This window comes from Oncorhynchus kisutch, linkage group LG3 (assembly GCF_002021735.2).
Source record: "Oncorhynchus kisutch isolate 150728-3 linkage group LG3, Okis_V2, whole genome shotgun sequence".
NCBI lineage: Eukaryota > Metazoa > Chordata > Actinopteri > Salmoniformes > Salmonidae > Oncorhynchus > Oncorhynchus kisutch.
Window position 1 is genome coordinate 32,116,158 of NC_034176.2, and position 54,692 is coordinate 32,170,849.

The 54,692-nt window shown below is 44.3% G+C and overlaps 2 protein-coding genes across 3 annotated transcripts in view; both read right to left on the reverse strand.

The window, feature by feature from the left end:
- Positions 1-990: 990 nt before the first annotated feature.
- Positions 991-27,387, reverse strand: LOC109880785 (pleckstrin homology domain-containing family A member 2). 2 transcript variants are annotated; one of them, XM_020472975.2, is made up of 12 exons: positions 27,146-27,372; positions 25,065-25,229; positions 21,446-21,502; positions 21,292-21,340; positions 8,942-9,039; positions 4,245-4,373; positions 4,033-4,134; positions 3,894-3,962; positions 3,539-3,609; positions 3,376-3,439; positions 2,980-3,057; positions 991-2,800 (listed from the first exon to the last, which is right to left on the reverse strand). In XM_020472975.2, the coding sequence occupies exons 2-12, from the start codon at positions 25,203-25,205 to the stop codon at positions 2,330-2,332; spliced, it is 1,329 nt and encodes a 442-aa protein (XP_020328564.1). In that variant the 5' UTR covers positions 25,206-25,229; positions 27,146-27,372; the 3' UTR covers positions 991-2,329. The 2 variants fall into 2 exon arrangements, with proteins under 2 accessions (XP_020328564.1, XP_031660296.1); XM_031804436.1 differs by lacking the exon at positions 2,980-3,057 and having other exon boundaries at positions 27,146-27,387.
- An 8,669-nt stretch (positions 27,388-36,056) lies between these two features.
- LOC109880796 (transforming acidic coiled-coil-containing protein 1) overlaps positions 36,057-54,692 on the reverse strand; it is a 32,281-nt gene continuing 13,645 nt past the window's right edge. The window contains exons 2-13 of the mRNA XM_020472985.2: positions 52,022-52,113; positions 45,004-45,403; positions 43,794-43,842; positions 43,301-43,385; positions 40,002-40,048; positions 38,994-39,131; positions 38,850-38,926; positions 38,584-38,627; positions 38,293-38,453; positions 38,073-38,179; positions 37,871-37,991; positions 36,057-37,696 (exon numbers count right to left, since the gene is read on the reverse strand). Coding sequence (XP_020328574.1) covers positions 37,628-37,696; positions 37,871-37,991; positions 38,073-38,179; positions 38,293-38,453; positions 38,584-38,627; positions 38,850-38,926; positions 38,994-39,131; positions 40,002-40,048; positions 43,301-43,385; positions 43,794-43,842; positions 45,004-45,403; positions 52,022-52,113 — 1,390 coding nt within the window. The 3' untranslated portion in view covers positions 36,057-37,627. The remainder of the gene's footprint in view (positions 37,697-37,870; positions 37,992-38,072; positions 38,180-38,292; positions 38,454-38,583; positions 38,628-38,849; positions 38,927-38,993; positions 39,132-40,001; positions 40,049-43,300; positions 43,386-43,793; positions 43,843-45,003; positions 45,404-52,021; positions 52,114-54,692) is intronic.

Here is a 54,692-nt window from a genome sequence, read left to right on the forward strand (position 1 = left end):
TATCTCCTCCTCATCTCCTAGATATCATTATCCTCCTCCTCTCCTAGATATCATTATCCTCCTCCTCTCCTAGATATCATTATCCTCCTCCCCCCCAGATTTTATTCTCCTCCTCACCTAGACATCATTATCTCCTCCTCCTCTCCTAGATATCATTATCATCCTCCTCCTCTCCTAGACATCATTATCTCCTCCTCTCCTAGACATTATTATCCCCCTCCTCTCCTAGACATCATTATCTCCTCCTCCTCTCCTAGATATCATTATCCTCCTCCCCTAGACATCATTATCTCCTCCTCTCCTAGACATTATTATACCCCTCCTCACCTAGACATCATTATCTCCTCCTCAACCTTCCTTGTCCTCCCATCAGTCAGTCCTGTTTAATTGCTACCTTTAAAAAGCCTCTTCCTTCCAGTTGGATACTTTATCACTTCTGGGATGTCAGTCTTTAAAGGCTGAAAACTCATGTCAACACAGCTGACATTTGTGATGCTCTAAGGCCCTTTACTGTGTTAATGTGGCCTTTACTGTGGCTCACACCTTTCCCCACCATGGTACAGAGCTCAGGAGGCATGTCCCCAGGCGGGGTGGTCTGGGTTAGCATTGGGTCACAGGATTCAGCACTGGACGTGTGAAAGACTTCACTTAACACAGCCTCTGGCGGGGCCGGCCAGGGTGGACGGTCCGGGGTCACTTCATCTCACCTCTAGGAGAGAGGTAGGAATAAGAGAAGATGAGAGAGACGAGAAGGAGAGAAGAGGAGATACAATAGGAGAGAGAAAAATTGTATTTCTGTCTGTCTTTTTCTCACACCATCTGTTAAGTTCTTTGTGTTGCTTGTATCCAGCACACCAGTGACACTGTCAGATCACAGGATGACAAACAGTTACTATTATAGCAGGACTGAGTGGGTCATACACTCACTTCACATTAAAAGTACTGGCCAAAACTAGATTGGTTTCAAATCAGACAACTTTACAACAGAACTAAAAAGCTTTTGTCTTATTATTTAATGCACTTGCTTATAAGTAAAAAAAACAACAACACCATTATGATCAGGTAGGTGAGTGGACACCAGGTACGAGGTAGAAGGCAGTCCATTACATCTGAAATACTGTACCACAGGAATTAATCAGAGAAAACAGTAACCAGAAGAGCAAAATACATGAAATTGCATTAGAAATAGCAGACATTAGCATTTAACCTTTCTCTTTCCGGAATTACAGTACTGCAAAATGCTAAAAGAGCATATACAGAAATCAAAGATGCCTTAACTTAAAAACAAACATTATCCTGTCTCTAACATGTTTGACCAGCCAGTCAACCATGATAAACTTAAATAGTATTTGAACCGATGTCTGACACACACACACGTTTGTGATTTATAACAGGAGTCTATGTAAAGAATCAGAAACATGACAGGTTAAGTTTAAAGAGAAGGGAAAAGCACACCTGGACCTGGGTCAGTGAGGTGCAGGCAGGCAAAACACAACATGTGACATGACACAATACCATAGTAGATCATTTGCATTTGAACAAGAGAATCCAGGCTTGTGGAACAACGTGCAGAAATACGCTAAAAGTGTATATACAAAATGTGCTGCTGATGTAGCGATTTGACAATTGGATGCAGTCTAACAAGGGAACAGGACTGTCTACAGGCAGAGCCACAGACACTAACATGTTGGGTTTGGTCCCAATTGGCAGTGGCACCATATTCATTATATAGTGTACTACTTTTGACCAGGACCCATAGTGGGTGCCAATTGGGACGTAGCCTTGGTTAATACAAGCAAAAGACCAGCTGATTTAGACTAGTGGAGGGTGTTCGGTAGACAGACCAGGCTCCACCACAGCATCCACCTTCCTTCATCTCAGTACCTGGGTGGACTACATTCAAGTTTAAAGAGGAAATCGTACAATAAAATAACATATCCTTCACATTCCACCAGACACTCTAATACTGATAACCCCTCCCAGTCTGCCCAAGACTGCTCTCTCCGAGTCAACCTCTATACCAAAAGCCCACAGCCACTACTGACACACCCCTCAGTGAGAGAACGCATCCAGGAACCCCAGTTTACATCACTACCCTCCCCCACCAGGGCTACCTCAGCAAACAGACCCACAGCAGACGTAGCTTCAGCAGCAGGCCTGTGAAACTCTTAGAGCAGAGGAGAAGGGGGTGGTGGAGGGAGGTTCAGTCTTTCAACGGTAGAAAGCACTCAAACAAGTGTCATTGTTTGTCTGTCTACACATTGGTTCTAGATGGTGGTTCTATATATTGTTGGATCCAGAGATTTGTTGATTCTAGAAGTGGTTGGTTCTAGACGTCGGTGGTGCGGATGCCATCATCGTCCAGGCTGAAAGGGAAGTTGCGGTCTTTGGGGGGCTGAGGCTGAGAGCGGTGTCTCCTCCGGCTGCTGGAGGGGTCTGGAGCTATGGGGCCAGGGCAGGCTGGGACCCCCACACCACTGGCTAGGGCTGGAGCTGGGACCCCCTGTGGGATGAGAGTGGGAGTGGAGGGGGAGGATGAAGATGAGGAGGTGGAGGAAGAGGTGGAGCGAGAGGAAAGACTGGAGGGCAGATTGCTAAAGTGACTGTCCTTGTCCAGTGTGCCCAGAGCGGGAGCCTCTCTTTGGGGTACGGGGGTCCAGGGCTGCCACCCCGGGGCCACGGAACACGACTTCACTAGTGGGGGTCTCCTGTCATCTCCCTGGCGACCACGGAACACAGAGGGTGGGTGGGAGGAGTTACCATGGCGATACAGTGAGGAGGCAAACGTAAATGCAGAACCCTGAGAGAGAGAGAGAGAGATTCCATTTTTCCAATTCCCCCACTGAATCACGCTTGCATTTGGGCATGCCATAAGGACCACTAATAGTACTGGTCTGAATTGCTAGTCGGCCCGTCGGATCATGTGGGGCAAATTCTGAGGAGTTGTGATTTGAGGCTTTTGTATGTATCTAAATCTACCTTGGCAGGGCCTCTGAAATCCTGTATCTTCAACTCAATGTCTCTGATCCAGCCCTGCATGTCCTCTGGAGTGTCTGTCTGCAACAAAACCAGCACATGCTTACACATCATGCTTAAACAACTCAGTAAGCACACACACCTCTCTGTGATCTGAGGCCCCTGCCCCTAGTCAGCTGTTCTCCCATGGGGGGACAAGGGATGTTATTGTTCTTACGGTTAAGTGTTGGGAAAGTACTCCTCCAATTCACAAAAAACATCCTGTCCATTTCTCCAAAAACAGAAGTAAGGCCACACATGAGCAACAGAGCATCAAGCCAGAGAGGAGTCAACACAGCTGGAAGCCCAACTGACGACAACACACACACACACACACACACACACACACACCCCTCCTACCTGGACGTAGAAGACCCTGGAGCTGGTGATGATTTCAAACAGGTTATCTCTCATCAGCAGGTCCCTGACAGAGATGAGTGGGTAAGACATTGAGCTTCTGTGTTTGTGTGTGTTTGTGTCTGGTGTCGAGAGAACGAGAGAAAAAGAGGTGTGTGACTCTCACCCAGATTTCACCAGACACTCATGGACCTTCTGAATGTCTCTCAGAGAAACAGTTCTCAGGGGCTCCTTATCCTGAAATACATATCAAATGCAGGTTACACACACACATCAGAAAAACACCACTTTACTCTATTCCACTGACATATCTGTCACACAGAACACTAAACACACAAAACCAGAATCAAAGACTTAAACATGGAGGACACATGATGTTTCCTAGAATGTATTGGCTTGGTTTGTATTTCCTATCCCAAATCCATGAGGACATCTGTAATTACACCCCAGTGAGGTCTAAACAGCAACAGCGTTACCACCCAGAGCCACACACAGAGGAGAGGGACAGGATATGACCTCACCATCTCACACTTGTAGTAACTGACAGCGTTGTGGTCCAGTGTGAAGAAACGTCTCTTCCAGCTTTTCCTCTGAAACATACAACAGATTAGTTCAAAAGTGTGTGTGTGTGTACGAGTGTGTGTGTGTGTGTGTACTCACCACGTTACCCTGTTTGACACAATAGCCACACCTCAGTACACCTGGTCTACTGCCTATAGAGGAGACCCTCCTGTCCCCGACCTCCATTTCTCCCCCCTCATTCTGCAACACACACAATCATCATCCTCACAACTATCATCATCATCACGTCATCATTACCGCCATCTTCACTGTCATCATGGCAATAGTATATTTGGTCTAGACCATAGTACCTGGTAGATGGGTGTGTGTACCACCACTCCCCCGATGATCTCAGTCTTGTAGGCCAGCCTCTTACCCCCTGCCTCACCGGTTACTGTAGAAACCTCTGATCTGGGCTGGAGAGGCCCTGCTTTAGGGACCTACAGAAAACAACAGTTTGAGCAATAAGTCAAACACACAGCTAGCAGTTGGCCTTTAGCCAACAACACATTACCATTCAGGTTTACTTATTGATATCCTATGAAACTATAAATGCATTATAACACATTTATGGAGTGATAAACAAGAAATGTGAGATAAACAAGGCCCATAAGGCACAGGGTTTCTTCAATGGGAATACTGGGCAGTTAAAGAGGAAGTGGAAGAGCGAGAGTTGTGTGGGGACAGGTGACAATAGAGAAGAAAGCAGCACCACACTTCAGCCTCACAGAGCCACAGATAGTGGTGACCTTTCTGACACAGGTTCCAATAATCTCTCCTTCCTCCCGAAGTGTGACACTTCCCTTCATGGATTGGAAAGAAAATGACTGCTACAGTGCCGTACGAAAGTATTCGCACCCATTGACTTTTTCCACATTTTGTTGTGTTACAGCCTGAATATAAATTTGATTAAATATAGATTTTGTGTCACTGGCCTACACATAATATCCCATAATGTCAAAGTGGAATGATGTTTTTAGACATTTTTACAAATTAGTTCAAAGTTGAGTCAATAAAAATTCCGCCCCTTTGTTATGGCAAGCCTAAATAAGATCAGGAGTAAAAATTTGCTTAACAAGTCACATAATAAGTTGCATGGACTCACTGTGTGAAATAATGTTTAACATTATTTTTTGATGACTACCTCACCCACCACATACAATTATCATATGTAAGGTCCCTCAGTCGAGCAGTGAATTTCAAACACAGATTCAACCACAAAGACCAGGGAGGTTTTCCAATGCCTCACAAAGAAGGGCACCTATTGGTAGGTGGATTAAAAAAGCAAGCATTGCATATCCTTTTGAGCATGGTTAAGTTATTAATTCGACTTTGGATGGTGTATCAATACACCCAGTCACTACAAAGATGCAGGCGTCCTTCCTAACTCAGTTGCCGGAGAGGAAAGAAGCCTCTCAGGGATTTCACCATGAGGCCAACGGTGATTTTACAGAGCAAAATGGCTGTGATAGAAGAAAACTGAGGATGGATCAACAAGTGTAGTTACTACACAATACTAACCTAAATGACAGAGTGAAAAGAAGCAAGCCTGTACAGAACAGAAATATTCTAAAACATGCATTCTGTTTGCAATAAGGCAAAAAAAACTAAAACAATTGACTTTATGTCCTGAATACAAAGCGTTACGATTGAGGCAAATTCAACACAACACATCACTGAGTACAACACTATAGATTTAAAAGCATGGTGGTGGCTGCACCATGTTATGACTATGCTTATCATCGGCAAGGACTCTGGAGTTTTTTAGGATAAAAAGAAACGGAATAGAGCTAAGCACAGGCAAAATCCTAGAGGAAAACCGGGGTCAGTCTGCTTTCCAAAAACACCGGGAGACAAATTTAATCTGTCAGCAGGACAAGAACCTAAAACAAAGGCCAAATATACTGTTTACATATCTGGCATTTCTCATCTCATAGGAATATACTGTTTTCTACACTATTCTACGGTATCTCATTGACTTAATAATGCTTAAATACTGTATCTTGCATTACTCATCTCATATGTATATACTGTTGTTTCTATACTATTCTACTGTATCTTAGTCCGTTCCGCTCGACGTTGCTCGTCCATATGTATATAGTCTTAATTCATTTCTACTTAGATTTATTGGGAACTGGGTATATGTTGTGTAATTTGTTAGATATTACTTGTTAGATATTACTGCACTGTCGGAGATAGAAGCACAAGCATTTCACTACCCCTGCAATAACATCTGTTAATGTGATTTGATATACACTGGAGTAGCTTACCAAGATGACATGAATGTTCCTGAGTGGCCTAGTTATAGTTTTGAATTAAAATCAGCTCAAAAATCTATGGCAAGATTTGAAAATGGCTGTCTAGCAATGATAAACAACCAACTTGACAGAGCTTGAAGATTCTAACATGTATTGACTCAGGGGTGTGAATATTTAAGTAAATTAGATATTTCTGAATTTAATTTTCAATACATTTGCAAACATTTCTAAAAACATGTTTTCACTTTGTCATTATGGGGTACTGTGTGGAGATACGTGAAGAAGAAAAAAATCAGGCTGTAACACAACAAAATGTGGAACAAGTCAAGGGGTATGAATACTTTCTCCTCAAGGCACTGTATATGGAAACTCCCTCTAGGCCTACACCAATCCAATGTTTTCAAATGTATGTGGAGTGGTGAACGAGTGCACACTTCAGGAGAAAAAAAGACAGAGAAAATAAAGATTATTGGGACATAACCACTGACTGCAGCTCTCAGCCTTCTGTAGAAGTGTGGAGGGGAGGAGTTACAGGCCTTCAGCATTAAACTCTCTGGTCAAGAAGTTTGTGTGTGTGTGTGTGTGTGTGTGTCATATTTTTACAGCAGCTCCACAGACAAACAGCAGATGTGTGTGGTCCTGGTAGAGCATGGCACTTGCAACTAGAGGCCTTCACGGGTCCAAAAAGTTGGAACAGATATGCATGAATTCACTTTTTTAATACCCGTTCCAAATGGACCCGTGAAAATCAAATCAGATCCGGCCCAGACACGTGACATTATTTTGAATCCTGGATCCGGACTTGCTCAGGTCCCGGATCGGGTCTCGGGTATTCAGGTACAAGTGGCTCCGTGAAGACCTCTACTTCCAACGCCAAGATAGGGTTTGATTCCCGGGACCACATGTACATAAAATGTATGCACACATGAATGGAAGTCGCTTTGGATAAAAGCATCTGCTAAATGGTACAGTATATACAGTATTATATTATAAACAGTGTATGTGGGGAAAGCCCCCCCCCCCCCCACAGGCTGAATATAGGATTCAACACACAGTGTGAGGGAATGTGCTCTGTGAAACCTCAAAACACAAATCATGCTGTCCTGTTTCACCATTTCCTCATATTCTAGATGAGAGATTGTGAGAGTATGTGCGCGTGCCAAACCAAAAGCATAATTAGCGGTGGGGGGAGGGGGGGGGGGGGGGGGTCCAATCGTAAAATGAGGAAAGGAGTAGCACTGTGTTGTGTCAAGACAGAAATCAAGTAGCTGCCTGGTGCTTTATGGTGGGAATTTATTTCTCCTATCAATCAAATTTATATTTTGCATTTCACCTCAGTTGAGAACAAGTTCTCATTTACAACTGCGACCTGGCCAAGATAAAGCAAAGCAGTGTGACAAAAACAACACAGAGTTACACATGGGATAAACAAATGTACAGTCAATAACACAATAGAAAATCTATATACAGTGTGTGCAAATGTAGTAAGATTAGGGAGGGAAGGCAATAAATAGGCCATAGTGGCAAAATAATAAAACATTGGAGTGATCGATGTGTAAGTAGAGATACTGGGGTGCAAAAGAGCAAAAATATATAACAATATGGGGAGGTAGTTGGGTGGGCTATTTACAGATGGGCTATGTACAGGTGCAGTGATCTGTAAGCTGCTCTGACAGCTGATGCTTAAAGTTAGAGGGAGATATAAGTCTCCAGCTTCAGTGATTTTTGCAATTTGTTCCAGTCATTGGCAGCAGAGAACTGGAAGGAAAATCAGCCAAAGCAGGAGTTGGCTTTGGGGACGACCAGCGAAATACACCTGCTGGAGCGCGTGCTATGGGTGGGTGTCACTATGGTGACCAGTGATCGGAGATAAGGCGGGGTTTTACCTAGCAAAGACTTATAGATGACCTGGAGCCAGTGGGTTTGTCGACGAATATGCCAATGAGAGCATACAGGTCGCAGTGGTGGGTAGTATATGGGGCTTTGGTGACAAAACGGATGGCTCTGTGATAGACTGCACCCAATTTACTGAGTAGTGTTGGAGGCTATTTTGTAAATGACATTGCCAAAGTCAAGGATCGGTAGGACAGTCAGTTTTACGAGGGTATGTTTAGCAGCATGAGTGAAGGATGCTTTGTTGCGAAATAGGCGATTCTAGATTTAATTTGGATTGGAGATGCTTAATGGGAGTCTGGAAGGAGAGTTTACAGTCTAACCAGACCCCTAGCTATTTGTAGTTGTCCACATATTCTAAATCAGAACCGTCCAGAGTAGTGATGCTAGTTGGGCGGGTGGGTGCAGATAGCGATCGGTTGAAGAGCATGCATTTAGTTTAACTAGCATTTAAGAGCAGTTGGAGGCCATGGAAGGAGTGTTGTATAGCATTGAAGCTGTCTGGAGGCAAGTTAACACAGTGCCCAAAGAAGGGCCAGAAGTATACAGAATGGTGTAGTCTGCGTAGAGGTGGACCAGAGAATCACCAGCAGCAAGAGCGACATCATTGATATATACAGAGAAAAGAGTCGGCCCGAGAATTGAACCCTGTGGCACCCCCATAGAGGCTGCCAGAGTTGCGGACAACAGGCCCTCCGATTTGACACACTGAACTCTATCTGAGAAGTAGTTGGTGAACCAGGCGAGGCAGTTATTTGAGACACCAAGGCTGTTAAATTAATTATTATAAGGGCAAATTGACCTGTCTCTCACTATATGTTAATGGTAACGTTAGCTACAGGAGTTGGGGTACTCACAGTGATCTTGGTAGCTTTGTTCAGAGCGAGGACCCAGTCTTTCAGGTCAGCAGCATCGTTGGCATGGAGGAAATAACGGCGAGACACTGCATTGATCACTGCAGACATAGTTATATACAGAAATACAGAACATAAATACAGAGGTTATAATAGCACTGATCACTGCAAGGAGGACAGAACAGGTATGGGTTGTTCCACCTCAGAAACCACCAGAAAGAGGGTTGACACCCACCATCTTAGATTGTTCTTAGCAACAGATACGATGAGCATTTCTGAAACATTATTTTGTTGAAATATCATTTAATCTATGAGAAATTAAGCTAACCGATTGCACCCAAATGGGCTATTTTAATGTATAGGATTCAGATAATATTAAATTAATATAGTACCCAACATCCGATTCGGACCAAACGTCTTTCTACCAATTAGTAAGACATGAGGAATTGTGTGTGTGTGTGTGTGTGTGTGTGTATACACACACACACACACACACACACACAGCTCAAAAAAAATAAAAGAGAACACTAAAATAACACATCCTAGATCTGAATGAATTAAATATTTTTATTAAATACTTTTTTCTTTACATAGTTGAATGTGCTGACAACAAAATCACACAAAAATTAAATGGAAATCAAATTTATCAACCCATGGAGGTCTGGATTTGGAGTCCACACTAAAACCACACTACAGGCTGATCCAACTTTGATGTAATGTCCTTAAAACAAGTCCCACTGTCGGGCCAGTCCATAGCATCAATGCCTTCCTCTTGCAGGAACTGCTGACACACTCCAGCCACATGAGGTCTAGCATTGTCTTGCATTAGGAGGAACCCAGGGCCAACTGCAACAGCATATGGTTTCACAAGGGGTCTGAGGATCTCATCTCGGTACCTAATGGCAGTCAGGCTACCTCTGGCGAGCACATGGAGGGCTTTGCGGTCCCCCAAAGAAATGCCACCCCACACCATGACTGACCCACCGCCAAACCGGTCATGCTGAGGGATGTTGCAGGCAGCGGAACGTTCTCCACGGCGTCTCCAGACTCTGTCACGTCTGTCACGTGCTCAGTGTGAACATGCTTTCATCTGTGAAGAGCACAGGGCGCCAGTGGCAAATTTGCCAATCTTGGTGTTCTCTGGCAAATGCCAAACGTCCTGCACGGTGTTGGGCTGTAAGCACAACCCCCACCTGTGGACATCGGGCCCTCATACCACCCTCATGGAGTCTGTTTCTGACCGTTTGAGCAGACACGTGCACATTTGTGGCCTGCTGGAGGTCATTTTGCAGGGCTCTGGCAGTGCTCCTCCTTGCACAAAGGCGGAGGTAGCGGTCCTGCTGCTGGGTTGTTGCCCTCCTACGGCCTCCTCCACGTCTCCTGATGTGCTGGCCTGTCTCCTGGTAGCGCCTCCATGCTCTGGACACTACGCTGACAGACACAGCAAACCTTCTTGCCACAGCTCGCATTGATGTGCCATCCTGGATGAGCTGCACTACCTGAGCCACTTGTGTGGGTTGTAAGACTCAGTCTCATGCTACCACTAGAGTGAAAGCACCGCCAGCATTCAAAAGTGACCAAAACATCAGCCAGGAAGCATAGGAACTGAGAAGTGGTCTGTGGTCCCCACCTGAAGAACCACTCCTTTATTGGGGGTGTCTTGCTAATTGCATATAATTTCCACCTGTTGTCTATTCCATTTGCACAACAGCATGTGAAATTTATTGTCAATCAGTGTTGCTTCCTAAGTAGACAGTTTGATTTCACAGAAGTGTGATTGACTTGGAGTTACATTGTGTTGTTTAAGTGTTCCCTTTATTTTTTTTGAGCAGTGTATAATATATATATATATTTTTTTTAAACATCTTTTTTTCTTTTTTTAAAGCCACCCACGGAAGCCTCACACTTCATGTCAATCCCACCCCAACAACCAGTATACAGTATCAGTTCTCTATTTTTGACAAGTAGTATGAAGCTGTGGCTTGCTTCCCCATACCATGTAATGTATTCCCTGTGAATCTGGTCATGTTTCTTTTCCCCTGTTCAAAGAAATTAGTCATTGAAGAAGCTCGCATTATTTACCATAAAGTAGTGTCATTGGTTTATAGAGAGGGTCTTCTAAGTGGAGAGCGGACCAATGGGTGGGTTTCCATGTGGGTCCTGCTTTTTATTTTACATCCATTGGCTAATCAACATTAAAGATAACAATTACATTTTAGTAAAACAATGGCAACACTAGCTATTCTCTTGTGGAATTTGAAAGGCCTTAATTGTTCTATCAAACATTCCAACTATCTTGAGTCTAAAACCACATTGATAGAGCAATGCTCTGAGAAACACATGAAATTGAATTGAATGAATTCATAATTATTAACAAAAATTCAGTTGATTCTCCTCTGATTATATAGGACAAAGGTTTTATTAAAAACAATGCAACTACATTTGCATCTGGGCTGAATAAATCACATTTAAAAGAAGATATCAGAATTGGAAAAGTTGTTAACGAAGTTAGAGCGTTCAACAACTCTCAAAGTCAAGACAGAACTAAATCTATTGATAAGACAGAGATCAGAATATTCCATCCATTGAGATAAACTTAAGCATTAGTTTCATGGTAATCGACACAGTTGTCTTTTGGCTAACAAGCTTCGCAGTAATTAGCGGATATTGTAACCATTGAAACTGAATCAGGTGAATTACTAATCAGAACCCAAATGATATCAACTAAAGTGTAACGATGTGCGCTGAGAGTTCGGAAGCAAGTTCAGGGAGTAAGTGTTTTAATAAATAAACACAACATAATACAAAACATAAGAAACACGAACAACACAGACATAAACAATAACGCCTAGGGAAGGAACCAAAGGGAGTGACATATACAGTGGGGAGAACAAGTATTTGATATCCTGCAAAATCGGCAGTGTTTCCTACTTACAAAGCATGTAGAGGTCTGTAATCATAGGTACACTTCAACTGTGAGACCGAATCTAAAACAAAAATCCAGAAAATCACATTGTATGATTTTTAAGTAAGTGATTTGCATTTTATTGCATGACATAAATATTTGATCACCTACCAACCAGTAAGAATTCCGACTCACAGATCTGTTAGTTTTTCTTTAAGAAGCCCTCCTGTTCTCCACTCATTACCTGTATTAACTGTACCTATTTGAACACTGTACCTGTTTGAACTCGTTACCTGTATAAAAAGGCACCTGTCCACACACACAATCAAACAGACTCCAACCTCTCCACAATGGCCAAGACCAGAGAGCTGTGTAAGGACATCAGGGATAAATTGTAGACCGGCACAAGGCTGGGGTGGGCTACAGGACAATAGGCAAGCAGCTTGGTGAGAAGGCAACAACTGTTGGCGCAATTATTTGAAAATGGAAGTTCAAGGTGACGGTCAATCACCCTTGGTCTGGGGCTCCATGCAAGAACTCACCTCGCGGGGCATCAATGATCATGAGGAAGGTGAGGGATCAGCCCAGAACTACACGGCAGGACCTGGTCAATGACCTGAAGAGAGCTGGGACCACAGTCTCAAAGAAAACCATTAGTAACACACTACGCCGTCATGCATTAAAATCCTGCAGCGCACACAAGGTCCCCCTGCTCAAGCCAGCGCATGTCCAAGCCCGTCTGAAGTTTGCCAATGACCATCTGGATGATCCAGAGGAGGAATGGGAGAAGGTCATGTGGTCTGATGAGACAAAAATAGAGATTTTTGGTCTAAACTCCACTCGCCGTGTTTGGAGGAAGAAGGATGAGTACAACCCCAAGAACACCATCCCAACGTGAAGCATGGAGGTGGAAACATCATTCTTTGGGGATGCTTTTCTGCAAAGGGGACAGGACGACTGCACCGTATTGAAGGGAGGATGGATGGGGCCATGTATCGCGAGATCTTGGCCAACAACCTCCTTCCCTCAGTAAGAGCATTGAAGATGGGTCGTGGCTGGGTCTTCCAGTATGACAACGACCCAAAACACACAGCCAGGGCAACTAAGGAGTTGTTCCGTAAGAAGCATCTCAAGGTCCTGGAGTGGCCTAGCCAGTCTCCAGACCTGAACCCAAAAGAAAATCTTTGGAGGGAGCGGAAAGTCCATATTGCCCAGCGACAGCCCCGAAACCTGAAGGATCTGGAGAAGGTCTGTATGGAGGAGTGGGCCAAAATCCCTGCTGCAGTGTGTGCAAACCTGGTCAAGAACTACAGGAAACGTATGATCTCTGTAATTGCAAACAAAGGTTTCTGTACCAAATATTAAGTTCTGCTTTTCTGATGTATCAAATACTTATGTCATGCAATAAAATGCAAATTAATTACTTAAAAATCATACAATGTGATTTTCTGGATTTTTGTTTTAGATTCCATCTCTCAGTTGAAGTGTACCTATGATAAAAATTACAGACCTCTACATGCTTTGTAAGTAGGAAAACCTGCAAAATCGGCAGTGTATCAAATACTTGTTCTCCCCACTGTATAGGGAAGATAATCAGGGAAGTGATGGAGTCAGGGAAGTGCGCGTAACGATGGTGACAGTTGTGCCCCATAACGAGCAGCCTGGTGACCTAGAGGCCAGAGAGGGAGCACACGTGACAAAGTTTCACCGTTTCTATAAAGAATTGTACCCCTCTGATTGTAAATCCACTCCAAACCAGACGGAGTCCTTTTTAAAAATGTAAGAACTCTTCTTCTCTCAACTGAAGCAGGTTTGATTTGAGCCCAAATCTCTCTCCATGAACTTAAAAAGGGCATTAAATAGCATGAATAAAGACAAATCACCTGGTTGGGACAGTATTCCTTCTGAGGTCTATTTAATATTTTGGAACCAACCGATCAACTATTACTCGAAATGATTAACACAGCCAATCAAAGGGTCATTTGGAAGGGAAGTAAATAAAAGATTTGGCATGGGTCCTTAGATCCTCAAAAAGGTTTTACAGCTGCACAATCGAGAGCACTGGTTGCATCACTGCCTGGTATGGCAACTGCTCAGCCTCCGACCGCAAGGCACTACAGAGGGTAGTGTGTACGGCCCAGTACACCACCGGGGCCAAGCTTCCTGCCATCCAGGACCTCCATACCAGGCGGTGTCAAAGGAAGGCCCTAAAAATTGTTAGACTCCAGCCACCCTAGTCATAGACCGTTCTCTCTCCTACCGCACGGCAAGCTGTACCGGAGCGCCAAGTCTAGGTCCAAGAGGCTTCCAAACAGCTTCTACCCCCAAGCCATAAGACTCCCGAACAGCTAATCAAATGACTACCCAGAGTATTTGCAATCCCCCCTTATGCTGCTGCTACTCTCTGTTATTACCACTTTAAATAACCCTACCTACATGTACATAATTACCTCAACACCGGTGCCCCTGCACATTGACTCTGTACCGGTATACCCTGTATATAGCCCCGCTACTGTTATTTACTGCTGCTCCTTAATTATTTGTTTTTCTTAAAACTGCATTGTTGGTTAAGGGCTTATAAGTAAGCATTCCACTGTAAGGTCTACCTACACGTGTTGTATTCAGAGCATGTACAATTTGATTTGAAATACAGCACTAATTTTGGTTTTATTCAATAAAAAGGTAAAGATGCCACACAGTGCGCTCACCATCTTTGATAAACACAGATAGTTATTTTCAAACATTCTGTCATTCCATCTCAAAACTTACTTTACCAAAATGGTACATCCAGACCAAAGCGAGTTTGTTAAATTATTATCCTCAGATAACCTTTGTCGTCTATTACTTATCTTACATCAGGGACTCTTTTTTTAAATTGCTTAATTTTATTTTATTGTTGGACATAAAAGACTGTAAAAAAAAAAAAGAAAATCAGCTCCAACTGATATCAATTTTGGAAATCTGTCCCAAAGTTTTTTCCACATAGAGAGATATACACTGTGTATACAAAACATTAGGAACATCTGCTCCTTCCATGATATAGACTGACCAGGAGAAAGCTATGATCCCTTATTGATGTCACTTGTTAAATCCACTTCAAATCAGTGTAGATGAAGGGGAGGAGACAGGTTAAAGAAGGATTTTTAAGCCTTGAGACAATTGAGACATGGATTGTGTATGTGTGCCATTCAGAGGGGGAATGGGCAAGACAAAATATTTAAGTGCCTTTGAACAGGGTATAGTAGTTTGTGTCAAGAACTGCAACAATGCTGTTTTTTTCACATTCAAAAGTTTCCCGTGTGTATCAAGAAAGACCCACCACCCAAAGGACATCCAGCCAACTTGACAACTGTGGGAAGCATTGGAGTCAACATGGGCCAGCATCCCTGTGGAACACTTGACACCTTGTACAGTCCATGCCCTGACCAATTGAGGCTGTTATGAGGGCAAAAGGGAAGAAGGGGCAGGGGGGGTGTAACTTAATATCAGGAAGGTGTTCTTAATGTTTTGTATACTCAGTGTACGTGATTGTTTTTTTCTGCATAGAAAAGTATTGGCTGGGCCACCTGATTGTTTTTCGGGACGTCTATGTCCCCATTTGTTGGGTTGGAAAAAAAAATTCTGCGTAAACGACTAAAACCAGATATAAAGTATGTAGAGAAGGTACCTAGATATTTTTTTATCATATGAGAACTAACAGTCAACTAAATAAAAGCTAGATAGTCAAGCTAGATAGTCAAAAAATGTTAAATGATGCATTCAGGAGTATTTGTGCCATGGCATGGGCCCTCCATTGGTTTTGCGATAATGTCTGAGTCACTTATATAGCATAAATGTGTAGAAGTGCAGAAAATGTGCTTTAAAACTGCTAATTTCTCTCTCAGCCTCATAGCAAAATGTGTAGAATTGCAGGAAATTAGCTTTAAAACAGCAAAATGTTGTCACTGAGGACAACACGAGGGATTTTTACATGTTCAGTTGGCGACAGCACCATTGGCCATGCCGATGGCCACACCACTACCACCACCTAAGCCCTATTTTGATCCAGAAATAAACCTGTAAATGTAAACTAGGTTTGAAATTCTGCTTCTTGCAGTCATTTTGCAGTCTACAAAAGATTTGTAATTATGTTCCAGCCCCCTGACCATCCACTTAAGAAAAAAATTGGTCTGCGGCTCAATCTAGTTGATGATCCCAGTCTTACATGCTTCATCAGAAACCAAAGCTGCTTGTGCAGTTCTCTCTCTATCGACACAAAAAAACTTTTGATAGACAAAAATGGTCATATTTTATACCATATATGGTCGGTTTTGGAACATATGGGACTTGGCACCAATTTCATTAATATGACTAAAATACTGAAAATGGCTTACCAAGAAAAAACTTCCAAAACGACTAATTTGAGATAAAAAGAAGTTGGAGCACTCAACAAAAAAAGACAGAGATGGATTAAATTGAGCAATAAGAAATCAATTGTACAGGATGCGAACAGGTGACTTGACGTTTTGTCGTCAAGCTGACATCTTCCTCAGAGTGACCTGACCATTGCACATAGCTTCGATGTATAGCCTAGTGGCCAATTGAGACACAACAATGTAACAAATTATAATATGTTTCAAGGTAAATGGCAAATTATAGCATAACATAATAAGATGGATATTGTGTCTTGTTAATCAATAGGCCATGTCAAAATATTCATAAGTGATGTGTGTGTCTGGGAATCTGGAGACACAGATACCAAAATAATCAAGCCAAGTTTTTCTTAGTAAACCATTCCTTATTTTTGTCATTGTTGTTGAGCACCCCTCTGTTCCTTTGCTTGCTGAAGCGCAAAGGCCCACCTTAACACATGATTAATCTACTACAGTGCCTTGCGAAAGTATTCGGCCCCCTTGAACTTTGCGACCTTTTGCCACATTTCAGGCTTCAAACAAAGATATAAAACTGTATTTTTTTGTGAAGAATCAACAACAAGTGGGACATAATCCTGAAGTGGAACGACATTTATTGGATATTTCAAACCTTTTTAACAAATCAAAAACTGAAAAATTGGGCGTGCAAAATTATTCAGCCCCTTTACTTTCAGTGCAGCAAACTCTTTCCAGAAGTTCAGTGAGGATCTCTGAATGATCCAATGTTGACCTAAATGACTAATGATGATAAATACAATCCACCTGTGTGTAAGTCTCCGTATAAATGCACCTGCACTGTGATAGTCTCAGAGGTCCGTTAAAAGCGCAGAGAGCATCATGAAGAACAAGGAACACACCAGGCAGGTCCGAGATACTGTTGTGAAGAAGTTTAAAGCCGGATTTGGATACAAAAAGATTTCCCAAGCTTTAAACATCCCAAGGAGCACTGTGCAAGCGATAATATTGAAATGGAAGGAGTATCAGACCACTGCAAATCTACCAAGACCTGGCCGTCCCTCTAGACTTTCAGCTCATACAAGGAGAAGACTGATCATAGATGCAGCCAAGAGGCCCATGATCACTCTGGATGAACTGCAGAGATCTACAGCTGAGGTGGGAGACTCTGTCCATAGGACAACAATCAGTCGTATATTGCACAAATCTGGCCTTTATGGAAGAGTGGCAAGAAGAAAGCCATTTCTTAAAGATATCCATAAAAAGTGTCGTTTAAAGTTTGCCACAAGCCACCTGGGAGACACACCAAACATGTGGAAGAAGGTGCTCTGGTCAGATGAAACCAAAATTGAACTTTTTGGCAACAATGCAAAATGTTATGTTTGGCGTAAAAGCAACACAGCTCATCACCCTGAACACATCATCCCCACTGTCAAACATGGTGGTGGCAGCATCATGGTTTGGGCCTGCTTTTCTTCAGCAGGGACAGGGAAGATGGTTAAAATTGATGGGAAGATGGATGGAGCCAAATACAGGACCATTCTGGAAGAAAACCTGATGGAGTCTGCAAAAGACCTGAGACTGGGACGGAGATTTGTCTTCCAACAAGACAATGATCCAAAACATAAAGCAAAATCTACAATGGAATGGTTCAAAAATAAACATATCCAGGTGTTAGAATGGCCAAGTCAAAGTACAGACCTGAATCCAATCGAGAATCTGTGGAAAGAACTGAAAACTGCTGTTCACAAATGCTCTCCATCCAACCTCACTGAGCTCGAGCTGTTTTGCAAGGAGGAATGGGAAAAAATGTCAGTCTCTCGATGTGCAAAACTGATAGAAACATACCCCAAGCGACTTACAGCTGTAATCGCAGCAAAAGGTGGCGCTACAAAGTATTAACTTAAGGGGGCTGAATAATTTTGCACGCCCAATTTTTCAGTTTTTGATTTGTTAAAAAAGATTGAAATATCCAATAAATGTCATTCCACTTCATGATTGTGTCCCACTTGTTGTTGATTCTTCACAAAAAATACAGTTTTATATCTTTATGTTTGAAGCCTGAAATGTGGCAAAAGGTCGCAAAGTTCAAGGGGGCCGAATACTTTCGCAAGGCACTGTATATGCCAATCCCTCAGCCATAGTAATGACAGGCAATACTGGCTCCGTTCAGAATAACTAGAAGTAGCAGGCAAGGTGATCCCATCTCACCTCTGCTATTTTCATTGTCTATAGATGGGTTAGCTGATATCGTCACAAAAACGATGTGCGCTGTTCCATCGGGCAGAAGTCAGAGTGTTGTTGTGATTCTGGATGGCCAGTTTGCTAGCAAGAATGACAAGAAACTGGCATGTGGGGAATCGTAAGTGGCTCATTTCATCTTGTTCTTGATAGCTGTCTTGTTTTGAGGTATTTTGACTGATTTCATGTCAATGCTAATATGGCAAAAACATTATTGCTAGCTAACCAACAACTGTAATGATGTATTTGAGAGACAACAAGTGCTCATTGTGCAAATGCATTTATTTATTCAATAAACATTAGAGATGAGTTCAATTCCCATGCGGGACCAGTACGAAAAGTAAAGACTCACTACTGTAAGTCTTTCTGGATAAGATACATATACAGTTGAAGTCAGAAGTTTACATACACTTAGGTTGGAGTCATTAAAACTCATTTTTCAACCACTCCATTCATTTCTTGTTAACAAACTATAGTTTTGTCAAGTCGGTTAGCACATCTACTTTGTGCATGACAAGTAATTTTTACAACAATTGTTTACAGAGAGATTATTTCACTGTATCACAATTCCAGTGGGTCAGAAGTTTACATACACTAAGTTGACTGTGCTTTTAAACAGCTTGGTAAATTCCAGAAAATTATGTCATGGCTTTAGAGGCTTCTGATATGCTATTTGACATCATTTGAGTCAATTGGAGGTGTACCTGTGGATGTATTTCAAGGCATACCTTCAAACTCAGTGCCTCTTTGCTTAACATCATGGGAAAATCAAAAGAAATCAGCCAAGACCTCAGAAAAAGAATTGTAGACCTCCACAAGTGTGCTTCATCCTTGGGAGCAATTTCCAAATGCTTGAAGGTAACACGTTCAACTGTACAAACAATAGTACGCAAGTATAAACACCATGGGACCGCGCGTTCTTCATACCGCTCAGGAAGGAGACACGTTCTGTCTCCTAGAGATGAACGGACTTTGGTGCGAAAAGTGTAAATCAATCCCAGAACAACAGCAAAGGACCTTGTGAAGATGCTGGAGGAAACAGGTAAAAAAAGTATCTATATCCACAGTAAAATGAGTCCTATATCGACATAACCTGAAAGGCCACTCAGCAAGGAAGAAGCCACTGCTCCAAAACCACCATAAAAAAAGCCAGACCACGGTTTGCAACTGCACATGGGGACAAAGATCATATTTTTTGGAGAAATGTCCTCTGGTCTGATGAAACAAAAATAGAACTGTTTGTCCATAATGACCATCCTTATGTTTGGAGGAAAAAGGGGGAGGCTTGCAAACCGAAGAACACCATCCCAACCATGAAGCACGGTGGTGACAGCATCATGTTGTGGGGGTGCTTTGCTGCAGGAGGGACTGGTGCACTTCACAAAATAGATGGCATCATGAGGAGGAAAATTATGTGGATATATTGACGCAACATCTCAAGACATCAGTTAAAGATTGGTCGCAAATGGGTCTTCCAAATGGACAATGACCCCAAGCATACTTCCAAAGTTGTGGCAAAAATAGATTAAGGACAACAAAGTCAAGGTATTGGAGTGGACATCACAAAGCCCTGAACTAAATCCCAAAGAAAATGTGTGGGCAGAACTGAAAAAGCATGTGCGAGCAAGAAGGCCTCCAAACCTGACTCAGTTACACCAGCTCTGTCAGGAGGAATGGGCCAAAATTCACCCAACTTATGATGGGAAGCTTGTGGAAGGCTACCCAAAACATCTGACCCAAGTTAAACAATTTAAAGGCAATGCTACCAAATACTAATTGAGTGCATGTAAACTTCTGACCCACTGAGAATGTGATGAAATAAATAAAGGCTGAAATAAATCACTCTACTATTATTCTGACATTTCACATTCTTAAAAGAAAGTGGTGATACTAACTGACCTAAGACAGGGATTTTTTTTCCAGGATTAATTGTCAGGAATTGTGAAAAACTGAGTTTAAATGCATTTGGCTAAGGTGTATTTAAACTTCCGACTTCAAATGTATATTGTCAACAATCGAAACAAACCCTGTCTGTTTTGCCCCATAGTTGCACACATATCGGTTGTGTTGCTAAACAACCAACCTGTCTATGGAGCCCCTGACCCAGGCAGTTCGGCAATCCAAATAAATTACCCCAATTCTACGGATAACATCATGTCATTATATGCAGACAAGATCTTTCTTTATCTAGACAATGTATCTCAATCTCTCCCAAACACTTTGAAGAATGCTAATGTTTCAAACTACAGAAACAATTTCAGAACAATCTGAGATGGTGGGTGTCATGGCTTGTTGAAATGAAATGGAACGATTCATATTTATTTTTTATTTTACCTTTAACTAGGCAAGTCAGTTAAGAACAAATTCTTATTTTCAATGATGGCCTAGGAACAGTGGGTTAACTGCCTGTTCAGGGGCAGAATGACAGATTTGTACCATGTCAGCTCGGTGATTCAATCTTGCAACCTTTCGGATACTAGTCCAACACTCTAACCACTAGGCTACGCTGCCGCCCCACTAGGCTACGCTGCCGCCCCACTAGGCTACGCTGCCGCCCCACTAGGCTACGCTGCCGCCCCACTAGGCTACGCTGCCGCCCCACTAGGCTACGCTGCCGCCCCACTAGGCTACGCTGCCGCCCCACTAGGCTACGCTGCCGCCCCACTAGGCTACGCTGCCGCCCCACTAGGCTACGCTGCCGCCCCACTAGGCTACGCTGCCGCCCCACTAGGCTACGCTGCCGCCCCATTTTACTGTACGTGTTTCACCAGGGCCATGAGAAGACCTTACACTCTCATACTCACGCAAACAGAAGCACTCAAACAAACACTTTGACTCACCAAAGCAGAACTCAGTCTTGGACTTCTGTTTCCCCGTGGCCTCGCTCACCTAACCCCCGAACAGAGGAGCAGATGAGATGAGAGAGAAGATGAGAGTCTGGAATCAATCAAAAACATTGCCCTTACTAAGTGGTCTGTTTAAGGGTGTTGTTACCTTGGAGATGTATGTCAGCTGCAGAATCCCAACTGCGTTCGCTCCACTAGGCAGGTTCTAGAGGCAGACATACAACACAACAGTGTAATAAACACAGTAACACAACAAGTAGGGTGGGGTGGTAACCAGATTTTCATACCGTTTCTGTACCATACCGGGGTATACGGTATTACCGAATGTGCACACAAGGGCTGCTATAAATAATCAAATAAACATATATACCTGTATATATACTTTTTTGAGGGGACGCACAACACATTTGAGGTAATAGGGATTTTGATCCAGGAGGGGATTGAATGTCTCTGCTGTAACCAAGAATCTTGACTTATATATTTAGCCAGTTAGCTAGCAAGTTACCCAAGCAAATGCATAGCTGTAGCCCTGAGCTGGATATATGTATTTATTATTATTATTATTTTGCACCCCCGCGAGTCAGAGGTGCCCTCAACCCCTCCCCACAAAAATAATATATAAATAAATATATACAGTACCAGTCAAAAGTTTGGACACAACTACTCATTCAAGGATTTTCTATATTTTTACAATATAGAATAATAGTGAAGACAACAAAACGTTGAAATAACACATATGGAATCCTTTAGTAAGAAAGTGTTAAACAAATCAAAATATATTTATATTTCAGATTCTTCAATGTAGCCACCCTTTGCCTTGATGACAGCTTTGCACACTATTGGCATTCTGCTTTCCTTCACTCTGCAGTCCAACTCATCCCAAACCATATCAATTGGGTTGCGGTCAGGTGATTGTGGAGGCTAGGTTTCTGATACAGCACTTCATCACTCTCCGCATTGGTCAAATAGCCCTTACACAGCCTGGAGGTGTGTTTTGGGTCATTTTCCTGTTGAAAAACAAATGATAGACCAACTATGCGCAAACCAGATGGGATGGCATATTGCTGCAAAATGCTCTGGTAGCCATGCTGGTTAAGTGTGCCTTGAATTTTTATTAAATCATCTAAAGTGTCACCAGCAAAGCACCCCCACACCTCCTCCTCCACGCTTCATGGTGGGAACCACAAATTCGAAGATCATCCGTTCACCTACTCTGCGTCTCACAAAGAGGTGGCGGTTGGAACCAAAAATCTGGACTCCACACCTGGAGTCTAATCTCCAATTTCTCGTGTTTCTTGGCCCAAGCAAGTCTCTTAATATTATTAGTGTGCTTTAGTAGTGGTTTCTTTGTAGCAATACGACCACGAAGGCCTGATTCACACAGTCTCCTCTGAACAGTTGATGTGGTGATGTGTCTGTTATTTGAACTCTGAAGCATTTATTTAGGGTGCATTTTCTGAGGCTGGTAACTCTAATGGCTGGTAACTCTAATGAACTTATCCTCTGCAGCAGAGGTAACTCTGGGTCTTCCTTTCATGTGGCGGTCCTCATGAGAGCCAGTTTCATCATAGCGCTTGATGGTTTTTGCAAATGCACTTGAAGTTCTTGAAATTTTCCGGATTGACTGACCTTCATGTCTTAAAGTGAAGGAAAAGCAGCCAACAAATGCTCAGCACATGTGGGAACTCCTTCAAGAATGTTGGAAAAGCATTCCAAGTGAATCTGACTGAGAAAATGCCAAGAGTGTGCAAAGCTGTCATCAAGGCAAAGGGTGGCTACTTTGAAGAATCTCTAATATATTTTGATTAGTTTAACACTTTTTGATTACTACATGATTCCATATATGTTATTTCATAGATTTGATGTCTTCAATACTATTCTACAATGTGGAAAACAGTCAAACTAAAGAAAAACCCTTGAATGAGTAGGTGTCCAAACTTTTGACTAGTACAGTATACCACACACACGGAACGTTTTCAGACCCCTTGACATTTTGTTATGCTACAGCCTTATTTTAAAATTGGTTAAATAGTTTCCCTCCCTCATTGATCTACACACAATACTCATAATGACAAAGCAAAAAGAGGTTTAGAAATGTTTGCAAATGTATAAAAATTTAAAAATCACAGTTACATAAGTATTCAGACCCTTTACTCGGTACTTTGTTGAAGCACCTTTGGCAGCGATTACAGCCTCGAGTCTTCTTGGGTATGATGCTACAAGTTTGGCACACCTGTATTTGGGGAGTTTCTCCCATTCTTCTCTGCAGATCCTTTCAAGCTCTGTCAGGTTGGATGGGGAGCGTCTCTTCACAGCTTTTTTCAGGTCTCTCCAGAGATGTTCGACTGGGTTCAACTCCGGGCTCTGGCTGGGCCACTCAAGGACATTCAGAGACTTGTCCTTACACCACTCCTGCGTTGTCTTGGCTATGTGCTTAGGGTTGTTGTCCTGTTGGAAGGTGAACCTTTGCCCAATTCTGAGGTCCTGAGCGCTCTGGAGCAGGTTTTCATCAAGGATCTCTGTACTTCGCTCCATTCATCTTTTCCTCGATCATGACTAGTCTCCCAGTCCCTGCCGCTGAAAAACCTCCCAACAGCATGATGCTGCCGCCACCATGCTTCACCATAGAGATGGTGACGGTTGGCATTCAGGCCAAAGAGTTCAATCTTGTATTCATCAGACCAAAGAATCTTGTGTCCCATGGTCTGAGAGTCCTTTAGGTGCCTTTTGGCAAAGTCTAAGCAGGCTGTTATGTGCCTTTTACTGAGGAGTGGCTTACGTCTGGCGACTCTACCATAAAGGCCTGATTGGTGGAGTGCTGCAGAAATGGTTTCCCTTCTGGAAGTTTCTCCCATCCCCACAGAAGAACTCTGGAGCTCTGTCAGAGTGACCTTCGGGTCATTGGTCACCTCCATGACCAAGGCCCTTCTCCCCCGATTGCTCAGTATGGCCGGGTGGACAGCTCTAGGAAGGGTGATGGAGGAGGCCCATGTGTTCTTGGTGACATTCAATGCTGCAGACAATTTTTGGTACCCTTTCTCAGATCTGTGCCAACACAATCCTGTCTCTGAGGTCTAAGGACAATTCCTTCAACTTCATGGCTTTGTTTTTGTTCGGACATGCACTGTCAACTGTGGGACCTTATATAGACAGGTGTTTGCCTTTCCAAATCATGTCCAATCAATTGAATTTACCACAGGTGGACACCAATCAAGTTGTAGAAACAGCTGCTCAAGGATGATCAATGAAAACAGGATGCACCCAAGCTCAATTTCAAGTCTCATAGCAAAGGATGTGAATACTTATGTAAATAAGGTATTTCTGTTTTTAATTTATTTGCAAACATTTCTAAAAATCTGTTTTCGCTTTGTCATTACGGGGTATTGTGTGTAGATTGATGAGGGGAAAAAAATGACATTTAATCCATTTTAGAATAAGGCTGTAATGTAACAAAATGTGGAAAAAGTCAAGAGGTCTGAATACTTTCTGAATACCCTGTATTTATTTATTTATTTTAACAGTATTGAAAATCATACCGTCGGTATTTCGAAATATACCGTTATTACCGTATACCGTGGAATCGCCCAAAGCCTAACAACAAGCACTTATGTAGGCAGAGAGAGTTAAAAACCTTCTACTCCCAGTCTCACTTCCTCTACCCTGCTAGCGGCAGAACACACACACTATTTGAACACACTCTGCCTCAGACACATCAGAGGTCATGTGTGTTTGTGCAGGGACTATAATGACTGTGTGTGTGTGTGTACCTGGGGGTTGTCCATGTACCACTGCAGTGTGTTGCCCTGTGTGTCCAGTATGAAGTAGCGTCTCTGGAAGCGACTGCTGCCCTCCTTCTCCTCAATATCCAGGAAGCCACACACACGGTTCTGCCTGTCCACGTATGGCATAGTGCTGCCTGCTACCACATATCACTGAGAGATGGAGAGTGGGAGGAGTCTATTTGTAAGGCATTTTGAAATAAATCTTGCATAGTAATGACACAGGCTTCCAATTCTTCAGAAAACCTAAATCCTCTTTTAGAGCAACAGTAACAGTTGGCAGTGAATTTGCCCAAAAGAGAGGAAGAGAGCGAGCAGTCATGTTACACACACACACACACACAGCAGTTTTTCATGTGACGTTATTGAGGCAGCCTAGCTAAGCATAAGGCCTCAAGCTGTGCTGCTAACCAGAGGATTCACCACAGCTGGAAATTATAGACTACTAAACAGATCTGCATACAGGCACATTCATCTGGTCAGATAGATGGGGGGGGGGGCAGGCAGAAGAAGAGAGGAAGGGAGAGATATAGATGAGAAAAGGGGGGGGGGGGCAGGTCAGAGAGAGACAAGGGAATGAACATTAGAGGACAACCTAACCTAACTCTTGTCAAATACTGACATGCTGAGGACTTGACATCATCCTGACTGATGCCTGTCTGTACAGTAGATGCACCTGCCTGGTCACATAAGCATGTTAACACAACGTCTCCTCTGGAACAGCAATATCAAGAACATTCCGTGTTCATTGTGTTGTTAAAGGAAAGAAAGAAATGAACACACACACACACACACACACACACAGTGCTTTGACGTCAGAAAAAGCATCTGTTTCGGGTATTTAGCATAGCAGGAGTGACCAAGTCTGAAATTATATATTGGCATCTATAGCAAACTTTAAGTAGTTCTCAATCTTTACAAGACATTTAAATTTAGCATTACATTATTATTGGGTTAAAAGGGATTTGTGTTTGGTACCATGCTGTCTATGTAGGCCTTATTCGCAGGGCTGGCAAAGTTATCCTATAATTGTTTAACTGACAATTAATGAAAATAACTCTGAACAACAACAAAAATGGTCTTAATACATGCATTTTAGTAGAAGGGGAGGTTCAACTTTATATTCTAGTAGATATAGTTTACCCAATAGCAGTTTTTCATTTTTACATGGAGTGGGTAAAGTTGGTAGTCATTTTACGAGCAGAACGGCATGGTCGGGAGGAGAAGCTTCATTTCCAAAAGTTCAATGTGGTCAAAACCAGTTTTGAGACAGGGGTGTCACCAAGCTGTGATATTCATTAGGCAAGTAGTAGGTCATTTTCAAAAGATGCATCACAAGCTCAAAACAATTAAGACAACAGTGACCATTTGCATGACAATTAATTGTTACCCCAAATTCCAGAATCTTCACAACCCTACTGATTAGTGTGAATCATAAAGTTGTGTTTATTAATGTACAGCTATTATTCTCCAAACAGAATGAGGAGCAGATACAGAGATAGTATTCATATGTAGCCTCTATAGGAGGGCAATTCCACCGTGCATTCCAACAGTGCAGATGTAATGTTTGGTAACAGAATGACAGCACAAAACATTATTCTGTTTCCAAACTTTGCATCTGCATTGTTCTTCAAGTAAATGTGTTTTTGTAAAAAAAATGTATGTGGAAAATGTTAAAAATAGTAATTGTGCATAGAGTTGCATGGTTTGTTTAGTTCTGCAATCATTGTTTTTTATTTGACAAGTGAAAAATCTGAGTATTAGTGTCACTGTTCCAGAAGGATCAGATCCACGTGGAACCCATCCTGTATCATAGATATGCCTACATTATTATTTGATCAGGTGCTCAGTGGGCTATGTTCTGTAGGCTAGATACTCTGTCAGTTATTTCACTAGTTGTCGACTTGTATGGAGAATAACTATGCCGCCCAATAAAGCAATAATTTAGCATCAGGTTGAGATGACATGAAAGTTTAATGCTGAAACGATATGCCAACCACAACTCTAGGTATGTCTGCCACACCTAGGCTACTCCCCCCAACACACACATACAGACACACAAAACTTACCCGTTTTACTGTTCGGTGTGCGTGCGTCCCAAGTGTCGCAAAGAGTAAAACACGTCTCGTTTAAATCTGTTTTTACTCTTAGTTGACATCTGTCTACAATCTGAAATATATGCGGCACCCGAACACCGCTGTCAGCTGAGGCTTCTTTCCTGGTAGGGCTCGCGATTAGAATGAACCAATCCCGGAAATGATCTAGTCTCTTGTCGATTTTTGCAGTAGCTACAGTATGAGGAACTGCGTTGACATGAACTCTTGAATTTGTCTGGCTGAAACAAGGAGTTTGAGTAGCCAGACTCTTCACTGGCGCTGCCGCTGATTTCTCTGTTGTTGACTTTTAGGTTTTAACTGTTTTCATGGCTGTCATTGTGCTGGGTCATCAAACATTAATAGCCGTGGTGTAAAGTACCTAAGTAAAAAATACTATAAAGTACTATTTGTGTTCTTGTGTATCTGTACTTTACTATTTATATTTGTTACTACTTTTACTTCACTACATTCCTAAAGAAAATAAACTTTTTACTCCATACATTTTCCCTGACATCCAAAAGTACTCGTTACATTTAGAATGCTTAGCAGGACAGGAAAAGGGTACAATTCACACGCTTATCAAGGCGCCATCCCTACCGCCTCTGATCTGGCGGCCTCACTAAACACATGCTTCGTTTGTAAATTATGTTGGAGTGTGCCCCCTGGCTTTCTGTAAATGATGTTGGAGTGTGCCCCCTGGCTTTCTGTAAATGATGTTGGAGTGTGCCCCCTGGCTTTCTGTAAATGATGTTGGAGTGTGCCCCCTGGCTTTCTGTAAATGATGTTGGAGTGTGCCCCCTGGCTTTCTGTAAATTATGTTGGAGTGTGCCCCCTGGCTTTCTGTAAATTAAAAAAACAATAATATGGCCACATCTGGTTTGCTTAATATAAAGACTTAGAAATTATTTGTACTTTTACTTTTGATATTTAAGTATATTTTAATCCAAATACTTTTAGACTTTTACTCATGTAGTATTTTACTGGGTGACTTTCACTTTTACTTAAGTCATTTTCTATTAAGGTATCTTTACTTTTACTCAAGTATGACAACTGGGTACTTTTTACACAACTGATTAATAATAGGTGTACCACTCACTTCATAATACGCTTCCTATACATCTGATATACAGTCAAATAGATTGTGTACCGACCTATACTTTATTTAGATAACCTCTAGGCTATTACCAGTACTTGATTTGGGCTGAAATAGGTGTAGGTACTCATGTTGGGTGCCGGTACTGTTTGTATTTAGGTGCAGGAGCTCCACAATAGTTTTGGCTAATATTCTATAAGGGGAAAGGGAGCTCAAGCAGCAGAAAATTTGAGGTGGTGTAGCCGGTACCCAGCTCCAGTGAGCACCTGCCCTAGTCAAGCATGGCTATTACATACAGTTGAAGTCGGAAGTTTACATACACTTAGGTTGGAGTCATTAAAACTAGTTTTTCAACCACTCTACACATTTGTTGTTAAGAAACTATAGTTTTGGCAAATCGGTTAGGACATCTACTTTGTGCATGACACAAGTAATTTTTCCAGCAATTGTTTACAGATTATTTCACTGTATTACAATTCCAGTGGATCTGAATTTTACGTACACTAAGTTGACTGTATAAACACCATGGGACTGCGCGTTCGTCATACCGCTCAGGAAGGAGACACATTGTCTCCTAGAGATGCACTTTTCGCATCAAAGTACGTTCAAATCAATCCAGAACAACAGCAAAGGACCTTGTGAAGATGCTGGAGGAAACAGGTATAAAATATCTATATCCACAGTAAAACGAGTCCTATATCAACATAACTCGAAAGGCCGCTCAGCAAGGAAGAAGCCACTGCTCCAAAACCGCCATAATAAAGCCAGACTACGCTTTGCAACTGCACATGGGGACAAAGATCGTACTTTTTGGGGAAATGTCCTCTGGTCTGATGAAACAAAAATAGAACTGTTTGGCCATAATGACCATCGATATGTTTGGAGGAAAAAGGGGGAGCCTTGCAAGCCGAAGAACACCATCCCAACCGTGAAGCACAGGGGTGGCAGCATCATGTTGTGGGGGTGCTTTGCTGCAGGAGGGACTGGTGCACTTCACAAAATAGATGGCATCATGAGGCAAGAACATTATGTGGATATATTGAAGCAACATCTCAAGGCATCACTCAGGATGGTCACAAATGGGTCTTCCAAATGGACAATGACCCCAAGCATACTTCCAAAATTGTGGCAAAATGGCTTAAGGACAACAAAGTCAAAGTATTGGAGTGGCCATCACAACACCCTGACCTCAAGCCTATAGAAAATGTTTGGGCAGAACTTAAAAAGTGTGTGAGAGCAAGGAGACCTACAAACCTGACTCAGTTACACCAGCTCTGTCTGGAGGAATGGGCCAAAATTCACCCAACTTATTGTGGGAAGCTTGTGGAAGGCTACCCAAAACGTTTGCCCCAAGTTAAACAATTTAAAGGCAATGCTACCAAATACGAATTGAGTGCATGTAAACTTCTGACCCACTGGGAATGTGATAAAAGAAGTAAAAGCTGAAATAAATCACTCTATTATTATTCTGACATTTCACATTCTTAAAATAAAGTGTTGATCCTAACTGACCTAAGATGGGGACTTTTTACTAGGATTAAATGTCAGTAATTGTCAACTGAGTTTAAATGTATTTGGCTAAGGTGTATGTACACTTCCAACTTCAACTGTAGGTTAGTTTTACTTGTTCAATACATTTTTAACCATGCATTTATGATAAATTCTCATTAGCAGAGCGATATTCTAACCATTTCTCTTTCCTTCTCCATCTCTCAGCATCGCTATGGGAACTGGGTCAAAGTCACATCATATGATTCAGAATTTCACCCCCCCCTCCCTCCGTCTCTCTCTGCTCAGCTGACTTGTATTTATGACAGAGGGAGAGAGACATGGCCTCAGACGGAGGAGACACTAGGCTAACAGGGAAATAGAAATTACAGTAACAGTATGCTACGGTGCCCAGAGCTACTGTGACTAGCCTAAATGGGGTAGATATTCTGTCTGAATGGGGTGATTGGGGGGTGATTAGCGGGTGCGATCTGTATCCTTGTCTAGACCAGTTGTTCTAGTTGGACGAGGGTCCAACTGTCCTTATATGAGCCTTCCCTGCACCAAGTGATTATACAGTCTGTGACAGAGAAGAAGTCAGCGTTCACTAAAGACAGACTGAAGGTGTGAGGAGGAAATGTGTGTGTGTGTCTGTTCGTGCATGTGTGTGACCTCACGTCCTGTCATGTGGCCTGTAACTAGGTCAGAGGTCACAGAAACTGAGGAGTGAGTCTAAAACTATGGTCTCAACATTTTCCACTGATGCCACCCACTGACAGTCTCACACTGTAGCACGCTACACACACAACAAAACCAACTACTGAGAGATAGAAAGGAAATGTAAGGGTGGAATAGCATGTTTATTTATAAATAAGTATTGAAGCATAACAATATTAACAATGGACCAACAAGTACCAACATGTCTTTCAGTGTTGAGTTCCTGTTTAATTCATGATGATTGGAGTCTGAAGGCTGAAGAGTGCCCTAGCGTATGTGGTTACTGTGGGAACGAGCCTAACACTAGGCCTACTGGGAGCCCAGCACTAACCAACAGTATCATACATACACACAGGCTACCATGGGTGACATTTTAGATCTGCCCCAGGTATAAACATAGTATATACATCTAAAGTTCTAACCCCAGCCTGGCTCACATCCACCCAGAGTCTACTGACACTACAGGAGTTCCATCCTCTCTCTGATCATATCAAACATCTCAGTTTGTACACAAGACTGGTTATGGACACAACTGTGACAGAGCTGAATCATGCGGAGTGATGCATCAGTTCCATCTGTCTTTAAACCTGATTGAATGTGCTTTACTGACCCCCCCCCCCCCCCCACAACCACCGGCATCACACACTCTTACTAATCCCTGTATGATTCACCAAACCCTAGTTCATCAGCATTCTGCAGACACTGAGTGGATGGATGGATAAATGGTTTCGTGGTAGGGCTGTATGAAATAATTAATACATGGATAGTAAAGGGATGAATGTATTTATGATCATGAGTTTAGAACCTGCTGAGGGCCATGCGGAGCATCAGAGCCCCAAGTAGCAGAGCAGGGCTGGCTCCCAGGGCTCCAGCTGTGTTTTTGTGCTCCCCATGCTGGTGGCCCTTATGAGGCCCATTGCAGTCATCAGTGAAACAACACTCCATCTTGGCTCCAGAGTTGCCACTGTGGGCTTTATCACAGAATGCTTTGTAGGAGCATGACTTCATCACCGTGTCTGAAACACAGGAGGGAGGGAGGAGAGAGGAGTGGAGAAGGGAGGGAGAGTGAGAGGAAAGATGTGAGGAATTACATTTTTTGTTTTTACAGCTTTTCATCTACATACACGGTACTTTTATATACAGCAATCACATAACTATTTTTTTTACAACATTTTGATTTAACTAGGCAAGTCAGTTAGTGGCAGGTAGCCTAGTGGTTAGCATGTTAGGCCAGTAACCGTAAAGGTTGCTGGATCGAATCCCAGAGTTGACAAGGTAAAAATCTGTCTTTCTGCCCCTGAACAAGGCAGTTAACCCACTGGTCCCCGGTAAAGCTGTCATTGCAAATAAGAATTTGTTCTTAACTGACTTGTCTAGTTAAATAAATTATTTACAATGACGGCCAAACCCGGACAACACTGGGCTGCCCTATAGGACTCCCAATTGTGGTTGATAAAGACTGCTGGGAATTGATCCAGAATCCTGAGAGATGATGACAGTGATTACAGGGCACGGCGAGGGAGAACTACTGCTGACAAAAGAGAGAAATACGTACACATGTACTCTATTATCGAATTTCCGTGGTCATTGATTTAGTGTGTGAAATAGTATAGTAGCTTAAAGACTTGTGTTTATTTAGCTTTAAAATCGGTTTTGTACAAGATGTGTTCGTGTCAGTTCCACAGTAGCTAGAACACCGATAATATACTATTGAAGTCTAAAAAGTATACCTTGCGGATCTTTGCGGAATTTAATATTTCAGATCTACAGAAGTCTCTATAGGAGGCAGGGTCGTTGTGGATTTCGGCACTTGTACATCTGTGCTCTACTTTCTGCTGTGTATAGTCAAAGATAGTTCATCTGTGTTGTTTTCAATGGGAGAAGATTAATCATAGTGGCGTGTTCTAGCAGGTATTTGCATATTTCAAAAGTGCACATGTGCTATAACTCAATTCGCCCTTGCACTCCTTGTAAACAATACAATTTGTAGAAATGTTGGCAAAGGGTAACATCTACAAAACGTAGTGCACTCTGTTCTTAACATATTTTAGTTTTGGGAACAGAAACCTGAATTGAGAGCTTTCCTTAGATGACAAAATCTGCAGAATGTTGGCCCAGTTCTCTCTCGCGCCATATTCCCCCACTGCAGACCACTGGGCTTCCTCTTCGCACCATATTTGGTGGAGAGTGGAAATTCAACCGGATGCTTCAGATGTATACTGCCGGTGAAACATATGGCTCCTTGTTCTATCTGTGGTGTAGTGCTGATAGTGGTGCCACAGAGTTTCTAAACCCAGACCAAGTCAGTGGGAGAAGTAAAACATTCTTCCTTAGCTGTTCATTTTCTCTAAATCTAAAGGCACAACCTATGTTCGAGCCAATTTCGTAAGTAGTCGATGTTATTTCTCCAACCTCGTGAAAGTGACACTGAAACGTTTTCGTCAAAACAACTTTATGTCAAAGGAGTGAGTGCCTTTGATTTGATGGCCTGCACAGGCGTAGCTCAGCGCGAGACAACCGTTGGACCGGTGACGTGTTTCTACGTATGAGGCTACCTAACCAACGTCGCCTTGACATCGCTTACAGGTGTGATCAGGGATTTCTAAATGGAGAAGCAGTTTCAGCCTATCTTCACACTGTACTGTCATTGGTGGCACTGTCCTACACTACAGTCAGGAAAATCAACTGACTCCTAGAACTAGCCTGATATCTAGTGGTAGAAAATAATACTGCACGCTTTGGTAATCATTTATGGGTGTGTACTCACTCTGTCCTGTGATGGTGGAGCAGGCGTCAGCGAATTGAGGGCAGGTGGTGGATCCTTGTTTAGTACAATCATCCTCATTGGACGCTACGCATGAGTGACACTTCAGTGCGTGACCTTTACACATGGAACAGGAGAGAACATCTGAGATGAGACTAAGCAGTATGTACCACCACACACAGACAGACTAGCAATCCCTCTGCAAGAAGGTTGGATCGATGCTACCTCTCAACATAACCCTAACTCTCAGTCTCAACATGCACACATTGTCCCCGAGTAACCGGGAGCCCATAAATACAAACTAATAACTGATCATGTACAGAGCATCTCCAAGGCTGTCTCTGTGACCTAACCAGGAATGACCCTGTCCATATGATCTGTCAACCCCTCTGGCTTTTATGAACAAATAAGAGCACACTGAAACCCACTGTCAGCCGTTCAGACAGAGAGACAGACACAGAGAAGTAAACAGAGCACTTCAAGGCACAACCCTTACCATTATGATGACTTTTTTATTTTATTTTATTTTTTATTTCACCTTTATTTAACCAGGTAGGCTAGTTGAGAACACCTTTATTTAACCAGGTAGGCTAGTTGAGAACACCTTTATTTAACCAGGTAGGCTAGTTGAGAACAAGTTCTCATTTGCAACTGCGACCTGGCCAAGATAAAGCATAGCAGTGTGAGCAGACAACAAAGAGTTACACATGGAGTAAACAATTAACAAGTCAATAACACAGTAGAAACCAAAGGGGGAGTCTATATACATTGTGTGCAAAAGGCATAAGGAGGTAGGCAGATAATTACAATTTTGCAGATTAACACTGGAGTGATGAATGATCAGATGGTCATGTACAGGTAGAGATATTGGTGTGCAAAAGAGCAGAAAAGTAAATAAATAAAAACAGTATGGGGATGAGGTAGGTGAGAAAGGGTGGGCTATTTACCAATAGACTATGTACAGCTGCAGCGATCGGTTAGCCGCTCAGATAGCTGATGTTTGAAGTTGGTGAGGGAGATAAAAGTCTCCAACTTCAGCGATTTTTGCAATTCGTTCCAGTCACAGGCAGCAGAGTACTGGAACGAAAGGCGGCCAAATGAGGTGTTGGCTTTAGGGATGATCAGTGAGATACACCTGCTGGAGCGCGTGCTACGGATGGGTGTTGCCATCGTGACCAGTGAACTGAGACAAGGCGGAGCTTTACCTAGCATGGACTTGTAGATGACCTGGAGCCAGTGGGTCTGGCGACGAATATGTAGCGAGGGCCAACCGACTAGAGCATACAAGTCGCAGTGGTGGGTGGTATAAGGTGCTTTAGTGACGAAACGGATGGCACTATGATAGACTGCATCCAGTTTGCTGAGTAGAGTGTTGGAAGCCATTTTGTAGATGACATCGCCGAAGTCGAGGATCGGTAGGATAGTCAGTTTTACTAGGGTAAGCTTGGCGGCGTGAGTGAAGGAGGCTTTGTTGCGGAATAGAAAGCCAACTCTTGATTTGATTTTCGATTGGATATGTTTGATATGAGTCGGGAAGGAGAGTTTGCAGTCTAGCCAGACACCTTAAAATATACTGAAACCTGACCTCCTGGTACATTTAGGGTTAGTGTTGACCTATGGCTAGGGCTGACCTACGGTTAGTGTTACTCTCATTGTGTCCCAAACTCTCCCGTTAATTATGTGATCCAACTAAGCTCTTGACATTTTGTTTGCCACCCACCAGATAAACAACATTTCTAACCTGATTACATCGTTTAACAATGACCCAGTAAATACTACATATTCAGACCCACCGTTTAGAGTCAGAGCCCCCTTCAAAAAGCCTTTATAACCCCCTTGTAAAACCCTGAACCCTCCATACGGTCCCCCTCTAGTTGATCCAATAACCCTGCTACTATATGATCAAGGGTACTTACTGTGGCAGGCCAGGCACACCAACATCAGCAGAGCCAGGACAGTCTTCATAGTGCTGGAGTGGGAGCAGAGAGGAGGTAAACGCAGAGGAGAGAAAAGAGAATGGGAGCAGAGAGAAGGTAAACGCAGAGGAGAGAAAAGAGAATGGGAGCAGGGGTGTCTTGGGGGCAATAACATCTTAGCCCTAATCCCTATCAACCCTGCACACCCAGCACCCTTTGTTATTGTGTTAATGAGCTTACCCAGGGTATCTTTGACAGGGTCAGGTATACTGTCAGTACTGTTGTCTGTACTGTATTCACTCACTTACCTTAGCGGTCAGCACCCCCCCTACAGTATGCTGTCTTAGTGATCAGAGAAATAATGCAACCACACCGGGGTTATCACAGACCAGTCACACCAACTACAGGGAAATTCACATGTGCTTGCCCTCTAACATGCATTTCACAAAGTATGTATGAGTCTGCGCGCATGTGTCTTTATCTCTGTGTGTCACACAGAGGACATAATTGTGTCAGGGGATGTTAGCTCTGAGAATAAGAGGATAAAGCCGACATGGTGACGCCTTTCACACTCTTCTCTGTTCGGGTGCGAGTCCAGGGCTAGACGACGGTTCACTCTGGCAGAGACCGAGGATTCAGTTCAGTCAGTGCTTGTAGCTGTGATGTCAGACCCGTCCTGTGAGGCTGTGATGTCAGACCCAATCTGTCTAGCTGTGATGTCAGACCCGTCCTCTGAAGCTGTGATGTCAGACCATACCTGTGAGGCTGTGATGTCAGACCCAATCGGTCTAGCTGTGATGTCAGACCCGTCCTCTGAAGCTGTGATGTCAGACCATACCTGTGAGGCTGTGATGTCAGACCCGTCCTCTGAAGCTGTGAACAGAGAAACTCTCCTGCACACAGAAGCCATGAGAACACACTCCTTTATTACTGCAATCGTGTTTACTCAGGACACACTGCATATACTGTATTAGTCAACATAGCTGTACTTTTATTACCACTTCACAAATAATGACAATTCAAAAGAGATTGGTGACACACGTTTAAAAAAACAATTGTTTAACTGCAGAATGGCGCAAAAATGTGCATGATAGAGAGGGCTGTCAACGAATCAGTATTCAGGGCTGGAACCACCCAGTTTATAATGCATCTTGTTGAACTATGGTCGTCCACAGAGCAGTATGGCGGAGAGGGAACAAGTACTGTGAGGCGGTGTGACTCTCCACAGGGGTGACGAGCATTTAACACAACCAGTTCAGCGGAGAACAGTCAATCAGTGAATAAGAGAAACGTTATCTTTCCATGCCACTAAATAGGTGCTGCAGTAAAACACACTGGTTGTGTCCCAAAGGGCACCCTATTCCCTATATAGTGCACTACATTGGACCGGGGTCAATGGGAGCTCAAGTAATCCTGGAGCAGTTCCCTCTACCGCCATGTCATAACGTTTCACACCTGGACACTACAGGTGCTGTGCATGTCAGTGGCCAGAGGGGAACATGAGTAGGATATTCTGAGCATTTTTAAAATTCTGAACTAAAAATAACAGCCACAGTCATTCAAACGCTTCCAGTTTACTTGAACATATACAAAATATATAGTCTTTGTATTAAATTCACCATTTCCAGATTGAGTAACTGAGTATTCTACTCTCTGCTCCAACACACTGGCCTGAGACAAACACTAACCAGGTGGAGTTTAGGACAGCGAGAAATCCTCCCCTGTGCAGTTATGCTGGAGGTGATCTAAACCTATCCAAGACCACACAGAGCAGACTATACAGTAGACCTACAGCCCCTCCTCCACTGCTAACACAAGGCCTCATTACAGACAGGAGAAAAGCTTTATACTTTCCAAGACAACGCCCCACACGACCCCTATCAATAGCAGTGCATCCTAAACCCTATGTCCATATCCCCCCTCCCTGTAATAGTGTAGTCATACAGAAGGGTCAAACACAGCTCACCCCTGACCTCTAACTGTCCTAGAGCGTGTCTACCTGGTCCCACCCTAGTCTCCTAGTGTTCAGAATAAATATGTACAGTACATCTCAGCCAGGGTGTTTATATACACATTCTATTAATAAGTGCTCCACAAAATGTTATCGTCAGGTAAATAAGCCCAAATCTATGCAATGCCTAGACAGCACATTATATTATATTTGTGTTACAGGACAGAACGACAGATGGAGGGAGTAAGGGATTTGGTCTTGCATGGTGAAAATGACCAAAACAAAAACAGTCCACATGTAACAATCTCTGGCTCAAATGACTATTCTCCATAGGGTACACTACTCAAGAGAAAATGGGTTATCATATGACATCGGACCAGTACAGCAGCATTAGAGGCAGACGCCCCAAGGGAAAACAGAACTGCTCATTGGCTGGATGCATGCACAGGGCAGAATATGCCATAGGTTGTAGGCAGGGATTTCTCGGCAGATCAAGATTGAATGATTTGGACGTATGGAATCTGCCTCAGTCTGTTCTGCCCATCTTGGCGATGAGCTCGTCACAGATCTTGGTGAGCTCCTCGATTTCCTCGGCCTGTGACAAGATGGAAGATCACATCAAGGAGATTCAAGACTAAGATCTGGTTAGCAAAAACACATGTAGGGCAAGCAACCTTCTGTTTACATGTAGTATTTGTGTTGCGCTTTACTTTATGCTATGGGGCTAGCAAAAGGCATAGTAGCATGTAGCATTTGTGTTGTGCGTTACCTTCTGCTGCAGGGCTCTCTCCAGAGAGTCCACCCTCATCTGTTCCTTCCTCAGGCTGGCGGTCAGAGCAACACTCTCAGAGCTGGCCTTGTTGCGTACCTGGGCTATGTCCTGATTAGCCCTGAGGGGAGGAATAGGGTAGATGTTTCATTGGTTGGTACGTAGTCACAGACAACTGTGTGTGTAGTGTGCGTGATCATACTTGTCTAGTTTCTCCTCGGCGTGGAGTTTGAGCGTCTGGTATCTCTGCTCCTCCTGCTTGACTCTGGCCAGATACTCCTGAGCACACTTCTTCAGCACCTCCTCATTCTACACGCACACAAATGGTAGAACGACCACATTCCACATACAGAACATACGTAAAATGTGCTTAAAGACTAATGATACTCAGGTCAGACTATTCTTGACCCTTGAACTCTGACCTTCTTGAAGCCGTCCAGGGTGCTCTTCATGTTCTCATAGCGGCGGAACATGTCAGACAGCGAGCGCTCTACCGAGTTCAGGTCCGCTAGCGCTAACTCCTTCTCCATGGTTACAGCCTGCAAAGACTTCTGGGAGCTCAGGGTGTTGCGCTGTTCGTCCTCTGAACGAGAGAGAGTTCACGCGGACGGGTCATTTTACGATTCCGTGCATCAACGCCACCACTACACTGGGTATACCTGTCATTTTACAGAGAGGAATGTTTGAAGAGGTTGGTTGACCGAGCCACTCACCAATCATCTGGGCAATGGTCTTCTCATACTCTGCCACAATTTTCCTGTGAGAGAGGAGGAACGGCTACTGATGAGTCTATACTAGCTAACCCTCAGTCTGTTCACTGCTCAGTACACATATGATTACTAGCCTCACAGTACAGTGCAGGTGAATGGTACATGAGTAGGGTTGCAAAATTCCTGTAACTTTCAATAACCAGGATTTCTGGAAAACCAGGGAATTTATTGAAAGTTCCAGGAATTGTGTAACCCTACATGTGAGTTACCTCATCTCCATGACTTCCTGTCTGCTGTCCTCGTACTTTCTCCTCCAGTCACTGGCCTCCGTCTCCTTAGTGATGATCTGACACAGGAAACAGTTATTACTGTGTTACCCTGTGTGAGTATGTGCAGTCTATTTTTTAACCTACCTCCTCTCTGATAAGGGTGAGAACAGCCATTTTCTCCTCCTCGCTGATGCAAATGGCATCTAGAACCTCACTTCCTGTCTTCTTCTGCGTGTTACTTCCTCCCAGCTTGGCGTTCTTCAGCTGGCAGGGGTCCTCATACTGCGGAGGAGAGGAGTTCCATAAGTACCTGACTAGATGTTAGAATCAATTGACCCAAATCCTGATTTAGTCACAATTTCAACTGTGTCCTGTAGCATTGGATACACTCTGAATGTTTCTGGGTGTGGCAGAGTGGTTTAAACAGTTTGTTTATAGGTCATTTCCATCTGTGGGTTTCACTCAATTATAAAACAGATTATAGTAGTGTTTGTCAGAGCCATATACAGACAATCACTTCTGTATTGGCTTTGCCTTCAGCATGCCTACTCTGGTGCTCTGAGAGGAGGGGGGCTAGAAGTTTAGGTCTTGTTCCTCAGTGCCGGAGCTAAGGGTAGTTATTTCCATCTCTTTCGCTAGCCCTCCCCCTCCACCTCCTCTTATCCTTCCCTGGATTATAACTCACTCATAATATCCTAATCATCTCAAACCCTCTATCACCTGACAAGCTGGAGATGACAGACAGGCAGGCTGAGGAGCCTTTGGTCAGTTCATGTTCAGACCGTGTGGGAGTAAAGCTACCATGGTAGTGTAATGTGCTACTGTAGTAGGCACCGGTTAGCCTAGAAGAATAATCAAGCCAGTCACCATTACAGCGGGCCAGATAGTTCCTCAGCGTCACTGAACACAGCTGTAATCCACTACATCTACTAAAACATGATGAGAATGATTGTTAACGCTCTACAGTAGCATCATGGCCATAATCTGTTTTCAGAGAAGGGTTTCATACAGCTGGCTCAACAGCTCGCTCACTGGTGGAGCCATCTAGTGGTCACCAGGGGGAGCACATGATTCTCCAGAACCGGATCTGAAGTGGACCAAACTCTCACTGGGCTATATGTGACTGTTAACAGGGCATGTTAGTGTACTCACCATGGAACAGCAGTCTGACTCCTCTGGTCTGGCTGACACATTCAGCTCTGGAAGAGAACACCACATCAAACCTTACATTTTTATTCACAATGACGGCCTACCCGGCCAAAACCTACCCCGGACGACGCTGGGCCAATTGTGCGCCGCCCTTTGGGACTCCCCAACACGGCCAGTTGTGATGCAGCCTGGAATCGAACCAGGGTCTGTAGTGGCACCTCTAGCACTAAGATGCAGTGCCTTAGACCCCTGCGCCATTCAGGAGCAGCGGTCTATCCCACACTGTATTCTCAAAAGGAACTGTTATATTCTGTTCTGTTATTTTTCTATTCTTATCCGTCTCCAACCACTGGGAGCTCCATGTACTGCTGCTGTGTAACCAGGAGGGTGCAGTGTATACCTGCAGCTCAGAGGGCATGATGACACTTCTGTCTCATAATAAACTCCTAAGATGACAGACAAAATCTACCATATACTTCTCTCCAGACTAGACAGAACTGAAAAGAGAATAGAGCAAAACAGACAATATAAGGCCAACTCCGCTCCAGAGAAAAGAACACAGCTACAGTAGAAGTGTCACATGCAGCCTGAGGGACTATTGATCGGGTACAGTCTGTCTGCTTCCTGTCACACTAATGGGGTTCTGCTTATTGGCTCATACACAGACCTACCAGTCATACACAACAACAAGCTGCATGAGTCATATACAGTAGGTCTAGTGGTCGAGTCAGCTGAGGGATGGAGGGAGCCCAAATCAGAGCATAGGAACACGCAGCTTCAAATGAAGCAATTGTGGATGTGGACAATTCAAGTTACTAATTCAAACTGTCACATGCGCCAAATACAACAAGTGTAGATCTTATCGTGAAATGCTTACAAGCCCTTAACCAACAGTGCAGTTCAAGAAAGAGCAAAGAAAATATTTACCAAAAAAACTAAAGTAAAACAATAAAAAGTAACACTAAACAGGGGGTACCGGTACTGAGTCAACGTGGAGGCTACATACAGGGGGTACCGGTACGGAGTCAACGTGGAGGCTACATACAGGGGGTACCGGTACTGAGTCAACGTGGAGGCTACATACAGGGGGTACCGGTACTGAGTCAACGTGGAGGCTACATACAGGGGGTACCGGTACTGAGTCAACGTGGAGGCTGTATACAGGGGGTACCGGTACTGAGTCAACGTGGAGGCTACATACAGGGGGTACCGGTACTGAGTCAACGTGGAGGCTACATACAGGGGGTACCGGTACTGAGTCAACGTGGAGGCTACATACAGGGGGTACCGGTACTGAGTCAACGTGGCGGCTACATACAGGGGGTACCGGTACTGAGTCAACGTGGAGGCTACATACAGGGGGTACCGGTACTGAGTCAACGTGGAGGCTGTATACAGGGGGTACCGGTACTGAGTCAACGTGGAGGGTACATACAGGGGGTACCGGTACTGAGTCAACGTGGAGGCTACATACAGGGGGTACCGGTACTGAGTCAACGTGGAGGCTACATACAGGGGGTACCGGTACTGAGTCAACGTGGCGGCTACATACAGGGGGTACCGGTACTGAGTCAACGTGGAGGCTACATACAGGGGGTACCGGTACTGAGTCAACGTGGAGGCTGTATACAGGGGGTACCGGTACTGAGTCAACGTGGAGGCTACATACAGGGGGTACCGGTACTGAGTCAACGTGGAGGCTACATACAGGGGGTACTGGTACTGAGTCAACGTGGAGGCTACATACAGGGGGTACCGGTACTGAGTCAACGTGGAGGCTACATACAGGGGGTACCGGTACTGAGTCAACGTGGAGGCTACATACAGGTACTGTATGTAGCCCCCCCGCACGGTACTGAGTCAACGTGCGGGGAACCAGGTTAGGCCGGGTCATTTGTACATGTACAGTTGAAGTCAGGTTGGAGTCATTAAAACTCGTTTTTCAACCGCTCCACAAATTTCTTGTTAACAAACTATAGTTTTGGAAAGTCGGTAAGGACATCTACTTTGTGCATGACACAAGTAATTTTTCCAACAATTGTTTATGGAGATCATTTCACTTATAATTCACTGTATTACAATTCCAGTGGGTCAGAATTTTAAGTACACTAAGTTGACTGTGCTTTTAACCAGCTTGGAAAATTTCAGAAAATGATGTCATGGCTTTAGAAGCTTCTGATATTGGAGGTGTACCTGTGGATGTATTTCAAGGCCTACCTTCAAACTCTGTGCCTCTTTGCGTGACATGGGAAAATCAAAAGAAAATCCTTGGGAGCAATTTCAAAATGCCTGAAGGTACCACGTTCATCTGTACAAACACAGTACGCAAATATAGACAAAACCGCCATAAAAAATAAGGTCTACGGTTTGCAACTGCACATGGAGACAAAGATCGTATTTTTTGGAGAAATGTCCTGTGGTCTGATGAAACGAAAATAGAACTGTTTGACCATAATGACCATTGTTATGTTTGGAGGAAAAAGGGGGAGGCTTGCAAGCCAAAGAACACCATCCCAACCGTGAAGCACGGGGGTGGCAGCATCATGTTGTGGGGGTGCTTTGTTGCAGGAGGGACTGGTGCACTTCACAAAATAGATGACATCATAAGGAGGAAAAATAAAGTGGATATATTGAAGCAACATCAAGACATCAGTCAGGAAGTTAAAGCTTGGTTGCAAATGGGTCTTCCAAATGGACAATGACCCCAAGCATACTTCAAAAGTTGTGGCAAAATGGTTTAAGGACAACAAAGTCAAGGTATTGGAGTGGCCATCAATGCCCTGACCTCAAGTCTATAGAAAATGTTTGGGCAGAACTGAAAAAGTGTGTGCGAGCAAGGAGGCCTACAAACCTGACTCAGTTACACCAGCTCTGTCAGGAGGAATGGGCCAAAGTTCACACAACTTATTGTGGGAAGCTTGTGGAAGGCTACCCAAAACATTTAATTAACCCAAGTTAAATTTAAAAGGCAATGCTACCAAATACTAATTGAGTGCATGTAAACTTCTGACCCACTGGAAATGTGATGAAATAAAGAAATCATTCTCTACTATTATTCTGATTATTCACATTCTTAAAATAAAGTGGTGATCCTAACTGACAGGGAATTATTACTAGGATTAAATGTCAGAAATTGTAAACTGAGTTTAAATGTATTTGGCTAAGGTGCATAGGGGACAACAATGATGTGTATAGGGGTGTATAGGGGACAACAATGACCTTCCCTGTGATATTGATTTACCAACACATGGGTTCACACACAATGATGTTGGGTGTGTCTGATCCCCTTATTCTTCACTCACCGTTGTGGTCTCCATCTGCTCCGAGTCCTGTTGTGCTGGCTAGCTTCTCCTCATCGGTAGCATGACCTTTGCGATGGTCGTTGTCCTACAGACAGACAGGGAGGGACAGACGGTCAGAGACATTTTCATCCGTCTAATTGGACAGGCTCCCTTCTCACCCGGTTGCCGTGCCAGAGCAGGCCTGACATGTGCCTAGGGCTGAGGTAAAGTAAGAGGACAGGGCTCTCAGAGAGAAATGTGTACAGTGACCACGGTCATGGTCAGGTACACAGAGGAAAGGTACCAACATGAGAAACACACGAACACGCATACAGACACACACAAAATGTGATTCAATGACCAAGGACAGCGACACATACACTTATCTGGAGTATTTAAAATCATTCTTTAAAAAAACAAGAGGTAAATAAAGTTTGCTGTGTTTAGGAGTAAAGGTGTAAAGAGGAGTACAGCATTTCCTGTTTGAGAAGCTAGTAAAAACATTAACCATTACCTCTCCACTGGTGTTCTGGTTGTCCAGCTTCGTCACTTTACAGGAGTTCCTGAAGACAAAGAGCACTGAGGTCAGACCTTATGCGAACCCTAACCAGATCGTCGCTGACCCACCGACCATGTGTGTCTGGGACGGCAGCCAGACCCAAAACTATCAGAGTCCTATTGTCAGTGTGCTCCATCTCCCGGCCTCTAGGTCACCAGGCTGCTCGTTATGGCGCACACCTGTCACCATCGTTAAGCACACCTGCGCGTCATCAGACTCACCTGGACTCCATCACTTCCCTGATTACCTTCCCTATATATGTCACTCCCTTTGGTTCCTTCCACAGGTGTTATTGTTTCTGTGCCATGTCTGTGTGTTGGTTGTGGTTCTTGGTTTGTATTTAGTTGTGTTTATTTATTAAAACACTCACTCCCTGAACTTGCTCCCCAGCGCACATCGTTACACCTAGGATATTAGGTGAAACTGAAACAATGTTGCTTTTCCTGAGTATATAGAGTACAGTAGGAAGAATGGAGAGAAAGTAGAGAAAGCAGACTATAATCAGACCACATTCTATGCTTTCTCTGTTGAGTTGCTTTGTACATATGTGCTGCTAAATTACTAAATGAAAGCAGAGAGCAGATTAATGAAACAGTCTGTTGCCTCACCAGACTACTCGCTTGAACAGAGAGTATTGTTACGTTTCTGTAGACTAGAGTATTGTGAGGTTCTCCCTCTCTCTGAGGTGAGGTAGTGATAATGTAACAGGCTCTGAGATCGACTAGCCCTGCCTGAGAGAATCTGATGACCAAACGGTTATGGTTAAATCTATCTCCATGCGTCAACCTGACACAGCACTAAAGAAGTCTAGCCAGGGCTGCTCTGACTGCAGTGAGTCGTGGTGTAGGCGAACATGTATAGAGGGCAGGGAGAGGGGAGACACAGAGGCAGGGGATGTGGTCAAGGTTTATTGGCGGGCCAACAGAGACAGTACAGTATTCTGTACTTACAGCATCATACATAGTAAACAGACCTGGTCAGCAGTCCTCATGCCACACAGAAATAGACTCAGAGACAGGTGAAGGACAGAGAGACAGTGGAGTGTGGGGGAGACATGAGAGGAGGGGGGATGATTGGTAGAGGAAGGGAGAGATAAGATCATGTGATTGTATGCTAAGTGGTCAGGCATGTGTAAGATACTATGTCTTATGTGAGTGTTACTCACGTGATGTCCATGCTCATCCTAGGTGACTGTCTGTCTGAGTCCGGTCTGTCCAGTTCAGGGGTCAGGCTTTTGGGGTCAGAGTTCATGTTGCCGTTGGGGTCATAGGTGATAGGAGAAATGTCATCAACCTCTGCGGGGTCAGGGAAGTTGTGGACAGGGAGCAAGGCAGGGCGTAGGGCGCGGGGCTGGGGCAGAGGGGACGGGGAGAGACCATCTCCTTCTCCAGGTCTTGAGATCAACCTCAGGTTCAGGTTCTGGTCTAAACCTGCTCCACTCAGAGAAGGGGAGGAGCTGTTTAGGGCATCTTGGACTTCCTGTAGGGACGTGGGATAAACATCCTGATTGGAGTTTCTGTCCAGGACGAAGCGGGGCGTCAGCTGTCCGACATCTCTGGTGAGGACTGAAGAGAGGTGGAGTTAGTATCAAGCTGGAGAGAAGCAAGACAACAACCTTTCTTTAAAAGTGACACCAATAATGATGCTATGTCAACAACAACAAAAACAACAGCAGATATTTTAGCAGCAAATACATCTTGGATTTATCTTTGTATGGTTTTCTTGTTTAATAGATAATACACTACAGGAAATGCACATCTCTCTTTTCACCCGCTCTCTCTTCACCACTCTCTATAGCTCTTTTCACTTTAGGATATTCTCTCTGTGGGAGCTCAGTTCCCAGTGCATCAGGATGAAAAACATCTCTGGAATCAGACGGAGTATCGTAACTCTAAGTCCTATAGCGGCTCAAAACACAGGGAACACTTAAAGCACTGCAGGTCAGCCTCAGTCCGTGCCTAGTTAAAAGCGTGACTAGCTGAGCTGCAGCTTGTGGACCGAGCTATGTTTGAATGGCCTCTCACTTCCTGTTTGAACAATCAGAATGGCTCATAACTTCCTGCTAGAATGCTAAGAATGATCCCTTACAATGGTCCCTGCGTCAACAAAAACCTTGTCAACAGTAAACACACACACACACACACAAACAATGGTCCTTTCCCTAAGAGCACAATAATGCTTTCAGTGTATGTTTAGCTCAGGATCCTGTTGTGTTTACAACAGCTGACGGCGATGCTCTTAAATGCTTCTGTTCTCTGGGGTCTGGGGCTGCTCAATTCAGTCTGGGCTGACACTGCTGAGAGAGTAGAGGCTCTAGCCCAGTGTGTGTGTTTAAGTCAGGGTTGCTGACTCATGCTGCTGTACAGTGAGCTCTCTTTTATAGAGAAATCCCGCACAAAGCCCAGGAACGCAGAACAATGTAACTACACTGCAATGCACACACACACACACACACACACACACACACACACACACACACACACACACACACACACACACACACACACACACACACACACACACACACACACGTGATATTGCTCAATGCTCTCTCTTTTTCTAGGGTGTGTCAGATCTGTTGTGTTGTGTTCAGCGCTTATAACATCCATGATTTGTATGATCGATTGCACAGCCTGTTTTGTTGATAGGTTGTTATCGAAAATCACTGGGTGATTTGGTTGTTCTATTTCTGTTGTATGTGAGATGCTACCACAGATTATCCATTACATTGACCAGATACTCTAATGGCCACTCTAACAATGAAAATGTCTTCAAAAATGGAAGGCAGTCAGGAGGCAGGATCAGTGGGACCATTCTAGCCCATGAGAAGGCAGATACGTGTGTGAACAACAGGCAAAATGTTTTCCACTAGTTACCATAGCATCAAAGGCAAAATTGGCTATATCATAAACATTAGGAAAAACAAATGAGCGATTTTTTGTTTTAAATTAAGGTTAGGGTTAGGCGTAAGGTTAGCAGTGTGGTTAAATTTAGGTTTAAAATCACATTTACGAAAAGTAAATAGGTGGGGTTTATGACTTTGTGGCTATGGTAACTAGTGACGAAGAGGCACAACTCCGATATAAAATGTTTTTTTTCTAAAAATTGCCGGGATATCACTTGTTCTACTTATATCAGTACACTCGTAACAGCCTAAGCTTTGCGAAACTTCTATTAGATCAAATAAACCAATTAAATGTTCAACAATCTCTTATTGTTAGCCAGAAGCACACCAGCCTGCATCCCACTGCTGGCTTGCTTCTGAAGCTAAGCAGGGTTGATGGTGTTGGAGGGCAAGTAGGAGGCACCCTTTCCTCTGGTCTATAAAAAAATATATCTCCCAATTCCCTTACGGCAGTGATTGGGGACATTGCCTCGTGTAGGGTGCTGGCTTTTGGCAAGAATGTTAAATGGGTGTCCTGACTCTGTGGTCACAAAAGATACCATGGCACTTATTGTAAGAGTAGGGGTGTTGACCCTGGTGTCCTGGCTAAATTCCCAATCTGACCATCATTGCCACCTGATCATCACCAGTTTACAATGGGCTCATTCATCTCCCCTGTAACTATTCCCCAGGTTGTTGCTGTAAATGAGAACGTGTTCTCTGTCAACTTACCTGGTAAAATAAGGGTAAAATAAAAAAATTGTTCTCCATACAAAAACTTTTCGCTTAGTGAGTGGAAAAAGAGGGAAAAATGCCACCTCCTGGAGACGACAGATCTTGGGCCCAGTTATCCCTCTCGCTTTGCCTCTTCCTTAAAAATAACATTTGGCGAACGAGGATGGCTGAAAGTATTTCTACAATATCCCTACCTCCACCGGAGCAGTGGCCTCACAAGGTTCACCAACTACTTCTCTGATAGAGTTCAGTGTGTCAAATCGGAGGGTCTGCTGTCCGGACCTCTGGCAATCTCTATGGGGGTGCCACAGGGTTCAATTCTTGGACTGACTCTCTTCTCTGTATACATCAATGAGGTCGTTCTTGCTGCTGGTGAGTCCCTGATCCACCTCTACGCAGACGACACCATTCTGTATACTTCCGGCCCTTCTTTGGACACTGTGTTAACAACCCTCCAGGCAAGCTTCAATGCCATACAACTCTCCTTCCGTGGCCTCCAATTGCTCTTAAATACAAGTAAAACTAAATGCATGCTCTTCAACCGATCGCTACCTGCACCTACCCGCCTGTCCAACATCACTACTCTGGACGGCTCTGACTTAGAATACGTGGACAACTACAAATACTTAGGTGTCTGGTTAGACTGTAAACTCTCCTTCCAGACCCATATCAAACATCTCCAATCCAAAGTTAAATCTAGAATTGGCTTCCTATTTCGCAACAAAGCATCCCTCACTCATGCTGCCAAACATACCCTTGTAAAACTGACCATCCTACCAATCCTCGACTTTGGCGATGTCATTTACAAAATAGCCTCCAATACCCTACTCAACAAATTGGATGCAGTCTATCACAGTGCAATCCGTTTTATCAGCAAAGCCCCATATACTACCCACCATTGCGACCTGTACGCTCTCGTTGGCTGGCCCTCGCTTCATACTCGTCGCCAAACCCACTGGCTCCATGTCATCTACAAGACCCTGCTAGGTAAAGTCCCCCCTTATCTCAGCTCGCTGGTCACCATAGCATCTCCCACCTGTAGCACACGCTCCAGCAGGTATATCTCTCTAGTCACCCCCAAAACCAATTCTTTATTTGGCCGCCTCTCCTTCCAGTTCTCTGCTGCCAATGACTGGAACGAACTACAAAAATCTCTGAAACTGGAAACACTTATCTCCCTCACTAGCTTTAAGCACCAACTGTCAGAGCAGCTCACAGATTACTGCACCTGTACATAGCCCACCTATAATTTAGCCCAAACAACTACCTCTTTCCCAACTGTATTTAATTTGTATTTATTTATTTATTTTGCTCCTTTGCACCCCATTATTTTTATTTCTACTTTGCACATTCTTCCATTGCAAAACTACCATTCCAGTGTTTTACTTGCTATATTGTATTTACTTTGCCACCATGGCCTTTTTTGCCTTTACCTCCCTTCTCACCTCATTTGCTCACATTGTATATAGACTTGTTTATACTGTATTATTGACTGTATGTTTGTTTTACTCCATGTGTAACTCTGTGTTGCTGTATCTGTCGAACTGCTTTGCTTTATCTTGGCCAGGTCGCAATTGTAAATTAGAACTTGTTCTCAACTTGCCTACCTGGTTAAATAAAGGTAAAATAAATAAATAAAGTAAACAAGGGAGAACCAACAATCCCATGGGACAGATGGAAGTCGTCGTTTGTACATGCTAGCTATCGGACTGGATGTGGTTAGCCCTAAGAGGAAAAGAGCCATTTCTCTCCACTGTCTCGGTGCCGAGGGCTTGCGCCTCTTCCAAACGCTCAGGGAAGCATACACATATGATGCAGCTGTTGAACGTTTGGATGGACATTTTGCAAAGAAGCAGAGTGCGCTTCTGAAGAGGCGGCATTTTTGACAGCGAGAGGGTGAGTCAGTGACACAGTACATTGCTGATCTTAAAGATCAGGGACCAGGGACCAGTTAATTGAGAAAACCTCATGTTCACTTGTCGTGCGGGAGAGGCTTCTTCTACAGCAAAAGCTGTAGCCATAGCTTCCCAAGTGGAATCAGCAGCTCACTGTGCAACTACGATCTGTGAGGCACAAACACATGCTTCCAGTGCTTTTCAAGCTGTGCAGTAAGCAAGCCCCGCAGACACACCCTTTCCTGTCACTCGCCTGGTTGGATCAAACCCAGCTGGATCACACCCCACAGCCACACCCCCTCCTGTCACTTGCACTGTTGGCTCAAACCCGACTTGGTTTTCCACTTGTACTGTACAGCTGGGTGACTCCTGCGTTCTCTCGTGCTAGACACAGGAGAAAAAGTGTCGCTCCTCAGCATGGCCACCCATGAGCAGTTCATGTCTCACCTGCCCCTCCAGCTGCCCAGCTTTAGCCTGTACGGATATGGGCGCTCAGTGATTGATGTCATCGCCTTTATACACTCACAGGTGCAGTATGGCAACAAGGCCTTCACTCAGTACCCCTTCTAACATCCCACGGCAGGGCACTAATACCTTAGATCTGGACCTGTTCACCAGTCTGGGGTCCTCTCTGTTGAACTCGGCCCTATGGTGACTCCAGTCATTCAGCCTCTACGCCAGGAGGTCACTAAGGATCTACACAAGCAGCTGGAGGATGGATTCATCTAGCCGGTGGATGCCTTCCCATGGGTATCCAACTTGGTCAACACAGTTGTTTCAAACTGTGCACTGACCACCAGGCCACACAGCCTTGATGTCTACTTCCGGGTCGGGACAAAAGCTCCTCTGCATGTACCGCTGGTCAGACCAATTCCAGCTGTTTAACTTTAAGCTGCAGTTCACGCCGGGCAGGGACAATGTGTTGGCCGACCTCCTTTCGCGCTCAGTTCCTCCAGACTCCACCTGTTTCCAAATTGACTCAGATGAGGACCTCATCCAGCTCCTACACTCACCTCTCCAAGACACAGTGTCGCACAAGGAGCTGACCCAAGAATCAACCAACGACCCAGTCTTCGTGACCTTGCGGGAATATGTAGCCAATGGCTGGCTGGCACAGCGACCATCGGAACCAACAATATGCCAGGTTCAAACATGAGCTGTCATGCTGGAATGACACGTCTGGCCTGTGGAAACTGCACCAGCATACCAAGCAGCCTTCAGAGGACGAGTGTTGGCCATGGCTCATGAGGGCCACCTTGCTGAAGCAGTGCTGCTGGGACCTGGTGTGGTGGCCTGGCATCGGTCATGATATTGAAAGTCTAGTATGTGACTGTGCTCCATGTCTTCTCTGTGGAAAGACAGAACATCCGCCACTACCACTGCAACCACTGGCCTGGACCTCCTGTCCATGGCAACATATCCAACTGGACATATGCAGTGAACTCTACAACGTGCCACATCACCAACACTTCCTAGTGGTTGAGTATGGCCTACATTCAAAATGGCCAGAGGTCACACCCATGAGTTCTGTCACATCAGGGGCCATCATAAATTTCCTGGATATGCTCTTTGCTCGCTGGAGACTGCCTGCAATTCTGACCATGGACAATGACCCTTGGCTGGTCTCGGCTGAGTTCAGCTCTTACGTCCAAAGCAAGGGGATCAAGCACATCAGAACAACCTACCCACCACCCCCGAGTCAACAGGGCAGGTGGAGAGGTTCAATCAGAGCTCACCTAGCTTAGGATTGCTCCTTCACTGACTCCTTGTTGCAAACTCTGCTGCACTACAGAGCTGCTCACCACACCACCACCAGTCTCTCCTGCCAAGCTGATGCTAGGATGTGAACTAGAGCTGCCCTTACACAGGCTCCGTCCCTGCATAGCCAACAGCGTAAAAGTCAGGAGCGCTACAAAAAAAGAAAGAGAGCACGGCTTCGTGGAATCCAAGTGAGGGATTGGATCAGGGTGCAACGACCACAGACAAGCTCTGCACCTTCTGGTCAACACCGTGTCAAGTTCAACGTCAGCTGGGCCCAGCAATGTTTCAACTGCCTGACGGCTCTCGCTGGCAGCCGACTGATGAAGGTGCCACCTCCTGCATGTCCACACTCTGCCATTGATGCCACCCTGAGTAGTTCACTACCGGTGTCACACGCTCTGCTGTAATCGGGTAGACTATTATTATTCCTCCAGACTGAATTATCTCTCAGTCAATGTTTTATTTATGTCAGTAACCCATAAGAGGTTATAAGAGGAGGGGTCGTTATTGTCTACAGAGACAAAGGAGATTCAGTACATTACGATCATAGAATCCCATCTTCTAAATTGCATTGTGTCCAGATCTATGATTATGAATCCCAAACAATTGAACTAATCCAGTCCAAGAAGCCACAGAGCAGTTTAACAGTTTAATAGGATAACATTGTTTGTCTATAAAACTCAATGGTCGACAACACATGATCTGTGTGTGCTGTTGGTTTGGGATGTCAGCGGTGTACGTGCGTATGTGTGTGTTGGAGGGGTGCACTTGTTTATCTTAAGCCCGTCTTTATTGGTGAAGAAGCACCTGAGCGAAGCGATGCTAGAGTAACTTGCGCTCACCTGCCATCCACTACTCCTGTCTCATTGTTCCTACTGACAAATAGGGTAGAGAGGACAGAATCTCACCTGTGTGGGCAGAGTTATCCAGCTGGGTCAGGTCATTCAGCAGACCAGGAGACTCCGCCTCTGGGGTCTCAAAGTTCCCTTCTGAGTCCGAACTAGAGAGAAAGGGAGGGAGAGAGAGACAGGGAGAGAGAGAGAGAGAGAGAGAGAGAGAGAGAGAGAGAGAGAGAGAGAGAGAGAGAGAGAAATTGATTACAAGTTTATACAGCACCTCCATGGTTCCAGAGTTGTGTTTGTGTGCCAGACTGAGCCAGACTACAGCCAGAGCAGACACAAAACACCCAGATCTGTAACACACGGATCTGCTGCTACATGTTCAAAGGGAACTTCTTCTGGTTGTCTAGAAGGGGAACTTTCAGGCCAGTGGCTCGCTAATGGCTCCTTCAACAGCCACCAAAGGAGTTTATAAGAAGTGTCACTGTAAGAGAAGCAAAGGGGGAGGAAAGGGGAAGAGGGGAAGAAGGGAGGAGGGGAGGAGGGGAGCTTAACCCTGCCTGGCCACCTGCATCCACTAGCCTCCTCTTCCTGCCCACATGTCCCCGATACAAGGACAGACTGTGTTTCAGTTTCTCTCTCTCTCTCTCTCTCTCTCTCTCTCTCTCTCGCTCTCGCTCTCGCTCTGTATGATTAATAACAGCAAATTCCCCCAAGTCATCCTGACAGGTGGATCCAGACACACGTTCAGACTAATGCCATCCACCATGCACAGTGATCTCCCAGCACAATCTCTCTTTTATCGCTCTTTCTATCTCACGTGTGCCATACAGGCATAAGGCATCACACACACACATACGCACACACACACACACACACACACACACACACACACACACACAAACACACACACACACACACACACACACACACACACACACACACACACACACACACACACACACACACACACACACCTGTAGCCCACTTACTTTTCTCCATCATTGGTTCCGGGCGCTCCCTCCTCCCCCTCATCCTCCCCTCCCCCCCGCACAGCTGACCAAGTCCATTTGGCCCACTGGACTGGAGACAGCAAAGACCCCCAGGACATCTCTACAGAGACACACCAGCTCCTCTATACAGTATACAACCCCCTGGGTCTAGTTGCACCCCACTGAGTCTGATGATACTCCTGGTTGTAAGGGTCTGGTCCCTTACAGGTTCTACAGTTCCACTCTCGGTTCTGTTACTCCCACACAGTCTGGTTCTCCTCCTCTGGCTCTAGATTGAACTCCTCTCTTAGTTCTGCTGCTCCTCTGTGCATAAGCAACAACGCACCAGAGGAGAGTAGAAGAGAGGAGGAGTGACTCACCACAGAGTCTGTTTACTTGTATCTCTCTCTCTCTCTTTCTCTCTCTCTCTCTCTCTCTCTGTGTCTTGGAGCTGATCCGTGTGTTCTCTCTCTCTCTTTTTGAAAGGATGTTGATTTTTTGGCATCTCTTGTTTCTCTCTTCACTTCCTCCTTTTGCTTTCGTTTCCCAGACTGCTCTTCTGCATTGTTGATCCCGGAACAAACCGTGACAAGAGGCTGACAGAGCTGAGATGACGCTGTTGGTTTCTTACTCTCTGTTAGATCACAGATTACTGTAGCATCAGTAGCCTCTTCTCCCTCAGCCTCTCTCTCTCTCCATCCTCCGCTTCAACTCTGAATGCCAGAGCAGTGATCAGCTGACTGCCAGACTGCTCCCTCCTCCCTCCTTCTTCCTCTCTCTTGCCCTCCCTCGCTCTCTCTCACTCACACCCAAAAAGAGTTTGCCTAGCCCTCCACCCTCCCCCTACCCCAACTCTCTCAGACTGCTCTATTGTAATAGAGGAGAGACTCAAAGCATGTTGTGAGAGGAGGGAGAAGAGAGGGGGGCTAGAGGGAGGGTAGAGGGAGGGAGGGGGTTAGAGGGAGGGAGAAGAGAGGGGGGCTAGAGGGAGGGTAGGGGGGGGGGTTAGAGAAGTAAGGGTGAAAGTTTCCTGTTTCAAAAAAGCTGTTGTCTGAGAGTCGTCTGACTCTTTACACCGAGTGGTAGATCACTAGTGTCCTGTAGTGAGGGAGAGAGGGAGGAAGAGGGGACAGGAGGAGGAGGACACCTAACACAGCTAACACAACAAGTAGTACACGTTTCTGTCAGACCTGACCTCTAATAGAGGATAGGAGATCTAAGAGACCAACAGATAAAAAGAGGTGTGTGCAGAGGATCAGAGTGAATCAGGCTGGGTGGACAGACAGAAACTCGGAGATGTACCCTATCTGGTCTATTTATCTCGACAAGAATAACAACATTTAGTTTGCTATTGGGCTGTATCTGTTCCACTGTCCTCTGTCATTACAGTCTAATACATCTGTTACATCAAAACAAATCAATCGTGAACATTTAGTTCCTCCTATGTGTATATAACCATCCTCCAGAGCTCTTCTTACTCTTCTCTCTATGGAACGTGCCGGTAAGTCTGCGACCATGGCAGGCTGTGGTTAGTCAACCATGTGGAAACTCTCTCTTTCCCATCTCTGCAGACACACACACACACACACACACAAAAGTGTGCACGTACAACCACACGCCTGGAGGCTGTTCATGGTGGCTTACATAACTTCCAAAACGCACACACAGACACACTCTCACACAGATACACTCTCACACAGACACTCTCACACTGACACAGCACTGAGTACCACATGCACTGACACAAC

Bases quoted from the DNA above. Each gene is read 5' to 3' on its own strand.
- LOC109880785 (XM_020472975.2), bottom strand. From the start codon at position 25,205: ATGCCATACGTGGACAGGCAGAACCGTGTGTGTGGCTTCCTGGATATT. The intron at 21,503-25,064 runs GTACACACACAC...GTCTGCCTCTAG, and splicing joins GGTACATGGACAACCCCCAG to AACCTGCCTAGTGGAGCGAA. The intron at 4,374-8,941 runs GTGAGTACCCCA...TGTTTTCTGTAG, and splicing joins ACAAAGCTACCAAGATCACT to GTCCCTAAAGCAGGGCCTCT.